The sequence below is a fragment of the Sceloporus occidentalis genome, unplaced genomic scaffold (genome assembly GCF_023333645.1).
Source record: "Sceloporus occidentalis isolate IW3139 unplaced genomic scaffold, rSceOcc1.0.p SCAF_6, whole genome shotgun sequence".
In the NCBI taxonomy this organism is placed as follows: Eukaryota; Metazoa; Chordata; class Lepidosauria; order Squamata; family Phrynosomatidae; genus Sceloporus; species Sceloporus occidentalis.
In genome coordinates this window covers 119,935,188-119,996,135 of record NW_028316986.1, presented here as the reverse complement: position 1 = coordinate 119,996,135, position 60,948 = coordinate 119,935,188, and the positions used below count along the sequence as shown (strand labels likewise).

The following is a 60,948-nucleotide window of genomic DNA, read 5'->3' as shown; positions in this document are numbered from 1 at the left end:
CAGTAATTATTCTGCAATACAATACTAAAATTCCATCTTGCTCTTATTATACATGTATAATATTCACTATACACACCTGTTCCAATAACATCATTCACATTAGATATTTGTGTAAGACTGACACCCAACATGACCAACCCAACCATGCCCCATAACTTTCACTATCTAACAATAAATTTTCATTTCATTTACAGATCCAATTTGAACATGTTCAGTTATTAGCATTATCTTATAAAAGATCAATATTTCACAACACAAATTTCCACATGCATTTTACTTAGGTTTTACTTTATACTGCTAAAAAACTGCACCAATGTCAGAACAGTGCAAATAATGTTTAATTGTAAAAGTCATAATGGCTTGAATTCATAATTATTTAAGAACACTGTCAAGATTCTGGTATTTATTACTCACCATTGCTCATAAACTATATAGATTACTCCCAGTAAATTTTGACATGCATCCTCACACCCCACCTACTTTTCATGGCTGAAGTTGATGTATCTTTTACCTCAATTCCAGCTTGTACAGTATGTTATCAGATTTTTTATTTTGCACTGCATCAACATCAACTGAATACAGTTCTGAATAAAAGTCTGATCTATTATTTTCTCTTCTTCCTCAGGCCAAAATTAGTGATGCTTGTAAACCTACAAGTTTATTTTTCCAGCAATAGGAGAGATTTGGAAGATATAAGTCAAAAAGCTTTTCCTTCTTCCTCGGCCTCCATTAGTTATCAGGTCAAATTTGGCATGAACACCTTGACAGTGTTCTTCATAAGACTATGACAGTAAAGATGCCAGTTGGCACAACAGCCTTATTGAAGGGAGCATTTAAACCTCCCTGGTACTGGGTCTGCCAGCACCAAGGATTACAATGAAATCAAAGTAGTATTTAAGGCTACATTTAGAAAACCTACGTTCCATAAGCCTCATCCTATCAAGTTTAAGATTTCAGAAGCTGAATGCGACACTCATGTTTCTTATTCAAATATGGAAAGAAGAACTTTACCATGGGCAGTATATGAAACTGTGGCAACAGGCATCTCATTAAGCAGTAATATTTTAACCATCCCGCCACTTAGTTTCTCTTTTAACTAGCAAGGCACATTTACATATTCCCATGAATACTTGACAAATTTTAAATTACACTTTATGTCCCAGCTATCCCAGTAATTGACATACAATATACTAAAATGGTTTATTAGGATAACAAAAATTCAATTAATGTGAGAGACAGACTACTGGAAACCACTATTCTAAAAAAATGTAAATACAAGTAAACAAACTGAAATGTGTGCGCACAAGTTTTTAAACCAGAAGATTCTGCACTAACACACATTTATATTAATGACACATAAAAAAAATAAAAACTTTATTACAAAAATAAGTTACACTTGCCTCCAGCTTACAGTATAAAACAATTTTATTTGCAGGAATGCAAAATGATTGTTTGCAATGAGCATTTAACATATGACATCTATTTTTTTGTTAATTTTTTTTCATTTACTGGGGAACTGGTGTGTATAAAACCTTAATTCGGTGTTTCAGATCTTACTGTGGTGCCTACCTACGGGTATGTAACAACTGCAGTATCCCTTTGGGGAAGGGCATAAGGGAAGCTCTTTCTGCCAAGTCTATATTAAACCATAGTTTTTTTATCTTATCTATGCATATCTGGACTTGGCAAACTTTTTGGAAGGGTCATTCAATAGAGGATGCTTCACCACTTAACACTCACTGTCATCAAGGTGCTTCAGAAAATTAAAACATAGCACAAATGATTGTATTCTACTCTACAGGTTATCATGATCTGCATAAAGAGAAAATGGAAAGCTGATCTGTTTGTTTTTACAGCAATCAGCGGTAAGAAATGCACTAATGAGAAAACATACCTTTACCTAAAAAGCTAAACTACAGCCATATACTATTTTCTATGATTTATGAAAAACTTCAAAATATCCAAATGTCAGGCTTCACTGTACAGTTGTCAGTTTTAGTCTGACCTTTTATAAAGGGACACTGCAGTATTTAGTACAAGTTGCTGATGCACTTTTTTTGAACATTTGATGTCTTACAAAAAGTAACATCTTGCTAAACTATTATACATCCAAATAACTACAATATCTGAAGAAGCAAGGCTGCTTTTTCAGCCACAAAATACGACAAAAACAAGGCCTGTTATGATGGACAAGAGGGACTCTTTTACAAAGCCTCTGAAATTAAAGGCAACTAAGAATGTTACATTTGGTATATATTTTGCCCTCCTGTCATAATTAAACAAGCCTTGATTTTATCTACAAAGATTTTCTATGTACAGTACAGATAGGGTATAGTTCAATCCTCTGCTACTGAGGTAGTTAACCAACCCTTTAAAAAAGGTTCTGAAAAGAACCACTATCTGGAATGCCTGACTAACCAGCTCTGATGATTACACCTGAAACTGCTGTATCTGAACACATTTCAAAGTGATTACTATATATAGACAACCATGATTAACCTTCATGAGCAGAAATAAAAGTTTAGGATACCAAGGATGGTATTCACCTAATATAACTGCAATAAAATTTTCAGAGCAGTAAGAGAATACCACTTTTGGAATCCATTTTAAAAACTCCAGGGAAAAGTCTACTTTAAGTAGATGTTTCTTTTCTTTCTTTCTTTTTATAGTACAGAACATTTAAGAGGCCATGCTAGAGATAATTTTGTTGAACACATTGGGAAAAATATTAACTTTAGATTTATAATTTGCACTGCAGAGAAAACTTAATAGAAATTCATATCAAAGTCCAAGTGTCCCATATTTGATTCCATGATCTTCGCATGAAGTATCTTCTACAAAATAGTTTGCTCCTATGCAGTCGAGATACTTAAGGTTGCTTGATTTCCTTACCATTACTCCACTGCAAGCTTCTGGTGTAATCCCACTTAGCAAGTCAGTCTTCATTGTAACAGGTCAGGACCGGCCTCGACCCCTTTTCCCTGCTAGCCAGGTAACAAAAGGAATCAGTTAGAGAAATCAACTCAGAAAAAAATATGAACAAAATAATTTGTAATAAATTAAGCCAAGAAAATTTTATCATATGATTTCCATTTATTTTATATCCCCCTCCCCAGCTTTTTGGGCTTATTATTTTGTTAACTGATTTTATTTACAAATTCAACCATCTTTCATGGTTTGCACAATAAGTTCACTATCTTTGCATAATTTTCAGCAAGGTTAAGAATTAGCATAAGAACACTGAAAATTCTATAATGAATTCTGTAATTCCCACCATATTCTTATGATTAATTTAGTTATCTGATCACATGCATTCCTTATTGCTATACGGTGCATGCTCTAATTTGGGGGGGGGGGTGAACTGAAAATTAAATTTAAAAAGTCTAGGCAACCATTCAAGAGAATTCTCAAGGTGAGGCTTAAGACCACATATCAACTAAATTCTTTCAAAGCTTTAAAGACCATACATCCTCTTTAATTCAACTTTCAAAAATAACCAATACATACATGCACACAACTACTTGAAAGTTCAAACAAATACCATTTAAAGAGGATGCAACAAGCAAGACATTTTTCATCTTCTAACATGCATGCTCTCTGAAATTCTGCCTAATTCATAATCTACATACTACACTTAAGTGAAAACTAGTATCTTTTACTACTACTATTACTACTACTACTACAGCAGTTTTTATTTCAGAATTTATTTGAATGTTAGTGATTCAATTTTGCTTTTGAAATATCATCTAAGAAATGAATTGGAAGAACCTATGACAGTTCTTCTTTTGAATCTAAATACTTACCAACTTAACTTACTACAGGAACTTTATCATTTGATAGAAACATGTCATTTCCAAAAATATCACTTTTATACCAGCAGCAAAGTATTGCGATAAATCAGCATTGCATATTGTGCCAAACATATTCCATACACAATTACAAGGCACAGAAACCTTTAATTTGCCTTGTCATGCTACATGAAATTTGAACCAAATTTGCCATAAAATTTGCCAAAAACGAACTGTAAACACAGTTTTAGAATGTGTACATTTAGGTGTGAGTTTTTATTGAAATAACAACAGCATAAAGATACAGGTAGCCAAAATGAACTGAAAAAGTCAAATTAGTTCAAAATTCTAAATTAGAAAGCAATTGTGTAAATTTACTTTTTTCCTAGCAATTTAAGTTGGTAACATACAAATACTCTGATACAAGGTATTTGAAGAGACACTTAAGTTTTATCAGCTATCTTTTTCAAAAACATCAAGACTAAATACTACTGAAACATCACATACACTACAGCCAAATAGACTTGAGCCAAGTTTTCCCAAGCAGTAATGCAAACTAATGTCTATGAATGCCTTCATTGAAAAAAATAAAAATAAAATGAAAATAAAATCAGTTCGCCAGAAGCAGTTAGAAGTGTGGTTTTGTTCACATCCAAGCGGATTGTTAAAATATATACATAAAGGGAATCTTGCCAGATGTCACAAATTAGAGCGGCAACCGTTCAGATTAAGGGCCAGTTTCTGATCAACCTATTAGTCTCTAAATTTACAGAAGCCCTATTTGTTCTACTTCCACTGCTGCCCAAAAGAATCCTGATAAAACTCCTGGTTTTCAGATTTGTAACCATAGTTACCAGAATGATCACCACCTTGGAGCGGTTGCTGAGCAATGGGTTGGGAGCCCCAGTTCTGATTATTGGTCTGGCGCCGCTTGGAATCTGGCTGGTTGTACCCATCAGCTTTGCGCTTTCCTCCTACATTTCCACCGCGGCCACCCCTTGCACCACGTACCCCGCGGCCTCTTTGTTGCTGGGCACCTCCTCGCGCACCACGAACACCTCTTGCTGATCCAGGACCACCTCTTTGTGCATAACCGGCTCTGCCACGGGGAGGAGCAGCCCCGCGACCTCTGGAAAGAGCAGCACCCCTTGCTCCTCTACCACCCCTTCCTCTAGCTCCAACTTGAAAATCTTCATAACCATAGTAAGGATCTTCATATCCCCCACGATAGTTATGGTAGTCATAGCCATAGTAATAGTAATCATCTTCATATCCATAGTAGTCAGGAGGATATCCATAGCCTCCTCGGCCTCCTCGGCCTCGACCTCTTGTTGGTGGGGGCATATGAGGAGGGCCATAGTAGTAATAGTCATCATACCTGTTAAAAAATTAAGCGTGATGTTTAATCCTATGTCAAATGATACTTTCAATAGATTTATACCATCAAAATTAATTCAGAGGTTAAAGTAAAATTTCCCTAAAATTAAAATCCCATTTTCTGTAGTACTGTTGCACTACTGTACTTCAAGACATGCAGTGCATAAGCTAGTAGACTTTATTGAGAGCCATACATTTCTTTAACACAGAGGGTCTTAACCTTTGGTCCTCCAGCTGTTTTGGACTTCAGCACCCAGAAGCCTTTGCTAGCATGACCAATGATGAAGGAACCTGGGAGATAAAGTCACAAACATCTGGAGAACCAAAATTTGAGAACCACTGTTTTAACGCCTATATGAAATATAAAATAATCAGGCAACACTTGATACAGCCAGCCTCTGCTAGGAGGAGTGTATTATAGACAGTCTGCCCCACCACTGTCATTGCTCATGTAGCAAAGTCATCAGGGAAAATGTCAAAATGCCTGTGTCACAATCTTTGTGAATGCAGTTTGACCCTATAGTATTCTAGGCTACTTAAGATGGCTTGCTTCAACAAGTTATCAGTTAACCATAATTTGTTCTTTGTTTGGATATCAGGGAAGCTACAGTTATGGTGAAATTCGGAAGAAAAATTAAAAGTGGGTAGAAATGTCTTCACTATAGGAAATGACAGTACATGAGTATAAGGTTCACTGCAGCTAATTTTTTTAACACTAAACTATGGAATAGCATTACATTCAAATGAAGCCATAGATTAATATAAACATTATGGTGTAAAATTAAGTTTGAACTGAATTGTACAGCAAATTTTAAAACTGTGATTAAAAGTAGTACTCTGCAGCCTTCACAAAAAACACAAATTATACATATTTTATCCATTTTCAACAAACTGCAATTTCTGATATTTGTCAAAAACCAGTATATTTACTAAGAAAATCTACATTTCTTGAGGAAATACATACTAAAATAGGGAATTTTATGTAACAATATATCCACTTTACAAAAGCATCTATTTATGCCGCTTAAAATTTCCTCAAATACATTATAGTGAAGACTCTGAAACTATCAATGAAGATCTATCTACTGTCCTATAACCCTCTAAATATTATGGGAAAGGGGGATTTAGAAATTGATACATTCAGAGATTAAATTATTTGTATTATCATTCAAACTGGTTTTTAACAGTGAGAAAATAACGGATAGTGCAATGAAGGGTTAATGACTGATTACTTAAAAGAAACCTTCCACAACCAGGGGCCCACTAGAGCTAGAGCAAAGCAAGAGTCCAAGAGGACCTGAATCTAGTCAAAGCTTGCACGAATCACAATTAAGTAGCTGTGTAATCAAATTTAATCTGTTGCTCTATGTGCAACTAGCATAAAGAAAGCAAAGCAGGCATAATTATTATGGTGTCCTAATTTCAGAAATCACAACCTATTGCTGCATTCAGAACCTCAGGAAACAGAAAAAAACACTAGGAAAAACTAGGGGCTGAAATATATGCATTTATGCAGGATACCCCTTTCCCCAGGCTTGTTAGGTTCTCTCACTCTCAGACTTCAGGATAATTATGAATACAGTCTTTAGGCTTACAGTGGAAGCCTGCACACTTCGTTATAGTTTTAGTAACTATAGCATTTTTTCCCCAGAAATACAAATATAGAAATAAAACAACTGAGATGACACTCAGAAAGAAGTCATATTTTAAGCAGCTGTGGATTTTTTTAGGCCATTAGAAAACTTCCCTTCTCCAGCCTCTGCAGGATGGAGACTGAATATGACAGGGAACAACCTCAAATGCACCAAGGAGACTCAACTCTATGGCATGCTTCTCCCCTCACACTTTACATATTTACCACAGTAACAATATCAAAAGGTTGAAGGTACATATTTTAGGCTTAATTACTATGCTTGTATATTAGGAACTAAAATTTCCCATTATCCGGAAAATGTTTTAAAATTATCAGCTGTATACTGCTATGGTTTTGGCAAATTAGAGAGACATCCATGGTATTTTTCACCTGCTCTTCTAATTACCCTGGACAAAAAGCAGGACTTGCTTGATCGCTTCCAGGGATGTATTACTAAACTAACACAAATACCAGGTTAAGCAAGAAATGGACCTACTAACCACCAGCACATGTCATTCACGTAACACAGTAATTCTCTTTTAAAAATAGACCAAATGCATAGGCAGCACTTTTATTTTTGGGAAAGGATCTATCATAAGAGAAGTGGATACCTTGAGCATTAACTATCATAGAAACATGTTGTTTGGCACAAAATGCACATTTTATTTATTGGAATTGTTACAATGTTATATAATACTTTAAAATTGGGTGGAATTAATATTTTAAATCCAGAATATGAAATAGGAATGTCTGTGTCAAACTCATTCCACCAACACTTACATTTGATTTTTAGCAGCTTGCCTCTGCGCTTTCCTTTCTTTCCTTTTTTGATCTGGTGGCTTTGCAAAAACAATTTCAATATTTTCACCTTCTAAATCTTTGCCATTCATGCCTTCCATTGCCTGTGGAGAAAAATTTGAAATATAAAATGAATTCTTAAAAGGGTTTTGATATGCTAAGAACACAGCCTATCCAGATATTTCCTATTACTGGGAGAGGAGGATTCTGAACTATTTTGCTATCTCCTTTCCTCACTATAAACTCTTGATTAGTCATTGTATAGGGGACTGTATGCTTGGGTCAAAAGACTCATTTTGCATCTAGCCCCAAACTGGGATTGCCCAATCCAGACATCAATCTGGCAGTCCAAGACCGATCCCAGCCCAAAGGACCCTTAGTGTGGGGCTAAAAGACCAGCTATTTGCCAGTGTCTTGAAATCTCCATGGTGACAGCTGGCACACTGCACAGCCCTGTGTGCCCTTATCTGCCGCCATCGTCATGGCCTTTGACATTGAATGGGGCTGCCTGACCACGTAGGTGAAGCCAGGTGCTCTCTTTCCAACCTTATGGGCTGCAACAGGGAGTCTTCAGAGAAGGCACAATAGCAGCAACAAGTACAGGCTTGCCACACCTGCCCATGGACTGACCCGAGTTCAAAGCAGGGGCAGGAAACCTGGCTTGGCCCATGCTATCCTGCTTGTCTGCTCAGGCCCTAGTTTTTCAAAATGTTATCTGCAACCAGGAATCCAAATCACAAACAGAGCTTTAAGCAAGAAAGCAAATATTTTTGTACATAGAATGAAATAAGTAAAACTTAATTTTCATTATAACTACGTCTCAACAATTTCAGTAGATCTATTTTAATTATTACCAATTGTGTATCCAACATATTATATTTAACAAGAATGCTGCACAGAAGTACAAGACAAAGCCTTGTAATATAAATAAATTAAAAATTAATGGCAAAATACTGCCTAATTTCATAACCTAGAGCAGTAATTCTCAACTTTTGGTCCTCCAGATGATTTGGACTTCAGTTCCCATAATTCATGACTGTTGGCCAAGTTGGCTGGGGCTCCTAAGAGCAAAAATCCAAAACAATGGTTGGGAACCACTGAGCGAGAATCTACTATTTTCTGCTAAAAGTGTATTTTCAGCTTTTAAATAAAGTTCAAGAGCACCTCACAGATAACAGAGCAGAACCCAATACTTGTTAAAATATATATAAGATAAAACTGTTAAAAATTAGATATTTTAGCTAAGATCATGAAAGGCTTTTAAAGAATTTGATCATTCATCAGTAACTTTATTGTCATTCAAAACCTACCTTTACAGCACCATCACGTTCATCAAAATGAATAAAAGCATAATCTTTCAACTTCTTCACTCTTTCCAGTTTTCCAAACTGACTAAAAGCCTTTTCTAGTATTTCTTCTGTGACTGAATTTGCAAGGTTCCGCACAAATAACACTTTCACCTAAAACAAAGTATCACTTTGATTTAGAATAAAATTTATGTTGTTTTTCATAATAATGTACTTACCAAGAATTGATCACAATATCACAACAACATCTATCACAATAACTTCTAAATTTAGCTTCAAGCAATCTCTTAAAATCTGAAATCCCAGTTAAAGATTTCAGATGACAGTTTCTATTGAAATTGGCTGGCTTTGTGCTTGGGAGTTACATCTTTGTAAATGGGCTTATATATGCACAAAATTGAACTGAGTAGCTTTGCAGTATCTACATTGACCTAAGGCTGTTGCGATGTTACAACATACAGACATGTGTTGAACAATGGTGAAATGATGTGCTATGGCTTGATACCCAATGATGTTCATAAGGACGCTCCCCAGTGTGCATCTGATTACTAACTAGGAAATGCTAGAGCACAACAGCAGTGACTCATATTCATTGGAGCGCTCTTGCCAATGACAATGTGAAGTACACCACTGCATTTCTACAATGCAGTTACTGATATGTAAAATTACAAAATGTAGACTATGTTGTAGGATCCATTTGTTTATTGTTTCAGAATGTTCGAACTATAGATACACAAACTCTTCTGGATTCCTCTGCTCATTTCAAAAATCACTTTCTTTCTAGAAAGTACTATGCTTATTCTTGTGGTGCTGTTTATATCTTTAACATTTGTAGTTTTGATATGAAGTCTGCTGCCACAGAGCAAATATCTTTTCCACCTGGAAGAATGTATCACATGCACTGCTGGAAGTGGAGCCTCACACCAACAATTCTTAATAGACAGGAACTGTAGGAGTTAAGACTTGAAAGCATCACCTACTAACAGAGATATTATGAGTGTCCTAAAATTAAATGCCAAGAAAGATTCTCATTGACAGAAAGGCTCAAAATCATGAAATTCTGAATATTCATTAACTATGTCTAACAAACCTTGCAAGACCAGCCTGATGAATGCAGACCAAACAGGCACAAGACAAATATCAGCTTGTCTTATTAATTAAGCTAAGGCCTCAAACAGATGGGTGAAAAGAAATGGTGTCATGCCACTTTGGGGACAAGGCATTTAGATGAAGCAAACCCTCAAAAGCGCCCGGAAACTGCGTCATGGTCACATTAACAGGAGGAAACGCCAGACTGAAAAGAGGAAATAAACCGCTCTAGACGGGAAAGTGCACAACTTCGGCCCTGCATATAAATGCCCAGAGATCAGACTGGTTGTAAAGGAGCGCTCTATCCTAACTCTAACATGGCATATAAAGGCACCAGTACAGGTGCGCATTTAAAAAGAACAGAGCCAGCGGTCAGAAAGACAATGCAAAAAAGGGCAAGTGTGACACCTCCAGTGGCTATAGGTACAACATACAGTCAGAACGGGGCATGGAGTAAAGGGTCATGTAGGGAGGGGCATGATTGTGCATTGCCAGTGTTTTACTGGACACAACTCTGCTCCGATGCCCTGTCCCAGTGAAGGGTCGCAGGTGCGACTGTGCACAAAGGGAGTGGCCATCCAGTGGGATGACATCTAGGCAGTAAGCAGTTGCCAGCGGTATGTTTCTGCAACAGTATGAATGAGTGGGGGGAATAAAAAAAAAATACCCAGCAGCACCAGTGTCATGTAGTTGTGGCATCCACATGCGGGCTGCCTTGGGAGCAGGTGGTGCGGTCAGCAGTCTTGGCCTTCTCTCAGAGGAAGCAGTTTCGGGCTGCTCTTTCCTGCCTGTCTGCTTGACTTCTAGATAGGATAATTATTCCCAATTCATAATCGATTAAAATGTGTATTACAAGCAGAGAAAATCAATTTTCAGTCCTATTATTTGTAAATTTTGTTGGCTTTATTAGTTGTAACTTGAATTTAGATTTCTGTTCCACCATAGAGAGGATGAAGGAAGGGGGCAACTTTGCCAATTTCCTCTACCCCCCTAATTCCCTGTACACCCTCAGAAAATCTGCCCTAGGTGATTGGAGAACCCTCAGGAACAATGTGGAATAAAATGCTGATGGCTGCAAAAGGATGTATTAGACGAAGTATTGCCTTCCCCTTCACTAAAATGCCTCCAATGAATCAAAGCCTTTAGTTGCCAAAAATCTGAGCCAAACCCTACATATGAATATGCTTCATCACCTCTACATAATTAGGTTAAAGAGCTGAGCAAACTACTGCAAAAATTATTGCTGTGAACATTGAACACGACTTTCAAATTATAGCAAGAGCATGTATTTTAAAAGGTAATTCCATCTAAAACACTTGATGTATGTTGTACTGTGTCTTACAAAACAAACTGACTTTGCCTTTCACCTTGTTGGCATCTGAGGTAACTTTGAAAGCTAGCAGACATACCAGCAAATTCAAGGGGGCTGGGGGCGAGGATTGGATTTTTGTAAAAAAAAAAAAAAAACACTATTTGATACACGTATATATAATCTTTTACCTTTGCCATGACCTCAGGATCTGGATCTTCTATAGGATCAGCCCATTCAACTGTAACAACATTACCCCAGACCTTCACTTTTCCACTCATTAACCTACGCCTGGCTTGTGCTGCTGTTTTGTGATCTTCATATTCAAGGAAACAAAAGCCTCTGTTCTTTTTTTTGTCATCAGGTTGGTGATACAGTATTACATCTGTGAGGCCCTCTGAAATTGAAGCCAGTTGGATAAGTTTAATTAACCTATCAGATATACCAATAATAATCTTTAGTAAAATTAACTAAGCTTTAATGAGACTTCATACACTCCCAATCTAAGATATTTTCTAAGACTGGAAAGCAATCCCTAATTGCAAAGAAAAAAGCTACAGCTCATGTGCACAGTGCATGGGGCCAGATACATGACCAGTCAAGCATTTCAGTCAGTTGATTCATTTACAGTATTTCTATAATATACTGTCCTAAACTAATATAGCAATGAAGACAGGTTCTAACAATGTGACTGAATGTTTATGAATATTCTAATTAATGACCATGATTTAGCAAAACAGCAGAATGTCCCCTTCTATGGAAATATGGTCCCTCACTCTTACAGAAAAACAAGACAAATAATGAAGTAAAGCTAGCAAGCCCACTCAATGATACTCCAGCATGGTAAACGGAGGCAACAGCACTAAGTATCAATTCAGTTCTTTTATCCTACAAAATATTCCTTAGGATCTCAGTTTACAAAATCATCATCATTCAACATCAGCCGAAAGATGGTGAAAAAATTCATCACTGATCACTTGAACAAGAATGATTTCCTTTTTTAAATTCACAAACACAAGATACCTAGTAGCTTACCTGTTACTTTGCTAAACTCGTCAACTATCTGTTCCTTGGTTTTACTCTTAGGAATAGAGCCAACAAAGAGCCTATTATTGGCAACAGAGATACATACACCAATGTGTTTTCCAGAACGAATTTCATGATTGTTATACTAGGAAAAAAAAGTTAATACAAGGACAGGTTATCACAAATTGTTTATCCTTTAACCCATTATTTCACTTACTAAGTTTAAGATTTTTGATTCACTGAGAAATATCAATGCATGTTATGTTTGTTCATATGGGGAGGTGCCAGAGTGCTTCCCTCATATTATGTAGTTTAGCTCACTAAATACATTTGGAAGTTTTAACTGCAAGCATTATTTTCTATAGTGCAGTTATTCTCCCCACATGCCAATGTGGTCTCAACTACTATGGCCACAATACAGATGACCATTGCTTATATGGTCTAGAGTTTAAAACAAACTGAACATATCAAGAATATTGAAAAAATGTAAACTATTTTATCATTTAAGAAACTGTAGTCCACAAAAACTGTTTGTTTCTGAAGTGCCGCAAGAAATGTTTTTTACGTGACAGACTAAAATACTTATCTTCTTCTATGTTCTTTTTTTTAATCAAATACAATTTGGACAGAGAAAAAGATTAACAGTTTTATTTTTACTCTATTAATATTAAGCAGATAACACCTCTATTTGCTTCAACATACAACTAACTATATGCATTTGGGTTTTATTTTGTTTTTATTAGTTCTCTGTAAGAGTGCTTTTATTGATAGTGTTTTTAGAACTTTGAGATATTTTGGTCAAAGACCGTAAATCAGGGGTCGGCAAGCTCCGGCCCGCGGGCCGGATGCGGCCCGCGGAGGCCTGGCGGCCAGCCCCTGCCTCCCGTTGCTGCTGCTGCCGCTGCCGCCGCAGCCGCCCATCGCGGCGTTTCGCCGCTCTGGGCGCCGCCATTTTGGGCGGCAAAATGGCGGTGAGGTCGCGCAAGACTTCGCGGCCATTTTAGCTGAAAAAATGGCGGCGCCCAGAGCGGCCTCTGGGGCTATGGGCGCCGCCATTTTGGGTGGCAAAATGGCAGCGAAATCTCGTGCGACCTTGGGGGAGGTCGCGCGAGACTTCGCCGCCATTTTGCCGCCCAAAATGGCGGCGCCCAGAGCGGCGAAAAGCCGTGATGGGCAGCCGCGGCGGCAGCGGTGGGCCTTTGAGAGGCCCGCTACCGTCCCTGGGGCCCTCCAGGAGGGCTCCGAGGGCGGCAGGGGGCCTCTGGGGGGCCCGCTGCCGTCCCTGGGGCCCTCCAGGAGGGCTCCGAGGGCGGCAGGGGGCCTCTGGGGGGCCCTTTGCCATTCCTGGGGCCCTCCAGGAGGGCTCCGAGGGCGGCAGGGGGCCTGCTGCCGTCCCTGGGGCCCTCCAGGAGGGCTCCGAGGGCGGCAGGGGGCCTCTGGGGGGCCCGCTGCCGTCCCTGGGGCCCTCCAGGAGGGCTCCGAGGGACGGCACGGGGCCTCTGGGAGGCCCGGTGCTGTCGCTGGGGCCCTCCAGGGGGCCCTCCAGCGCTGGTGGCCCCCACCAGCTTTTTTGCCGGTCTCTGACGGGGCCTGGGGCCCTGTCAGGGGCCAGCAAAGGTGGGGAGGCCTGGCCCCCGGAGGGTGGAAGCTCCGCCCCCGGTACGCAGCCCCGCCCCAGAGGGTGGAAGCTCCACCCCCCGCGCGTGGCCCCGCCCCGGAGGGTTGAAGCTCCACCCCCGGCTTCGGCCCCCCCAGTCGCCTGAGGGACACCAACCCGGCCCCCGGCTCAAAAAGGTTGCCTACCCCTGTTGTAAATAAACATACATACATACAACTAGCTTCAGTCTCTACAGTACCCATCTTACACACATCTTACACACTAAGCAAAAACGCCACACATTCCTCGTGAGAGAATTTCAACAGATTCTTGAAAGTATAATACATTTGTTTGCAGTACATAACTGATAATAGCTTATAACTGGAATGGGCAGGAGGCAGATTAATATCTATTGGTAGATCTCAAAATGTTTTGCGAAACACTGGCAAAGATTTCTGACTCCCAATCTTTAATTGTAGTAGCAATAAAATTAATGTTCTCCGCTGACCTAAATTATATTGCTGAAATTAAGTAAGCAAGAGATGGATTTGTGCATGCATTTTATTCAGGTAATCAAAACAAGTTTGTGGGCTCAGAATTATTTCATTTTGCACTTGACTCTTGTATGTCTTGCATTTGGCTCTGGTTAGTGGACTTTGCAGTTATTGTAAAAAACACACACACATAGCAGAAATCAGTCCACCTTGATTTATAAGAAGTGATGAACCGCTGTGACTGTTCTAACGTAGCAATGCAGAGAATCAAGTGAATGTTCCTAGAACCAATTCAGGGACCAACTTTTCATACTGGGACCAAAACATAACAAAGTGCTTGTGAATAATTCTACAGGCTGCTCTGAAAGCAAACAGCAAACTAAGCTCATGGAACAGGGGAAAAAACAGCAGCAAAACTGCTTTACCCTTCCTCCTACTTTTCAGGAAGCAAGATGATATTTAGCTATAAAAGCCGAAACAGCAGTTTGAACTACAGCAGTATTCCCTTCCATATAGATCATAGTGTAGTACATCACAAAGTAGATTTCTTTAAAAATCAATTTAACAGATGGACTCCCTTTGTGGGAAGAAAGATACTGTATATACTCATATAAGTCTAGAAATTTTTGTCAAGTAATTGATTGCAAAAAACTGAGTCACCTTATCCATGGGTCAATGTAAGTACTGTACTTTAACTCATACATATGAGTGTGTGTATGTAAGTTAAAGTACAGTACTTATACTGACCCATGAAGATAGATTAATAGATAGAAACCATCCTCTAGTGAAAGGCAAGAGTATAATCGACTTACCCGTGGATCATATCAAAATCCATAAATTTGGCCCCAAAACCTCGCTTCAACTTATACATGAGATCGGCTTATAGTTGAGTATATACAGTGAACTATTAACTGCCTTATACAATGTGTATTTTTAAAAGCCAAGAGCTGAACCTAGACTTAATTATACTCAGTCTTTGGCCATATTTATTTTAAGCAAAATTGGGTCAATGGGGCTAGTTTTAAGATAAAATTATGTCATTTTGTTCTTTACTAATTTTGTGTCATATATTTTGATTAATACAGAATTCTGAACTTCACACTGAATGTTTATTAATCATGATATTAAAACACTTGGCCTAAAAACCAATATAAGTGCATTACATCCCATCTTGGAAATAGCCACTAGCTTGTCCAGCTACAATAACAATCTGCTCTAAGCAAGCAGGCAAGACAAATTTTTATAAAATACTGATAAGTGCATCTGTTCCTCTTCAGAACATACACTACCACTCACTTTTTTAAAAGCCTAGAGAGATGATTATAGAAAGGCTAGTAAGAGCTTGTGGGCAAATAACTTATTAGTTTATTTACAACTTTGGTATACAAATGAATTAAACTAATTGTATATCATCTATAAATTTAATTATAGTAATGAACTATAGGCCCGGTACATAACACCAATAAGGGGCGTACCAGGGCCGATATTAGAGTTAGGGACCGTGCAGCAACTGCATGGTCCCTAACCCTAGTATGTACGGATGGCATAACAATGGCGGTGCCCTGTGTACACGGGCGCCACCATTGTTATGTAAGCACCAAGTGGCATCCACACATTGCCATGCAGCGCTTACGTAACGAGTGTCCCAATGGCACACTTGTTACACCGCCTCTGCGGCTTTAAAAGAACCAGCTTTTCTTGGGTTCTTTTTCCTCCGCAGGGAAGCCGCAGTTTGGCAGCTGCGGCCTCTTTCTGGAGGAAAAACAGGTGCCGGCAGGCCACCGTTTTTTGGCGGTCTGTACTGCGCCATAGTTACCTGAACTATAGTCACTTTAACTATAAAAGAAACCAAAGATGGGAGAGGTAAACAAGCCACCCCAACGTGTGCAGGCCAGCACAACATGACAGGGCTTTGGAATCATCCACTGCTTCACTAAGAATTACTTTATAAAATGTCAAGGAAGAAGCCCCCACAAATAGGATTATTCAGATTTGACACAATTCATTAAAACAGCACCTTAATAATTCCATCAATTGCCAGCAGTAACATCACAAAATTCAATGTTCACTCAAATTGGAGTAGGAAACACATGGCCTTCCAGATGTTGTTGCAGCACAACTCCCATTAGACAGTGAAAGCATGCGAGTTGATCTCCAACTATATCCTGAGGGCCGCATATCCACTACATGTAACATTATGTATGTTTCTATAATTACTATAGCAATGTAGATGTTTATCACACTATACTCTTAAAGAATTCTGCCTGAGAATTCTATATACCCCTCCTTAAAACTGCCAATCCCACAATGCAACAGGAGGCAGCTAGAGGAGTCAAACTGGAATAGTAGCACTTTAAGAGTATAGTGTGATAAACATTGTAGATTTGCAGTACAAAAGCAGAAATTGTAATATGTTAAGACTAAGCAAGAACAAAACAAGTTAGAACCTGCTACCCATCATTCTCTTTCCTGCTGGAAAATTGATGGTCTGTGATTATTGTGCTAACTTCCTCTCAGCATAATTAGTCAATATGTATGACTTAGTACATTAGTATTTTCCCCTTTTTACCTCACAATTCCTCTTAGGAAATGAGTACCATACAACAGTTTTGAGGTGACATATGTAAGACTGCACTCTAAGTCAACTGAATGAAAGGACTTAATAAGTATTTGCTTCTTCGGTGTGATTCCTGGTTGTTCACAAATCACAGTAAAGCAGAATATTCTAGTCTTTTTGTGACAACTCTTGACACGTTAATAAAGCAAACACAATTATTTAAAAATCACAAATAGAGATGCTCTGCAGCTTGTTTAGCTACTTCTACTGGACAGGAGAAGCTAAATGGGGACAAATCAGCATTGTGCACCAACATGCTGGTTTGGTCATACGAAACCAGAATTCTCAGCAATTCTGGTTTACCAGGACAAGTATACTTGTCCGTTTGCTTTGGAATACTGTTCCAAAGAGAAGGCTGAAAAGCTGCATATAGTCATCAAGTGAAATAAGGGATAATATGACTCTTAAGATTTAATGTGCCCTTGCAGTAGGAGCGTACAAGTTCTCAAAATCACTATATCTACACAAATCAAATCTACACATTAATACATAAGCTGATGAGGACATTTCTCAGTGACTGTGAGGTAAGAGCAGCTGCTTGTGATGGTGCCAGAAGAACACAATGAAGACAAACTTACCAATTTAACAGCTTCCTGAGCAGCCTCTTTGTTGCAGAAGGTGACAAAAGCATATCCTCTGTTTAGGCCTGTCAGTGGGTCCATCATTAAACGCAGGTCCCAAATGGGCCCAGCTTTCTCAAATAATGGAACAAGCTCATCCTCAAATAAATCCCTTGGAATCTTACCCACAAATATCTGTAATAAAAATATTTCTTTTTAACATATCACTCCTAGGGAAGCATGCAAATACAATGCTGACCATCCCAAAATACTGTTTTGTTTACCTCAGTGCCAACAGAAGGCTGTTGTCCTGAATAGACACACTCAGGGGGAGGACCGCCATACTTCCTTTGTCCAGTCGTTACATCAAGCGTGTATCCCGTTCTCTCCAAAAGTGCCTTCAAATGTAAAATTTTCAATTAATATAACTATCTACAATTTATCCAACACTAATTACACCACCCAAAATGAAAAAGGAAATACATGATTGCAAAGATACTACTTTTGTAGTCTCCTGTATTTTATAAAAGCTTGTATTTATTCATGTTTTGACTATACCTTCCCAACTACTGTATATACTCATGTATAAGCCTAGAAATTTTAGTCAAAAAATTGACTCAAAAACCTGGATCAATTTATCCACGGATCAATGTAAATCCTCTACTTTAACGCTTATAAAAAAGGGAACAATCCCCTGATGAAAAGCAAGAGCATAATCTGTCCTGGAAACACTGATTCCCTTCTATTCTGTCATCCATCCAACTTTTAGTGTGAGCACAAACAATTACGTCTGCTGGAATTTTGTAAGTTCTTTGGCATTGGTTTCCTTTGTTTCATCCTTTAGATCTTTTGTTACATGCCTCTAGGTTTTACCCTCGACTGACCCATGGGTCATATCAAAATATGTCATTTTGGCCCCAAAATCTGCCCTCGACTTATACATGAGCTCGACTTATAGTCAAGTATATACAATACATTGCTTTCTAGTGAGTGTGCTTTTTTCCACTAAGCCAATATTTTGTGCACAACTATTCCAATAGAAACATTTTACACTTCAATCCTGAACACTGAATGAAAGCCGCAGAACCCTGTTTTTCTTTTTTCTGACATTGTGCTTCTGTTGGTTATGTAGCTGCCAGTTCAGTGTGCTATACTTTGGTAGATCTAACCCCTCCTAAGATATCCATCCATGTAACATTCAATAATCCCAGCTTGTCCCTATGCATCTTAGATCCCATTTATATTTGGAATACTCTTGCCCCTAAAATGGGGGAGGGGCAGTCTATGGGTGGAGGGACCAATTTAGAGAAGTGATAAGAAGGTAGACTAGAAAGAGACCAATCACCAAGTATGTCCGAGTCTCAATGGTTTAACAACAGTAAGAACAGCCTTTCTAAATTAAGTTAGAGGATTTTGTGTCACTGCACCTTAATTCTGAAACATCCCTAGGCTAAGCATTTGATGCAAGACAAACCTGTTCCTTAATTCTAAGAATATGGGCAAGATCCCAAAATCTTGCAAGATCCCAAAATCCCAACAGACCTCTACTGTTAGGATTAGCAGGATGTAACAGTAAATGAGCAGGTGACCTTGCCCTCTCATGCAGCCTTTAGACAACCCAACATCAACTCTGTAGGACTAGAAAAGCCCTCCAGATGTGTAGAGGGCTGCCAAAGGAAGGGAAGAATATGACTTTCTGGAAGTTCTATAAACTCTTGCAGAGGTACGTATATTTCTCATTCTGGAGTAACTATTTTGCATATGGCTCAAGGTAAGCCAACTGTCTACCAATCCTTCCCTATAGAGCCTGCATTTGTACCAATCTCAATCTGAATAAACAGATTTCAGTATGGTACAGTGGGCCCTTGGTATACACGGGGGATCCGTTCCGGACCCCCCCCTCGCGGATACCAAAATCTGCATATGCTCAAGTCCCATTTGTCCTAATGGCAGCGTGCATGCACGCGCGCTGCCATTGGGACAAATGTTTCTGCCCCCCGCCTCCCCTCCCTCACTTCCCTCCTCCCTTTCCTTCCCCTTACTTACCTTTAAAGTCTTGGCACAGCTGCTTGGCCTCCGCCACCGCTGCTGCGGGGCAAGCCAGGTGGCAGCAGCGGCGGCGGTGGAGGCCCAAGTCTTGGCTTCCTCGCCGCTGCCGTGAAAGGGCGCAATGGCGGTGCTGGAGGCCTCTTGGCCCCCAACAGCACCACCACCAGGCCTTTCCCGCAGCAGTGGTGAGGAGGCAGAGCTACTGTGGCGGAGGCCTTCAAGGCCTCCAGCGACTGCATCCGGCCTTCTCCATGTCTCTGCTGCCGCGGAAGGGCCGGATACCAGTGTTGGAGGCCAAGAGGGCCCCAGCACCGACACCCGCCCCTTCCACGGCGGCGAGGAGGCCAGGTGACGGTGCCGGAGGCCTTGAAGGCCTCTGGCGCTGCTGAATTCCGCATCTCCTCTTGGCCGCCTCCGTGCCTTTTTTTGAAGAGGAGGCACGGAGGGCAGCAGCACCAGAGGCCTTCAAGGCCTCCGGCACCATCACCCAGCCTCCTCACCGCCGCGGAAGGGGCGGGTGTCGGTGCTGGGGCCCTCTTGGCCTCCAACACCGGTATCCAGCCCGCCCGCAGCGGTGGAGGCATGGAGAAGGCTGGATGCCGGCGCTGGAGGCCTTGAAGGCCTCCAGCGCAGTAGCTCTGCCTCCTTACCACCGCCGCGGGAAAGGCCTGGTGGCGGTGCTGTTGGGGGCCAAGAGGCTTCCAGCACCGCCATCGCGCCCTTTCACAGCAGCGGCGAGGAAGCCAAGACTTGGCCTCCGCTGCCACCTGGCTTGCCCCGCAGCGGCGGAGGCCAAGCAGCCACGACGAGACTTTAAAGGTAAGTAAGGGGAAGGAAAGGGAGGGAGGCAGGGAGGGAAGGGAGGAGGGAAGTGAGAGAGGGGAGGGAGGAGAAGGAAGTTGTCCCCAATGGCGGCGCACGTGCACTGCCATTGGAGACAATTTCCCAATTTGCCATCTGCAGATGCTCAAATCCGCAGATGGCAAATCCGCATATAAGAAGGGCCAACTGTACATTATTTCATTGGTTGGTTAGTGAATTTTTTTTTATTTTAAAAAATGTTATTTCAGAAGGTGTGGGATATATGCATACAAATTTGCCTGTGTTTTAAGAAACTTGTAGTGGACCCTTCTATCTGCGGAGGCTCCATACCAGACACACACACACCGTGGATGAAAAAAACAGCAAGACTTCAAGTCCCAGTTTTCAATGGCAGCGCAACCATTAGCAGCAATGGGACATGCCATGTGCGGATGCTTAAATCCGCAGATGGTAAGCCTGCAGTTGGGGAGGGCGGGCTGTATTTATTTAGAGCTATTATTACCTTTCTATTCTCTCTGAACATATTTTAAGTCTTTTCACTCTAAAACATTACCCTCAAAGCTTGTCATTTTTCCTGTCAGAACAAACTCAAATATTTGTGATTTCTGTCTTGCATACAGATCACAAATGTGGATACACAGCTGCTCTAACTGATTAATCACAACTAAGCACTGAAGACCTTACAGTATCAGACCATGCTGCACCCGAATTATTTACAACTACTGGCTTACACAATCAAACATCAGGTTACAGTGCTGTTGGAATGATAATAAGAGTTCATGAGTCATTTGTGTCTGAACCAATATCAAACAACATCCATGAGAAGAGGAAAAAACGAACTTTTCAAAACATGGTGTTAGCACTAAGTGTTTAGAGTGAGTGCCACGACTACTATGCCATCAAAATGTGTGGTATAACGCCAGGATCATCAACTAATTTAGGTTTCAGAAGCACAATGGAAGTGGCACTCTGCTTAACATATTGCTCTATCATATGCACACAGGACTCATTTCCGAAAGAAGTACTATGCAGTGAAGTGTGACACATACTTAAATAGGAAAAAAAGGAACTTATATCATAGACCTTCAGCATGCCATGACTGAACTGATATGTGCCTAAAAGGCTGTTAGATACCTCAGCACTAACTACTCTTGCATACACAGTGCAACCACAGAACTGAAGTGCACAAATAGTAAGAAATATTTAGAGTAGAGTCCCTATTTAAAAACATACCTTGATTTTCGCCTCATCTGGTCCTTTGCTGGAGTCTGCCACTTTGGTCCCTTGTTTTTCTCGCTGCCTATATGTCTTCATGACACCACATAAAAAGGCACTTTTGTTCTAAAACGATATGGGTAGATTTAATCATGGCTGAATTGTATATTAGATCATTCTAAATAGAGTCACTTGTACACATGTACTATCACAAACTTTTGCACTAACAATGAATAAGAAAATATTAATGTAGTACATTACCTGAACATGAGAGAGATCACTGTCTTTAAATTGCTGAAGTACTGCCAATGCACCTTCTTCATTAAATTCCTTTAAAGCTTCAATAGCTCTTTCATCTAAATCACTGTGAGCAACTAGCCCTAGAAAAAGAAATATTAAAGAGTCTAGCAATTTTGAATCAACAATTTTACTGAATTTTCGAAGTAGATACATTGGTTAATGTATCAATTAAGCTAAGACCATTAATCTTTAAAAATATATAATTACATCACCCAGCAAAGTACCTTAATGTTCAAGTACACTATATTTACACATAATCATACTGCATTTTACCAAATTCTTTGCAAAAGTCAAGGTGTCCATAGATAGTTGAATTGAACTGTGTCTTTGATGAAATGTTTTAAATAGGCAGAAGCACTCAACAATTCTACTGCTCTCCAAAACACCTCTCCAGAACCTGACTGAATACTCCATAGCCTTTGCACCCACTGGACCAACCATTAAACTCAGAGAAGCACCAATTACGGTTTCACTTGCTGGCTACACACTGCTCCAAGTATGCGCACAACTATAGTCCACTTACAACTATTAATAAACTACCAAAGTTCACCGCCACCCCTTCGCTCAGTATCAGAGGCTGCTCTCAACTAATGTAATTAACGTTACGTGTTAACTGTTGGTCATCCAAAAGCTAAGGAAACTGCAGTCCCCATACTTTTTTTTGGAAACCACAAAAAGTTGCTATTTTAGCCCAAAGCAAGGAAAAGTCCAATAGAAAATAGTGACTTTGCAAGTTTTACTTCTTACCTGCAACGTAAATTTCATCTAGTTTTTCAGCAACTTTCTGTGGTAAACCAGCATCAAGCAATGTCTGGAAATGCTCAGAATGGGTAACTGCAGCAGAGGTATCCATGGGCTCTTCAGTACCATTCCCATTAACATGTTCAGAAGCCATGTTTCCAGATATCTGTTCAAACGCAATAGGCATAATTAAGCTACAAACCTTAAAGCCACACGATTCGGGGAGTTGTGGATACATGCAGCCTCCTACTAAGCGGGGATTGCAGAGTTTTAACTGGCTTTTCCCTATGGCTCTTTGACACCAGAAGGCTTAGGAGGGGCCTTTTTCTTTCTGCAAGCAGAAGAACCGACCAGCCAAAGGCATGCCATAGACCAAGATCTTAGCAGGGGCAGTTAGGAGGCCTACACTTGCGCGTGGCGTCCCAGCCAAGCCTCTCTGACTCACCTCCCTACCGTCCTGACACGCCCTGAATAAAAGCAGCCCTGGAAAAGTTAAGAAGGAGCGGAGGGAAAGGCGGGAGGGGAGAAGAGAAAAGACCATGCAGCCACAACCGGAGCCACAGCCATCTTGCCATCCAATGCTGCCTTGGCCTGCAGGCCACACTGGAGAAATAACCACCCGCTTTGGCACCGCTTTAAATGTGTCTCGGCTCAAGGCTATGGGATTCTGGGAGCTCCACAGCAAACTCCAACTCCCAGGATGCCATAGGAAAGAGCCAGGCCGGGTTTATTTCTGCAGTGTGGAGCCAGGCCTGGAGAACAAGCAAACCAAGCCGAAGGAACAAAGCGCTTCCCAGTCCGCACCGCCGCCTCCGCCATCAAAGCCCGACGAAAAACACGTGCTCGGCGCCTCCAGATGCCTTACAACTTCCTCCAGCGACAGACAGACCTCCCTCCCTCCCTGATCCCTCCCTCCCGCCCTCCCTGCCGGAAAAGCGGCCTCGGCCTCTCTCCCCGCCTAACCCTCCCTTCCTCTCTCCCTCCCTCCGCCCTCGCCTTGGCTCTTTTTTCTCCGGGAGAAGCATTGCAACACCCCGGGCCCTCTTTCGCCACGCGGGGAAAGGCGGCGGCAGCAGCAGAAGGAGAGGAGGAATACAGGGACCAATGAATATCCATCCATAGAGAAGGCTAAAATGAGCGCCAGGCACCGCTCTCTCTCGCTCTCCTCGGCCTCCCCGCCGGCAAGAGAGCGAGGCTGGCACGGACCCGCTTCCCAAAGACTGGCCTAGCAGCACCGGCAGCAGCAGCAGCAGCAGCACACGCCCGCCATGCCCCCTCCTCCTCTCCTTCCAAAGTGGACCCTTACCAGACTCGGAAGCATGCGGCGCCCCAAAGACCCCTTTCCCTTTCTTCCCTTTCCTTCCTTCCTCCCTCCCTCTCCCTCCTCCCTGCTTCCCTTCCCCTCCCTCCCCCCCTCCCTCCCCGGAGGCGCCTCGTGGCCAATGAATGGCGCTGCCGTTTGGACAATGAGGCAGCTGGAGGAGCCCCTTCGCCGCCGCCGCCAGAGGAGGAAGGAGGGAGGGAGGGAGGGAGGCGCAGAGGAGGGTCTCCTCGCTCCCCTCCGCCCCCGCCTGCCTTCCCTCCTTGGCCGTGCGTGTCATGCCTCTGGCGGGGCCTGGCGCGTGTGGGGCAGGAAGGGGCCGAGCCCGCCGTCCCCCGCAAGGCGAGGCCCTTTCAAGAGGGTGGCCACGATCATGACTGTCATCCTCTTTTGTTTACCCACGCTCCATTTTGTTTTAATTCCATGGATGCCACTCACTGCTCTGCTCCCCCCCTTCCCTCCTCCTCCTCCTCCTCCCTTAAAGCAGCTCTTCTTCTGCCGGGACCGCTCTCCTCAAGAGGCCGCTTTGTGATACATTTCTGAAGGGAACGAAGAAAATGGGCTCTCTCTCCAACCGACACTCCCTCCCCCTCCCTCCTTCCCCCGGCCCCACTGACCTGTGCGGGGCGAGTGGCTGATGCGAGAGGGGCTCCGGCGAGAGAGAGGGCGGCGGGCGCGGCTGAGGAGCTGCCCCCTGTTCCTCGCTCCCTCAGCGTGTGTCCCGAGAATGTGGAGGAGCCTGCGTAAAATGGCGGCCGCTCGAGCGCTCACGCCGCTCCTCTTGTGGCACCCACCAACCCCCAGCTCGCGGGCGCGCACGCACGGCACGCACGGACGCTCACGCACGGGGGCGCGCTCCCTCTTCGCCTCAGGAAGGGAGGGGCGGAGAGGAATTGGACAAGGCGCCGCGGTATGCGCATGCTCGCCAGGCGGTGTGGGTCTCCAGAGCCGATTCGCAGGGGTTACGCGGTCACGCCCCGCTGGTTGGAGGGTGAGCTTGGTTCTAGGAGGGAGGAGGAGGGAGATGGGGGTCCGCGCATGCGCGCGCGACTCCGAACGTAGACATTCCAAGTCCAAAGGAGGGGGAGATGGGAGTCCGCGCATGCGCACGCGACTCGGAACGTAGACATTCCAAGTACAAAGTAGAATGGGGAGGATGTGATAGGAGCCAGCGCATGCGCACACGAGTCCGAAAGTAGACGTTCCTTCTCCACGCTGGACCTGAAGAAGGATTCCACGTTGGAAGAGGCCAAAAGGGCCCCTCTGGAGGGGGGCCGATAAGGATCCTTTTTTTCTTCTTCTCCCCCCTTTCTCAGCTTTATTGGAGCACTCCGTCCTGCTAGAACTCTGACTCTGAGGAGGAGGAATAACCCAAGGGCTGCGGTGGCTCTTGAGGCGGCTTCTGTATTTAATGCCCTGTTAGTATATTAAAATGTGAATCCTCAAACAGGTCTTCAGTGTCTATGAGAATCCAAAGGCCCAGCCGCGCCCTCCAGGCCCTGCTTTTCCAGGACGCCTCCTCCATTCCAAGCCTATTTTCCGGGGGAATTCCCACACACCTCCATTTTGAGCATGAAGAAAAAGCATTGATATCTATATTAGTGTTTTTTGCATTTAGTCCTCCATTTTGAGTAGGACTAAAAATCATACATTTATATTTCTGTCAGGGTTTTTAGCCTTTATTTTCTATCCAGGAGGAATCCCAAAAGTGTCCTCCATTTTGAGCATAGCTAAAAAGCATGAATCTATATTTCTCAGGTTGTTTTAGCTTTTATTTGGCCATGTCCCTCATTTTTTCCTGACTGCCCTACCTTTTGGGCTGGAAAACCAGTAAGCAAAGGGATCTTGCCGCACCTTTGAGACTAAGGCTGCATCCGTACTGCAGAAATAATCCAGGTCTCACACCACTTTAACTGTCGTGGAATCCTGAGAGTTGTAGTTTTTTGTGGCGATGTGTCTGACAAAGAAGGCTAAAATGTCTCACAAAACTACAAATCCCAGAATTCCCCAGCATTGAGCCCGGGCAGTTAAAGTGGTTTCAAACTGGGTTACTTCAGCAATGCAGATGCAGATGAAATTGTGAAGATACATTGATGAGAAAACCACTACCAACTTGAGTTAATTGAAGGAAAGACAGGATACAAAATAAGATTAAACCAAACATACTGATTAACAGCGAATTCAAACAAAAATCTTTACCTTTATTGGCCGGCTGAAATGCAGAGTACACTTGTTGGGAAGATGTTTGTCCTCTTGGCTGTCCATGGTACTCTCAGCCCTCTTCTCCAGCCCCACATCTCAAATGAGTTGATTTTCTTCTGCTTATCTGCCTTCTTCACTGTTCAGCTCTCACATCCATACATGTTAAGAAGGAATACAATGGCTTGCATTATTATTTTAGTGTTCAGAATTATATCTTTGCTCCTTATGATCTTGCCCAGTTTCTTCATAGCTGCCCCTCCCATTCCCAGTCTTCTGATTTCCTGACTGCAGTCTCCATTCTGATCAATTCAAAGATATAGCTGTGTTGGTCTGTAGAGAGGTCTTCTAGCAGCTTTGAGACTAACTGAAAGAAAGAAGTTGGCAGCATGAGCTTGCGTAGACTTCAGTCTACTTCCTCAGATGCAAATACATCTGAAGTAGACTGAAGTCTATGAAAATACAAAAGCATCTGAGGAAGTAGACTGAAGTCTACGAAAATACAAATGCATCTGAGGAAGTAGACTGAAGTCTACGAAAGCTCATGCTGCCAACTTCTTTCTTTCACTTAGTCTCAGAGGTGCTACAAAATCTCTCTACGTAGTCATTCTGATTAATGTTTGAGTCAAAGTAGGGGAACTCTTAAACTATTTCAGTGTCGCGGCAAAGAGACACAGAGACAGGAATGGGGGTGCACAAGCTTCTTCCCAGCCATGTCTTGGCTGGGCCTTTTATTGTCATCTTGCTTACTTCCGTCCATTGTTTTCCTTACAATCATTGATAATAGCCTTGCTCCTAGGTCATCTGACTGGCATGACAGGTGCGTGATCAGTGCATGCTTGGTGCGTGCTCTTGAGGCAAGGAAGCAGGATATGGAGACCAGCTAAGCCAGCCGAATCAACATGGGCTTATCTATCTAATTATGGATAAAGCATTGTTATCTTGAGAGAGGGTCACAGTTCTATGGTTTGCCAGCAGAACTGCCACATCTCAATCTTGATGAGCATTGCTATCCTGAGAGAGGGTCACGACCCCGTGGTTTTGCCAGTGGGGTTGCCACATTTCAGTTTCATCGTTTAGCCTGAATTTGTGTAGTTCCTCCATGGATGGTCATCATTTTTGATTTCTTTATATTCAGCATTAAGCTTACCTTTGCACTTTCTTCTTTGACCTTCCTTATAATTGCTCCATTATATTTTCCGCTAGTATTTAATTTATTTTATTTCATTTCTGTGCCCCCTTTCTCCCAAGAAGGGACCCAAGTCGACTTACAAGATAGTAATATGGTTGATATTTCTTCCTCCTATCTTTACTCTTACTTTTTCTGAGTCTAGGTGTGTTCTTCATAGAATGTTTTCTGGTACAGGTTGAACAGGTAGGATGTTAGGATGCAGCTTTGCTTGACCACAACTGGGAACCATTCTGTTTCTCCATATTCTGTTCTGACAGTACCTTCTTATCCTAAGCACTGATTGCTTATCAGGACTACCAGATCTACCTTTAAGAGCCATCCATAGCTTTCGTGGTCTATAGGCTATAAAGCACATGGTAATTTTCTTTCTGGAATTCCTTGGTGCACTCCATTAACCAACATATGTCTGTAGTATGGTCCCTAATGCTTCTTCCTTTTCTGAACCTCACTTACACCTGTGGGATTTCTCTCTCCATGTCTGGTGTCTATTTGGAGGATTTTGAGCCTGTGTAGGTGGTTAATGCTGTGGAACTATAGTTGCTGCAATATTTTGTGTCTCATTTTTTGTGTCTGGGGATATATATTGATCGCTTCGTCTTTTCCAGGTTCTCCACAATATGCATTGATTGTTCTGTCTTTTGGCCACCATTTTGTTTTCTATATTTGTTGGCATATTTTAGCACTAATGTTGATTCTGTGTGATTTGTAGCAATTCAGTTGGAATATCATATGTTGATCATCTGTCCCTGGTGATGTATTCTTCGCAGTATCTTTTATTGTAGCTTCTACCTCACTTTCTAAAATTTGGGGTCCCTCTTCATAATCTAAATTGGAGATAACTAAGCATGAAGCATGATGTCACATCCTCCAAGGGAGCAGTTAGTATCACAGATCAAGTTAGTAAGACACTAGTCTTTGGCATCTAGGTGGGGCAATAGATCCAAAATACAAACCCACACCTTAAGGATATATCATCATCCAATTGCTTGTATACTTCCCGCATCTCCATATTACCTTAGGTAACTTTAATTTGTTCACCCAGTTCTAGTCAAAACAGCCCCTAAGCACTGGTTTGGAGGTTGTGCTCAATGAGAACCAAAGTAGTGTTTCTTCTGTATGTTGAAGGCCCCCAAGGAAGAAACTCTGGGTGACATCATCCAGCATGTTTTCTTCATATAGATCAAGAATGAGGCATATGTCTCAGGCAATCAGCTTTCTTCCTTAGATTCCTCATGATGAATCTGCAACTACAGAAACAAAAGGCCTGGAGGCAGGCACATATGCTCAGATGCAACCTAAGAGGATGTCTACCTGACCAGCATAGCTTGCTTGCTTATTTTTTTTATTTGAAGGATGTTCTGACACAGCAACCTATTGTCAGGCCTCCAAATTCATACATGCACCTGCCTTACTCCTTGTTTGTTTCCTTCTTCCCACTATTATCTAACCACTGCCTGAAGAATAATACATGGGGAAAAGCTGAATTCATCAGATTAAATGTAAGCCATATTAAGGAGCATGAAACTCTGCAAAAACCTGTAGATCAAAAGAACAAAGGAGTGCATTACCACCTACTCACTTCACACCACTTCTGGGGGCCTGGCATTTAAAAGAATCAAAATTACTGCAAAGCAGTGCCTCCCAGCTAGGTGGTCCAGCAAGAGCCTGTTACTGAATATTCTGAAAATCCTACTTGAAAGTAATATTATGAATAATGCGGCAAATGTGCCATTTCTAGACAGTTCTGAACCATCTTATGATTCTGCTGCAAGAAAAAGAAGATGCTACAGTTGGCTTTCTCCCAAACTGTTAAAACATTAGAAGGGTGGGGTTTCAAAAATGATCTAACACCAAGCTTGCCAAAACATTCATTCTCTAATTCTGGAACATAAGAAAAGCCTTGGTGGATCAGACTAAAAGCCCATCTAATCCAGCATTCTGCTCACACCATGGCAGCCATCATGAGTGCAACGGCATCTTCCCAGGACCTGATGTACAAGCTGCCTACAGCAGAAGACTAAGTATCTACCATGACTACTACTCAGTCAGTTGCAGAGAACCTGCATGGTGTAGCGGTTTGAGTATTGGTCTAGGACTCTTGAGTGACCAGGGTTTGGATCCCCGTTCAGCCATGGAAACCCACCTTGGGCAAGTCATACTCTTTCAGACTCAGAGGATGACGAAGGGAAACTTTCCTTGAGCAAATCTTGCCAAGAAAACCCCATGATAGGGTTGCCATAAGTTGGAAACAACTTGAAGTTGTGTGGTAAAAAATCTTCATACTCCATCAGATTGCCTGGTTTCTTTTTAAAGCCATCTGAACTGACAGTCACTACTGAATGCTGTGGTTGGGAATGCCAGTACAATCTCTTTTTAGCTAGGCTGGATTTCTCATCATTCAGTTTTGGTAGATGAATCGGGGTTCTAATTTTAGGAGATGATGAAAAGCTTCGGCCTGCTCATTTCTCCACAATATGCCTACGATAATTCCGTACAAGTGTCATATTGTTTCCTGACTTCCTTTGAACTAAATAGTCAACATTTTGTCCAAATTTTGATCACTTTAGTTGCATTTTTTGCATCTTGTCTAGTTTGTGCAGTGACAAGAACGATGTACAGTACGTACTTCTAAAATTAATTTCAATCATTTCCTTGTAAAAACAAAACCTATCTGTTTATTTCCTTAATTAAGGCAAACTCTTGTTGCTTTTACACATATCTGCAACACATTGTATTAAGAGTTGCACTGAAGTGTCCACCATAACAAGATCACACAACTCACCAGCTCAGAACCCATCAGCACATAGATGATGCCACTTTATCGAATCTCATTTGCCATTTTAGTCATCATTCCCTCAGTTTGGAGAGGGGTTTCTGGTATTCTTGATAATTGCTTTTTGTTTAAACCAGTCTGTGCAGTGGTGAGAAAAAGTTTGGGAACTCTTTTGGATTGCATCAGAATCCCCAACTAAAATGTTATAATTCAAAAAAAGAGATCATTTGAATAAACACAGAAACATGATGCACTTTCAACATTTATTCACATGTGATTCAACAGTGAATAGCTATGTAATACTTCTGAAAGTATGTGTACTGCTAGATTCAGTACCTTGTGATATTATTCAAGCAATGACTTGTGTTTTCTGTAATTTGCTCAACCTGACAGCCCCATACAGACAGGCCAAAATAAAGCTGCTTCGGGTCACTTTGGAGGTATGCTGTTTAAATGAGTCTGAAAGCTGCACAAAAGCCACGATCTAGTCCTAAGGACAGGAGCACACTTTGGCACAGCTTCTGGGCTCTTAAGATGCGTGTGTCATTTAAACAGCATACCTCCAAAGTGGCCCAAAGCAGCTTTATTTTGGCAGTCTGTATGGGGCCATTAGTTTCAAGGTTTATGGCCCATTCCTTCTACTTTGGCTCAGTGGTATTTGATAGCCAGTATGACATAGTGGCTTGAGTGTTGGACTACAACTCTGGAGACCAGCAGGATTCAAATTCCCACTCAGGTATGGAAATTTACCAGGTGACCTTGGGCAAGGCACACTTTCTCAGCTTCAAAGGAAAGCAAAAGCAAACTCTTTCCGAACAAAACTCACCAAGAAATTATCTATGGGAGGCCAGCAGGGATTGGGGTTTTTTTTTAAAGCCAGTGTTGTAGTTTGGGCATTTGACTACAAATCTGGAGATCACATTTCAAATCCCTCACTCAGCCATGGAAACCATGGATGACATTGTGCAAAGACTCAGCATCCAAAGGTAAAGGCTGCCCCCCCAAACAAATTTTACCCCCCAAAAAATCAAGATAGGGTCACCATAAGTCAAAAAGGAAGTCCTCACCCCTCAAATATGCCAGGTACCATTAACGTAACATTTGTGCAGCTCCATACACCTGTTTCTTTCAAAGCATGCTCTGAACCAGCAGCCAATGTTCTGCAGACCACATTCGAGTAACAGTTGTGGATTCTTTTAATAACCATGAATTCTGCAGTGTAAATGACTGCAAATTGCTGAGCTCCTGAGCCACTAAAGTAGGCCCTAGTCATGACATTCCCAGTACCATGCTTGATGGTTGGAATAAGGTTCTTCTATTTGAACTCAGTATTTTCATCCAACTATTTTTATTGGGGCCAGAATTGCTGAGGATCTTCATGATCTTTACCAACTTCAGATAAACACCAATGTGCTTTTCCTCCAGCTACATTCTTCCCTCCCTCCGTGCAAACATATGGCATGCCCCTGCGAGCGGGATGCACCCCCATGAGGATGGAGGTTGCTCCTCCAGGAATAATCAAGAATGCAGATCTCAAGTCTGCAAGAAAGGAGGGGCAGCTGTAATTCAATGATGGACAAGTTTGTTCTTGCAGCCATTTTGGCAGGACAACTGCCAGGGTCTTACGCTACAACTGGAGATCATTCTAAGTCCACAGCTGAAAACTGAGTGGACAGGACCTACCCCAATTATTTTTGAAATTGCAATCCTTTCTAAACCCTTGGTTTTTTGGTAGTTGCTTCAAGGTCATCAGAGATGTTTTGCTTATGGCATTTCCACATAATGAACTTTGCAATTCTTACACAAGGCAAGGCTTTCCAAGCCCATCCTTTCATATCCACCTAAATTATAGGCCAGGGAGATAGCTACAAGTGTTCAAATATATCCCATTTCCCAACTGAAGATGCCAGGTGAAACCTGGGACCTTTTGAATGCAAAGCATGTATCTACTGTACTACTCTTCAACTTACCAAGTAAACCACACATAAGATCAGGTGGCATGGCTCCATTCCTGTAATATGCAACTGTGCTCTGTCAGGCATTTATAGGAATGCCACCTTGTTTACCCTGACATCAAGCTGTTAAGACTCAACCCATATAGTAATTTGGCACCATAATGTTGTAACTAACTAGCAGTTATATGCAACTGTTTCCAGGAGCCTTCTATTAAAAATTCAGGATCTTTCCCAAAGTCATTATGAGCAACTTCTCACACTGCCTCTCCCCCCTCCCTGATTGTTAATGTTAACTACTATTCTTCCCCTTTTCAGAACCCACCTACTCCATTTGACAGTTATCAATATACCCCTGCTAGGTGAATACAGACAGCAATCAGTATTTCTGAAAAACTTCACTTTATTGGTGTTGCTCAAAGAGCACAAGTTCTCCAACTATAAGGAAGTTTCAGTATTATTTATTAAAACTTGATTCTAGATGCAACACTGAAGATAAGAACCAGCCATTGCACATACACTCAATGAAGTTTAAACAATATGTGCAGTGCCAGTTCCCAAACTAGTCTGCTCAAATACTTGAGGCTGTTTGGAACACTCAAGATGTGATTTCCTCAGGGTAACTTCAGATCATGCTCCCATTTGGCTTCTTATCACTAAAAAAGAAAAAGATATTACAATTGGGTGAGTGCAGATTAATGTATTCTGTTAAATTATGACTGTATACTATGTAATCTTACTTATAAATTCAAATAAGCTTAGATTTCTAGTAGCAGAAATGCACCTTTGTCTTTTCCACTACTAGAGATCAGGGCAGTTCAGTAGCATATACTGGAGGGTAACTCCCCATCCCTAAAAAATCTACCACAGGCCACCATCCCTACCAAAACTGATAATTGTATCATTGTACTTCATTTAGTATTTTCATTAAAATAAATGCTTGGTGTGGTGAGTGTGTATTTCTTTTAATTAATTGTACACCTCAGAGTACAATTTCCTGTTTTGGGAAACCATTAATTTGGCAACCAGGGAGAGCATACCACCTGCACACTAACTGCTTCTGTACTAGACATTCCAGTTTCACTCACTTCAGATTCTTATGAATCTCCTTACATACTTGAAGGCCTTCAATTACTTTTAATTTAATAATGACATATTCATGCACTGGATGTCACCACAGACCTGTTATCTCAGTCCTATTGATCATTAGTTTTATTTTGCATTTTCCAATTTGAATGACTTACCTACTTTCCTTTGCCCATAAGCATCATGAAAGTGACTCAGATTTCAGCCTCAGGACTCCCTCATGTCACTGTTCAAACAACAATGCAACATTTTATTAGCTTTATATTATGTTGAGCTGATATCTGCACATATACACTTTTTCCCATTTTACAGATCCTGGACACCAATACAGCTGAGGTAACCAGTAATTACTGAAATGTATGCTTATTCAAATATACCAGTGTATTTAATGCATACTCCTTTCCTATAAGCACAGTGAAGACAGCAACCTTAATTATCATAAAACTAGCAGTCCTTCGCCTAAACCAGGTTTCGCAGGAAATATGGACACACTTAATAATCCAAGGTATTATACTTACTTGCTGTAGTCTCTAATCAAAATTGGAAGCCTTGAACTGTATCACCCAGTTGCTTCCTGGATTCCAGCTGCAAACCTAGACGTTAAAAAGTACACAGAAAACAGCATACATATAAATAGAAGCTACTAGGAATGTTTTCTGCAAACCAAATAGCAAATTTATTAACTACTAGTGTAACCTCAGAAGCCGGATCCATAATGGCAGTTTTTCATCAAAGAAATCAGGTTCGGGATAGGCTCATCAATGGTTAGATCAATGCTAACTACTTACTGAATACAAGTTTTTAACACACTTACCTTTATCCTTATACATCTTTTCTCAGGTCTGAAAAGACAAAATATAAGGTTTGTAAAGTATTTATTCCTTCTTTTTATTTCTCCTAATTATGTCAGCAGGAAATCAATGGTATAGCCCTATGTGGCAGTTTTTTCCAAATGTGCATGCCCAACAGAACAGATACTACAAGCAAATATCCCATCCCATTCTCCTGCATATTCTGAAAAAATTTAAAATTCCTCCCCACAGATCAATGGGTACAAAAAGTGATCATTTGAGCTCAAAGCAATTCTGAATTTATTGAATGTAATCCTAATATGCTGAAGACACACTAGGAGCTAAGAAAACTTGCCAAGTCTTAAAAAACTTATGGACACTTGTTCAGGGCTAAATATATTAACTACTGCATGCAAAATGAAGTCAATAGAGCTATGCATTCTCATAGTGGTCATAAAATCCACTTTGTATAGAGCTAGTCATGAAGGTTAGATAACTGCTTTAGGACTGGTATTTAAGCCAGTCAATTCACACTGCAGCACCTTCAGGCAGAGCATTCTGTGGGTTCCCCTGTATCCATGGTACTTAATAGTTTGTATTTTCATTTAAAGTTTTTTTTACATACTCAGGATTAGTCGCTCTTATCCATCAAATACTCTTCTAGGTATGCAGATGTTTCCATAATCTGAAAATAAATTGCAGAAGTTCAGAAGTAGAAAAGTACCCAAACTAAGTCAAAGGAAGCGGTTTCTGTGATCCAGAATAAGAAAAACTAGATTTTTCATGTAAGTATCAAGCTAAGGCTGATACCACTGCCAGAATTCTGTATACTCAATTATCTGGCTGCTTTTTGTACCTGCGAAGCCACTGCCAGGCTGCTTGATCACACCCCTTTGGTGCAGCGCCAAAGCGATGTCATCATGGTGCGCGCCGTCTGAACAGGTGCACACCATGGCGCCCGGCAGCCCTCACCCCGCCTGCGGGAAGTTTCTTTTTTGCCCATCTGTACCTAAGTTTCACTGTCTTGACAAAATGTCCACTAGTCTGCACCACAAATAATAAGGGATAACAATCCTACAAACCATGGCTACAATTCCATGTAAAAACTTCTGCAAGTATACAGTCATGAGATGCTGTTCAAACACTTACTTTCCATGAAATTGTCTAGAATTTGATTTCCAAAATAGTTTTAAATGTGTAAATATGAAATATTTTCAAGTTAGGCACTTGAGACTTACCACAGATCATTTTGTACTGTAGCAATACTAATCTAGCTTTTAATCTCATAGTTCCTGGAATAAAAATGAAATCAGAGAATTAAAAATCAAATAGAACACTACAAGTTACCTCATTTCATATGTAAATATTCAAATAAAACTCTGGGGTACATTTTAACCATATTGAAACATTCTTTTAAAATCTTTACTTATGGCATTTACTTTCAAGTAATTGCATTTTACAATTCTTTACAACCAAAGCTGCATAATTGTACAAAGCCACAAACGATAGAAACAGGAAAGTTAAGTTATATACATTTAGTAATTAACTATGTAAACTGCTCTGAACAAATTGGCCCACTACAGTGAACTCTTAACAGCTCAGAATCTGAAGAAAAATCATTTCCCATCATGCTATACTCGTTAAATCAATAAAACAACAATACCAACACACATATTTTAGGCATTTTGGTTGGCCCGATAAAGGCATCACTGTTTTTTGGATTGCTATCACACTTTGCAGTATGGCCACCACTACTACCCTGGATGTTTCCTGTATTACTTGAGGCATTCCTATTACTGAGTTTCTTACAACTGAAGTTAAGACAGAATAATGTTAAAACACAGAGATATGGAACAGTACGCATGTGCCTTCTGACTTGTTGCAACCCCATGAATTTAGACCAGTGGCTCCCAAACGATGGCCCTCCAGAATTTCTGTTGGCCAAGGTGGCTAAGGCTTCTGGGAGATGAAGTCCGGACCAAAGTGTGGGAACCACCGTTTTAGATAATCTTCAGAGGCAGTTTTGCCAACTCCTCCCTTTACTATGAATACCCTAAACCAGTGCCCTAACTGTGCACTTTAAGGGATTTTGGACTTTGGCTCCCAGAATCCCAGACTCCTGGCCAACGTGGCTGTGGCTTCTGGGAGCTGAAGTCCAAAATCTCTTAAAGGGTACAGTTTGGGGACCACTGCTCTAAATAAATAATAGAGGAGCATTTCCTTCAGCTGCTATTAGACTCTTAATCGTCAAATATACACATATTTCTTCATAACCAAGAAAAGGGCCCTTTAACTCAATCCAGGGCGACCAGGCATCCTCCTTTTCCCAGACCTCTCCAATATTTCCCAGTCCAGAAGGAATTCCAAAATGCCTTCCATTTTGGGCATGGCTAGGAGGCATGGATTTATCTGAGTCCTTTTAGGTTTTGAGCATGCTCTCCATTATTTTTTTCCCTTGAAGGTCCTCCATTTTGCAGTGCCTTGTCCTCCTCAGCAGTGAAGACCATCTGGTCACCTGTATGTAGGGCAATACCACCACCCCCCCAAATGTGTCCCTTTAAGAGATTTTGGACTTAAACTCCCAGAAGCCTTAGCCATATTGGCCAATAGTCTGGGATTCTGGGAGCTGAAGTCCAAAGTCCCTTAACGAGCACAGTTTGGGGACACTGCTGTAGAAGATGGGCATTAAATTTTCGGCCAATGCAAAGGTGTGGTTGGGCCAAATCCCTAACACTCAGGTGCAATCCACACTGCAAAAATAACTCAGTTTGAGACCGCTTTAACTGCCCTGGCTCAGTGCTAGGGAATCCTGGGAACTGTAGTTTGTTGTGGCACCAGAGCTTTCTACAAACACTACGCTTCCCAGGATTCCCTAGCACTGAGCCAGGGCAGTTAAAGCGGTGTCAAACTGGGTTGTTTCTGCAGTGTGTTCTGGACCTCTGTCTCCGCTGCTTTTGCTACCCTTCCCAAGACAGCTAAAAGAGAAAAGGCATTAATGCTGATTAAGCGTGTCTGGAAATAAAAAACAAAAGGATATGAGTAGTAAAAAAAAACCACCGACAAAGAATGCCTCTAAAGCCTAGGGGAGGGAGGGCGGGAAGAGAAAAAGAGCAACAGGCACACAAAATGGCGGCAGCGTTGATCCGAAACCCACCTCTCTAGCTAAAAACCAACCTCCTCCTCCCGCGCGGCGATCCGAAAGAAAGAACGGGGCCCTGCAGGAGCCTTATATAGGCACCGCAGAACGAAAACGAGGCTGGCTCCGCCCACACAGCTCTCATTGGCTACTGAGAAAGGGGTGTGGCATGGAGAGGGGAGGAGGCTTGGAGGGAGATGTTTATGAAGGCATTGTTTTAAAAAACGGAATCATAGAGCTAGGAATCCGTTTTAAGGCGGGCTCCGCTGGTGACTTCTTTCCTCCTCTCTATGGTTTTGACCGCTCTCTGTCCGCCATCTTCTCTCCCGAAGCTGCCCGTGCCAAGGCTGGACAAAGAGACCCGGAAGCGAGGTGGCCGCCTGCCACTCTACCCTTTGCAGCTGGGAGGGAGTGGTTCTCCTTGAATACAGTTTATTGTCCCTCAATCACTTCAGTCCAGATAGAAGAACGCGCTGCAGGAATCATTCAGTTTGAGAGTGCTTTGTTGGATTATTTCTGCAGTGTGCATCCGCACTGAAGGAATAATCCTGTCTGAGACTGGTTTAACTGCCCTGGTTCAAGAACTCTGGGAATTGCAGTTTTGTGAGACATTTCGGGCCACTGCAGAAATAACCCAGTTTGAGGCCGTTTTAACTGTCCTGGCTCAGTGCTAGGGAACCCTGGGAATTGCAGTTTATTGCGGCACCAGAACTGACAGAGAAGGCTAAATGTCTCACAAAACGACAGTTCTCAGGATTCCCCAGCATTCTTCCTCATAGGGGTCTGGTGCCACAGTAAACTTCAATTCCCAGAATTCCCTAGCATGAGGGGAGAAACGGCGCCAAGGAATGACCCACCCAATCTCCTTAAAAGTAAACAAATTACCCTTACCACCACCCCCCCCACATACATATATATACACTTGTCCCTCCATATTCGCTAGGGTTAGGGGCACAAGACCCCCGTGAATATGGAAAAACTGCAAATAACCAAAACACCACGTTTTTACCTGAGAGGACACCTCTCTAGGAATCCCTAGGTCCTCCAGGGCAACTCTGTGGCCAACGTCCGACAGAGACTGACCATAGGACTGCCCTGGAGGAGCTACAGACGCCTAGCAGAGTATTCTCTCTAGCAGTGTTGCCAACAAGCCTCAAAGATAATTCCCCAAAACCCGCTGAATCCCCCCAGATCACACGGAATATTCAGTCACAATTCCCGGAAAATTCCCATAATGTTAAAATGGCGGATGTTTTGCAAATAAACGTAAACATAATTGAATAAAAATAATTGTAACTTATTTCAACCCTCAAAATCACCATTGAACCAAACAAAGAATCTTTCAGTCCTTTTAAGATATTTATTTTGACATGAAGGGGGTTCAGGAAGCTTTGTGCCAAATAGAAATGTGTTCGGCTGCAACCGCACTGCAGAAATAAATCCAGTTTGACACCCTTTTAATTGCCATGGCTCAGTGCTAGGGAATCCTGGGAATTCTAGTTTTCGGAGACATATAACCTTCTCTCTCAGCAAACTCTGGTGTGACAACAAACTACAATTCCCATGATTTCATAGCACTGGGCCATGGCAGTAAAAACGGTATGAAACTGGATTGTCTCTGTAGTGAAGATGCAGCCTGAGTTAGGTCCAAGACACACTGCAGAAATAATCCAGTTCAAGACCACTTTAGGTGCCCTGGCTCAGTGCTATGGAATCCTGGGAATTGTCTCTGGAGTCTGGAGTGAAGATGCAGCCTGAGTTGGGTCCAAGACACACTGCAGAAATAATCCAGTTTGAGACCACTTTAACTGCCCTGGCTCAGTGCTAGGGAACCCTGGGAATTGTAGTTTTGTGAGAAAGAGCTCTGGTGCCACAATGAACTACAGTTCCCATGCATCTGAGGAAATATGCTTAAGTCTAGGAAAGCTCATGCTGCCAACTTTTTTTTCAGTAAGACTCAAAGGTGCTACAAGATCTCTCTATCATCATCACCATTATTATTATTATTATTATTATTATTATTATTATTATCATTATTAAATCCAAATGCAGCTGAAGAAGTGGACTTAAACTGGCAACACTGATATCCTGTAGACTCATTCTCTGGGGCTGTGATCTGGAAGCGTGGAGGCAATTCCCTTGAAAAACCAGGGAATCCTGGGAATTGTAGTTTGTTGTGACATGTTGAGACTCTGCTTTTACCAGCAGCCAGGGCTCCATGAATGAAATTCTGGGCTTGGTGGTTTGTTGTGCCCAGAATCCCATCATCGCAGGGAGCCTTGCAGTTAGAAGCAGTGCCAAACTGGATTATTTCTGCAGTATGGATGGCAATGGAAAAGAGAACGAAAAAGAGAGCCACAAAACAAAATTCTTGGAAGACAGGGCAGCAGGGGTGCCAACCGACCAGGTGCTCTGCCCATGCTCAGAGGCATATTTAATCACTAACACACACACACACACACACACTCTCAGGGACATCACATTCACATGATCACACAGCAGCCACTTTGCTTTCCCCTGGAGCCTGAGAATGCCTGAGGGGGGGCAATCACTGTCCTCTCTCTGATTGGCTGAAAACTGTTAGTGTGATTCCTCCAAACGGTTGGTTGGTTTGCTCTTGCTCCGTCCTCGCTGTCAGAGGGAGTCATTGAGAGAGAGAGAGAGAGAGAGAGATTTTTCTCCAGCCCTCTCTCTGATTGGCTGAAAACTGTTACACTCCAGAGGGTTGGTTGCTCTGCAGCCGTCTGGAGCTGAAATGGGCCAAAGTCACGGAAAAGGCACTGAAATAAAGCCAGGCGCGAAAATCACACGAAAAGCTCTGAAAAGTCCCCATTTTCGCGTGAAAGTCGCGAAATTCGCAACACTGCTCTCTAGGGATCTCTGGGTCTTTCAGTGCAACTTTTAGTTAAAGTGGACCGTAGAGTTGCACTGAAGGACCTAGGTATTCCTAGAGAGAACATATTAAATCCATGAATAAAGCCACAAATATGGAGAGATGAGTGCCTATATATATATATATAGATAGATAGATAGATTTTCTGTCCTTCTCTACCAGTGAATATAACAGTCAAAATTTGGGCTTTGGGTTGTATTTCTATACAGCCTCTGAGAGTTACTTATGTCTTATGTTGTCATTTGTTGTAGTTATATGCCATATTTACTCTTCATTGCCTTCATAATGGGGAGCTGGCATGGCGTAGTGGTTTGAGGGTCAGACTATGATTCTGGCGAGCAGGATTCGAATCTGGTCTTGGCCATGGAAACTGACAGGGAAATCTTGGGCAAGTAACACTCTCTCAGCCTCACGGGAAGGCAGTGGCAAACCTCCTCTGAACAAATCTTACTAAGGAAACCCCATGATAGGTTCACCTTAGGGTTGCCATAAGTAAAAAAAATGACTTGAAGGTACACAACAACACAATATTAAGCCTTCATGATAAAGGGGTGAGGAAGTCCAAGAGTATGTGAAGGAAATAATGGAGCTGGAGATGAACCTAGGACCTTTTCAGACTAGACAGTATAAATGAACACAAGGACTCAGGGAGACCAGGGTCCAATCAGTCATGGAAACCTACTGGGAGGCTTTGGGAGAGTCACACTCTCCCAGCTTAACAGGAAGGTAATGGCAAGCATCCTCTGAAGAAATCTTGCCCAGTAAACCTTAGTGTAATAGTGTGCCTTCAAGACATGCAACCACAGTTTGATCATCTCAGCTTCCAGGAAGATTTCTCGCTTAGGATCCATTTGTTTGTCTTTTTGGCCATCCATGATATTCTCAGCACTCTCTTCCAGCACCAAATGAATTGATTTCTTTCTTATTCACTTTCTTCACTGTCCAGCTCTCACATCCACTCATGGTGATGAGGAATACAATGATTTGGACTATTCTAACTTTAGTGCTCGATTGGTATATCTTTACTGTTCAGGATCTTGTCTAGTTCTTTCATAGCTTCCTTTCCCATTTCTAGTCATCATAATCATGCTCAAAATTCTGTAGCATAGACTCCAATCATACATGAAGAGAGAAATCCCAGAGGTGCAAGTGGGATTCGGGAAAGAAAGAGGCATTACGGACCAAGTTACAAACATAAGATGGTTAATGGCGTACACCAAGGAATTCCAAAAGAAAACCAGCATGTGTTTTATAGCAAGGTTTTTGACTGCTTTGATCAAGAAAAGGTATGTAACACTTCTAAAGCCATGGGAGTGCCAGAACATTTGACAGTCGTGATTAGAAATCTGTACTCAGGACAAGAAGCAACGGTTAGAACAGAATATGGAGGAACAGAATGGTTTCCTATTGGCAAAGGGGTCAGGCAAAGCTGCACTTTATCATCCTACTTGTTCAACTTGTACACAAAAAATCTGAAGAGCAGGTTTAGATTCAGAAGGAGGAGGAGTGGAGACAGGAGGGGTGTCAACCGTCTTAGATATGTGGATGACACCATACTACAAGCGGAAAACATCATGGACTTGGAACAATTACTAAAGAAAGTCGAAGAAGAAAGTGCAAAGGCAGGCTTAATGCTAAACATAAAGAAACAAAAAATAATGACCATAGTGGATCTACATAAATTCAACCTAGACAATGAGAAAATAGAAATAGTTTAAGATTCCCCCCACCTTGGATCAAACATTGATCTCTGCTATACTACTGACAAAAAGCTTGATGTACAAATGCTTGCAGTTACCTCAGGGTGGAGCTGTTGTAGTCTGTCTTGCTATGACTACAACTTGCACTTGTGAATGGATGACAAACAGGCTACCCCACACAGTCATACAGCAAAGAAATCCTAATCTGAAGAGAGTGGGCTGTCTGTTGTCATATATAGGGACTTGATACACAAGAAAAAAATAAAGTAACCTTGATTGGGTTCATTGATGCCTGCCTGTCACACCAACTCAATATTTCTCCAGACCTAACAGCATGAGATCTTCCTGAAAGGATCATTGAACTTTGCCAGCATAGCAGCTTTTGGCTTCATATGAATCTCAGTAACAACCCAATTCAAAGAGCGCTATTAGAAACATGGAAAATGATCAAAATAAAGTTCTATTACAAAATACCAGGTTGGGTATCAACCCAAGAAGCCTTTGCTAATAGATGGGATTCAAAAAAATACTGATTAAGATATAGTGATATTGTAAAAATAAATGAAAAACAAGAAATATATATGAAATCTAGAGAGGAACTAATTAAAGAAAAGAAGGAAATAAATTGGTACAGCTATTATGAATGAAATATAGATTTAAAGAAGATGTAAAGACAGTGGGAATTGAGATACAATCATCAGAAATTGATGAGCTAATAATGAAAGATGAAGAGAAGAAAATAGCGAAATACTATAAACTATTTAGAGACAGGGAGTTAGAAAAGGAACCAATAAAACAGTACATGATAGACTCGGCAAAAGATCTAGGGCACGAGATCCCATTAGAAGCCTGGGAGAAATCTTGGGAAAAGACTAATTCATTTACAAATTGTCAGGACCTAAAAGAAAATTTTCTTAAAATCAGTAACAGATGGTATTATACACCTGCCAGGATGAAAAAGATGTTCAGATCAGAAACTGATGTATGTTGGAATTGCCAAAAAGAAAAAGGAACGATGGTCCACATGTGGTGGAAATGTGAAAGAGTTCTGGGACGAGATACATAAAATAATACAGCAAATATTTGGTATACAATATAAGAAAAAAAATGGAACTGTACTTATTAAATATGACACACTTTTTGAAGGTAGAGGATGAGAAAAAACTGTGGAAAATCTTATACATAATAACACTTGCTAGGATGGTTATAGAAAAACATTGGAAGTAGAAGAAAAAATTACAAATAGATGAGTGGTTAATAAAGCTTAATGAGATTAGACAATTAGATATATTATCATGTACTTTAGAGGATAAAAAGAAAGATAAGATGGAAAAGGAATGGACACAAATAGTGACATACTGGGAGAAAAGATGGGGTCTGGATAAAAGCCTGGTCTAATATTGTGTATATTGTATGTGTATATAAAAGAGATTGTTCGACCAGGAAAAGAAATATTTTCAGGGAAGTCGAAGTTATATGATATAAAAGATAGAATTTGGAGAATACGTATGGTTGTACAACCCTCTGTAGGAAAAGAATTGTTATTGCAGGATTGGGTTTGTATATCTTTTATTTGCAAGAAACAAAAAAGAAGAGTGGATGGCAACACAAATAAGTTTTGATACGACAGGAAGTGAAGACAAAGAAGAACAATTGTCTTATATATATATATATATTATGAAATTTTGTATTGATGTACTGACAAAGTAACCTTTTCCTTTTTAAAAAAGAAACTTAATAAAGATTATTTGCAAACATCGAATCTCATCTCAGAGGAAGAGACTTTATGGCAAGCTTCTGGCTAAATAAAGGAATAATAATGCATGAAATATACAGTTCACCATAGGGAAGTGGTTGATAAACATGATGAAAACAGCTCTGTGCCATTACTAGCCCTGTAGTATATAGGGTATATGTCCAAAACAAACTGCAGAAATAATCCAGTTTGTGACTGTTTTAACAGCCCTGACTCAACACTACAGAATTCTGGGAACTGTAGCTTTCTGAAACATTTAGTGTTCTCTGTCAGAGGACTCTGGTGCCACAATAAACTACAATTCCCAGGATTCCCAAGCACTGAGCCAGGGCAGTTAAAGCAGTCTCACACTGGATTATTTCTACAGTGTGTTTTGGATCATAGTTTCAAACAATAGGAACACTTGTCTGTATAAATATACTTTTTATTGTTTCATTTGGAAAAAAGGGTAGTTAGAAAAGCAGGATTTTAAATGAGTCAAAAGCTGGTAAGGCAGTCTTTAAGCAGGCATAATACAAAAGGCAAAGTCTTAAACAGACATCTTGGTGTAAGTTGTGTACAAAGTCACTCAGTAAGTAAAGAAGTGGCAGATTAGCCATTGTTATTGCTGTGTGTCTTCAAGTCATTTCCGACTTACGGCAACTCTCAGGTAAACTTATCATAGGGTTTTCTTGGCAAGATTTGTTCAGAGAAGTTTGAGAGAATGTGATTTGTCCATGGTCACCCAATGGGTTCCACAACTGAACTGGGAATCAAACCCTGGTCTCCAGAGCCATAGTCCAACACACAAACCATTATGCCACACTGGCTCTCATAGATTAGCCAGTGTAAGAACAGTAAGATGTGTGTTAGGAGATATTGATTGAAGGTTGATAAAGTTTGGTCTCTTAGGCTGCTGCCATACTGCATAACGGATGCAGTTTGATACTGCTTTGACTATTGAGGCTCTGTTATGCTATGGAATCCTGGAATCAAACAACAAATCCCAGGATTCCATAGCACTGAGCTATGGCAGTTAAAGTGTCAAACTGCATTAATTCTGCAATGTAGATGCAGCCTTTGACTTCTTTCCAGTAGCATTTTCAAATACCAGGACCTTCCCTGAAGTCTCAGGATCTGGAAGCCCCCCCCTCCCCCATATCCAGGTGAGAGAATGAAGTTCTGGGTGACAGTACTGCTGGTAAAATAATGCTTTTAAAATGGTGCTTGTTTCAGTTGCTGTAGACCACCCCCAAATCTTGGTATTTGAGACCAGCTGTTTACTCTCTGGAGGATCCGCCACTCCTTTCAAACTTCCAAAGCCACCACCTCCAGCATCAGAATTTTAACAGGAAGGAACAATCAGCATGGGGAAAATAGAGCTTGGCAAAAGAAAGGAGAGAGCAGCGAGGGGACACATGTGAGAGTAGGGTTGCAATAATTCTCTACCACAAAACCAGGAAAAATGTAGGACAAAACGTAAGGCATTCAAGAAAAATGGAGGACCTAAAAACATTAATAAATTAAAAAAAAACACATTAGCATAAATTCATGCTGTTCCTCACTTCCAGCCCCAGGGAGGCCTTGCAGCACCACCTGTGCCTCACACCCAGAAAGGCCTCCCTGGCCTTGCTGCACCATTGGATCAGGATCAGGGAGGCAGCAGTGGTGTCTGAGAAGTCCCCAACACCCCACTCAGTGCCAAGTGAGGCCTGGCAGCCTTCCAAGGCCTAGGACTTGCTGTTTCCCAACAGCACGGAAGAGAGGCGGTGGTGGCTGAGGAGGCCCTAACACCCCCCACCCAGCCCCAAATGAAGCCTGGTGACCTTACCAGGTCTCGCATGCTGCCACTGCCGTGCCAAAGCAGCAACAGGACATCCTTCTAAAACCGGACTGGGATATTTCCAAAGGCTGAAAAATCAAGAATATCCTGGCCAAAACCAGGATATGGCAACCCTCTGTGAGAGGCATATGTGTTAAATCAAGTAATAACAGCCAAGACTGTGTGAACAGCAGCACAAGCCCTGTTGCCACTGCCCAAAGCAATACTAGCTGCCTGGCTACCACCCTTTCTGACGTGAGATAAGGAGGAACAAAAATCAGCAGCTACAAGTGGGCAAGCACATAACAGAGAGCATGAGAATGGGCTGAAAGGGCTTTTTTATGTGAATAGGGGCAGTTGGACACAAGGCAGCTGCACATGAGAACTTAACCTAGGGCTCATGTTACATACCCTCCACATGTTGAAGGGGCATTTGTTGGGGACAGTCCTGATTAATACTCAGTTGCTTTAAAAGTTTCCCTGTTTCTCTTCTTCCTCCCGCTTTCCCCCTTTTGTTCTTGAATTACTACAAACTGAATTCAAAGTACAAAAGCAGTTCTCATTCAATTAACTCAGCAGTGGGGGGAGCATTGGATGGGGCAGGATCTTGTCTTTCTCAGTTGTTGTTATTGATGTTGTTGAATGCCTTCAAGTCATTTCTGATTTACGGCAACCTAAGGCAACCCTATTTTTATGGGGTTTTCTTGGCAAGTTTCTTCAGAGGGAGTTTGCCATTGCCATATTCTAAGGCTGAGAGTATGTGACTTGACCAAGGTCATCCAATGGGTTTCCTTGACTGAGCCAGGATTTGAACCCTGGTCTCCATGGGTCCTAGTCCAGCACTCAACCCATTACACCACACTACCTCCTATCCTTCCCAGTAGTATCAGCAAACTGCTGCAGACTCTCCTGGCTTCTCTGTTATGATCAGAACTAGACCAAGGTTTGGGAGGGGGGGGGGTTCTTTTGTTTGTGTTTGGAAGTAGAGCTTGGAAAAGTTTTATTGCTGGACTACAACTCCCCTGTGTCAAAAGCAGGTCTGGAGGTGGGGGGAGATCTTGTATTATAAGCAGATTTTTAAAAGGTTTGCCAAATCTCTCACCAAGGCAAGGTTTAAAGAGAACTTAAACTCTTCTTTCCACTGGTTCCATGCCTGGGCAAGAGTAACTAGGCCTGTCTCCATGACACAAAAGCCCTTGCAGTTTGTTTCCTCTTTCTCTGCAACATTGCTTCAGTCGGGGTCTAATTTAAACAGCTGCCACCATGTTTCGTGTAGCTCCAGTTATAAGACTCAAACAGGAGTTATATAATAAAAATCAAGGAACTTCATTTTAAAAATGTCTGCAGTCAACTCCTAACATTTTCTTTCCCTCCAAGTCTCTCTAGTGGTGTGTGTTCAGGGTGACCAGATGTAGGACATGTCCTGGGAAAGGAAGATGTCTGGCCACCGCTTGTGATCTAAGTCACTTCCTTCCTGGTAGCTGTTCCCTTACCCTGTAGCTGCATCTACACTGCGTAATTAATGCAGTTTGACACCGCTTTAATTGCCATGGTTCAATGCTATGCACGTCTGTGAATTGTAGTATTGGTCTGGTACATACCGGCCCTTTGTGACATCACGTGCTAGAATTGCCTGGGGGCAGAGCACCCACATGCCTCGCAACCCTAGCACGTGATGAGGGCGTAACAATGGCGGTGCCTTATATACATGGGTGCCGACATTGTTACGTAAGCGCCGCATGACATCCGCATGGCGCTGCGTGGCACTTACGTAACCAGCGCACCAGTGGCACACTTGTTATGCCACTGCCGTGGCTTGAAAAGAACCCGCTTTTTGCGGGTTCTTTTTCCACCTGTGGGAAGCCACGCGGTTTGGCGGCTGCAGCTTCCCTCTGGTGGAAAAACAAGCGCTGAGAGGCCACCTTTTTTGGGTGGTCTGTACCACGCCATTGTGAGCTATTTAGCCTTATTTGTCAGAGAGCTCCGGTGCTACAACAAATCTAGTCCGTAAACCATTTGCCACTGGAGTACCTCTTCTCTTTGACAAACAAAACCTGTCACTGCCCCCCAATCACTATTTTCATTATTGAGAGAGTGTGATAAGTTCCTTCTGATGAAGTTCTAATATGCAGGCTGTCAGATGGTGCAAGTGAGTGTGATTTGCTCTCTTCCCCTCTTTCTCCTCTCCCTTGCTATTTCCAAGCAGGCTATTTTTTTTTGTTTTTCTATTTCTTTTATATATTATATTATATTATATTATATTATATTATATTATATTCACACAGAGAGACACAGAGACACACATTGCAATAGAGTGCCATGATTATGCAATTTGTGCTAAAAAGAAATAAAAATAAAAATAAATACAGAGCGAAAGACATGCTGGGAAGGAAGGAAGGAAGAGGAAAAAAGCAGCACTGTCACACTTTTGAAGAGGTTCAATAATGATTGCATCCAACCCAATATGTTTGCATTTCCTAGACCAATGGGACAGTGGTGACCTATGAGCCAGATGTGACATTAAAGTCCACTCAATGTTGAGACCACTACATCACACTGGCTCTAAGATATGCAGTGCTTTACTATAGTATATTCCATTTATGAACAATAGGGGGCAATCAAACACAAGATATTTAATTAATTTCTCTCACATACGCACTTCCTCTAAATTGGTGGAATTAATTCTTCCTATTGGTATTTACAAAATGGGTTTTAAATTAATACAAATGAATCTGCTGCTCCTGGTCTATTGCCAAACAGTTTTGGAACACAGTAACTAAGTTTACCATGCATGTTGGACTACTATAGGTTTGCTACGCTCACTAGCACTGGTGCCTTTTGAAGCTGACAGTTTCTCTCTATAATTGTCCTCCCTGATAGTTTAACTGATTTTCAAAAATTTAATATTGTAATTAATGCATAGGTGTTTCTTTTTTAAAAATAAAATAAAATGAATTCTACTGTATTTGCTGTTTTTAAAAACAAAGTCAAGTAGCATAGAAATATTCTGAAACAAACTTATATTTTTCTTCCCTTCCATTGGAATATGCATTTAATTAATTAATTAATTAATTAATCGTGTTGGCTGCAATGCTATATTGCGATCTAGACTGTATCAGTTTACACAACCTTAGCTATGTAGCAAAGGCATTGTGGAACCCTCCTAATTAATTGCAAAAACGCATATCAAGGCAATGGCAAGAGTATCCTGATGTGCATCAGGCTCTACCTGGTAGTCCCCAGCCATTGCCTGGATGGGCTTCAGGAGCACCCAATGCCTATGACATCCATTCCATGATAATTCTGATGAGCAACAATCATTTTCCTGGCTACCTTGTGTAGTAACATCATAGCAGCCCTTTGTTGAATACCACTGATGTGAAACTCCTATTTCTTGCAGGTGCAAGCCCCATACTGAATTCCAGCCATTTACATTTTGCCTTTCCCCTAATATGAGACCCAAGGCGGTTACCACATACCACAAACATGCATTCCTGCAGACACTACTCTGGAACATTATGAGGAATGGGCACCTCTAATCCCTGTCCACTCCAAACCTTCAGTCTGTGAAAACTCAGTGGAAAGCGGAAGGGGATGGAGATATGGAGGTGCCTGCTGGACTCTTGTTCCCTGTAATGGCTTGAAAGTGCCTTTAGTGCCTGTATGCACAAACCAAGGGAGAAAGAGAAAGAGGGAAAGCATGTGGTGTTACACCACATTCTGTTATGAGATATTGCTTCACATACTGGCACTGCATTTGCTCACTTCCACTGACTCCATCCATCTCTGTTTATGAGATGAATGATAAAGACTTTTAAATGAGAGATATAAATGCATTGATGCATTCAAACAAACATTAAATAATTTACTTAAATACAGTTTACCTTCAGGAAGAAAGCAATGAAGCACAACCTTTTTGCTCTCCATTGCACTTCTCACTGAGTACTGTGATGAGAAATAATCAGTGCTAAGTCTTTTCCCATTTGCTATAGCTGGGCCACTGCTTCTGACTTAAAACTTGTCTTAAAAGCAGCCACCATAAACAGTGATATAAAACACTATTTCTACTCATTACTTGATGAATGGATGTGTGACCAAGATTAATTAATTTTGTAGCTCCATTCATTTTTTTTATAAAAGTAAGCCAAAATAAAATTATAATTAAGGACACCATCCAGCTAAATTTCCATTGCTTGTACTTAGTTAAGGATGAGTACTAAGTGTTTTTGTCAAAGATTTCAAGAAAAAGATGTAATTTGAAGAAACAAAGAGGAGGAATATAAAGTAGGCCAGGGACATGCAAATTGCTACCCTCCAGATATTTTGGACCCTCAGCCCCCTACCAAGGAGGATGCCAACTTGGCTTCCTGTGAAGTAGGTCTTCTGGGAAGCAGCTCCAGTTGATCAGGATATTGTTATGCACACAACCTCTGAACAACTTTCTCCCCATCTGTGAGACCTACAGTTGTACTGAACTACATTATTCTCAGCCAGCATGGTCATGCATGTTACACAGGGGCAGATACCTATCCTATTTCACCAAAAGAAGGTAACCACATTGATTGCTGAATCTTATGCTGGGAATGGGATAGCATCACTCAGAACCTTTGAGACCAGGAGGATAGGCGGTACATAGCAAGCTGAGGGGCATGTGCAGCTCTGTCCTCTAATGGAGAAAGAGTGAAGAAGTAAGAGGAAGACTGGGGGAGGCAGGTCCAGAGAGAGGCCTATCATAACTGCCCCACATCATCTGCTGCCCAAGACAGCCACACCATTGTTTAATTGTAGCACTAATGGTAATTCAGCACATCTGGAGGTAGTCAGGTTGGGAATGACTGCCTTTAAGTAAATCACAACTAGGGTTGCCAGAATGAAAGCTTGAGACAATTCCTCTATCTTTAATGGTTGTGTAAAAGAGGGGATTTCCAGGTAAATCGCCCAGACCAGATGGTTACCTCACTGAATTCTATAAAACATTTGCGCAACAATTACTGATTCCACTACATAAAGTAATGAATGGAATTCTAGATGGCAATATCCCACCAACATGGACACTCTCAAGTATAACTGTGATATCCAAAGATGATAAAGATCCTACGGACCCGGCTAATTATAGGCCGATATCTTTACTTAATACGGACTACAAATTATTTGTTGCAATACAAGCCGAAAGATTGAAAGAAATTCTCAGTGAATATATTAAAGAAGACCAGAATGGATTTTTACCAAAAAAGACTAATAAAAACAAATATAAGAAATATCTTGAACCTGATTGAGTACCATCAGAAAAATATAGACCAACAGTTACTTCTAATTTCTTTGGATCCTGAGAAGGCTTTTGACAAAATTAATTGGAATTTCATGAAAGAAGTTTTGAAAAGATTAGATACTGGTACCAACTTCCTAACTTGGTTAAACAAAACCTAAACTGTACAAGAAGCTAGTATTATAGTTAATGGTTTGAAATCAGATACTTTCAGGATACAATCGGGAGTACGACAAGGATGTCCTCTTTCCTCTTTGCTTTTCTTAATAACATTCGAAATACTGCTATCTCAGATTAGAGAAGAAAAGGAAATTGAAGGAGTTAAGATAAAAGGCTGGGAATATAAAATTAACGCATTTGCAGACGATTTGGTGATCTCATTGAGAAACCCAGTGAAGGATATTGACACACACTATTGAATAAATTGGAACAATATGGTAAAGTCTCAGGATTTAAAGTGAATAAACAAAAGACTCAAATGTTAACCATGAATATTCCAGAAGAGGCCCAACAAGAGATCAAATTGAAGACAGGATTTCAAATAAAGAAGAAAATTAAATACTTAGGAATTGATATATCAATGGGAAATGTTGACTTATTTACAAATAATTATGAAAAAGTCTGGAAAGAGGTGAAAAGAGAAATGAATAGATGGAATAATCTAAAGATTTCCTGGATGGGTAAAATTCCAGTAATTAAGATGTCCATACTCCCGAAGATTATGTATTTATTCCAAAACTTACCAGTCATTACAAATGAAATCCCCTTTAAAAAATGGAATAAGGACCTATCAGATTTTATCTGGTATGGCAAAAAAAAAAAAAAAAAAAAAGGATTAAGATGAAATTATTACACAATGTGGTGGAAAGAGGAGGCATGACCTTGCCAAACCTAAAACTCTATTATCAACCTCGGTACTAAGCTGGGTCCTAGATTGGATAAGACTGAAAAAGCTAAAGGTTCTGAATATAGAGTTCGCTGGTACGATATATGGATATTTACTATATGAGAAAACTAAAGTTAATCAAGAAGTCAACAATCATTTCATTAGGAAGTCATAGGGAGACATTGAAACGGTAGTACATGCTCTGGTAACCTCTCAATTGGATTTCTGCAACGCGCTCTACATGGGGCAACCCTTGTACCATACCCGGAAGCTACAGATGGTACAGAACATGGCAGTCAGTCTGGTCACTGGCACTTCCAGGGCCAGTCATATTACACCTGTACTTAAAGATCTACATTGGCTGCCTATTCGCTTCCGGGCGCAATACAAGGTGTTGGTTATAACCTATAAAGCCCTACATGGCTTGGGCCCAGGATACCTTGAGGACCGCCTCTCCCCATACATTCCGCCCCGCACCCTCAGAACATCTGGGCAGCAACTACTGAGGGTCCCAAGGGCTAGATTAGCCTCCACAACAAGGAGGTCATACTCCATCATCGCCCCGACCCTCTGGAATACGCTGCCCATAGAGCTCCGCTCGGCCACCTCCCTGGCCCAGTTCAGGAAGGAGTTGAAAACCTTCCTGTTTTGATCAGCATTCCCCGATATAAGTTCCAGCTAGTTCCCCCCCCCCCCCCCTGACAGCAGGGGTAGCTGGCTGGTGGGGGTTTTTAATATTGGTTTTAACAGTTGTATTGTATTTGTATTGTTGTCTATGTTAATTTTTGTTTTAATTTGTTGTTGATACGCTGTATTGTTTTGATTGTTGTTCACCGCCCTGATCATAGGAAGGGCGGTATACAAATAAAATATTTATTTATTTATTTATTTATTTATTTATAGGTATGGAAGAAAGTAAAATTAAATTGGGTCCCTAAAATACCGCTCTGGGCCTCTATCAATGAGGCGTTGTTAAAAATGGAAAAAAAAATGTCCTGCATAAAGTGGCCAACTTATGAAGACATTACGGTGTTGGAAGGAGGACAAAGACGATTGAAAACAGAAGTAGAACTTTTCAATGATATAATTGCAATTGGTTTTTGTAGAGAAAAGTTTATGACAGATCAAAAAATAATAGGGATAGGGAAAGGAGATTTGGAATTTGAAAAAATAATTAAAGAAGAGGGCAAACATGAGATTTCCTGCTTATACAAATTGTTACTAGAAGAAAAGAATGAAATACACACCGAACTTGGGTCTGAAAGAGAATCTAATAAAAATGCAATATAGATGGCATCTGACCCTGCATATTTTAGCTAAAATTAACAAGAGTTGTAATAATAAGTGTTGGAAATGTGAAAAGGAAGATGGCATGTGCTACCACTGTTGGTGGCTTTGTGAAAAGGCTCGTAAATTCTGGTTAGACATACACACCACAATGGCAGAAATATTAAAGATAAATCTTAACAAAGATCCCAAACTATATTTGTTAACCATGACTGAACAAACTGAAGTAGAAAGGAAATATTGAAAACTCATTTTTTATATGTTTTCAGCAGCCAGAACTCTTTATGTGGGGGATTTGAAAAATATGGCGACACTATCCAAAGAGCAATGGTTGGCCAAATTATATGACTATATGGAAATGGACTGTTTAACCCTATTATTAAAAAAGAAATCGCAGAATGAACTTTTGATAACATGGAAACCTTTTATAGATTATATGAGGGCTAAGAAGGGGAAATACTCAACTATTTTATTTGATGAGTAATGGATCATATGACTGTTCAACTATAAAATAGAGGCAAGTACTAATAAATGCCATCACAATGGTATAACAAGTGCGCTAACAAATTAAGGAGGTCTATTAGACATTTCATTTCTGGTATATCACTGAGAGAAGACAAGTAAGATTTGGATGGTAGTAGAAAATATTAGTAGAATATAGAAGTTAGTGGGAAATGTTAAGGAAGTAATCAGTACTAAGGTGGCTACTATAGACTTTCATATGAATAGTGGAAATATGAAAAGAAGGCTTTTTTCCTTTGTTAAAATAGGCAATATGTAAGAAATGCTATAATATGTTTTATTTTATGACTGGAAAAAAAATAAAGGACATATTTATAAAAGAGGGGATTTCAGCAGGTGTTGCTTGTTACCTGCTTGTGTGACAAGAAACACCTGCTGAAATCCCCTCTTCTATATAACTATTGAAGGCACAGGAACTGTCTCCAGTTTTCACTCTGGCAACCCTAAGGCCAATGGGCACACTACACAATTATAAAGTGCTATGCTCATACTTCAAATGCCATGTCAACATCCTGAATCCTGGGATTTGAAATTGAGGGTGTAGTGTTTAGAATCCTCAACCAGTGAGCTCCCCTAGTACCTCTGTTGTTGTTGTGTGCCTTCAAGTCATTTCCGACTAGTGGCAACCCTGACAAGGGTTTTATGGGTCTGAGAGTGTGTGACTTGCCCAAGGATGCCCAGTGAGTTTCCATGGCAGAGTGGGGAATCGAACCCTGGTCTCTAGAATCATAGTCCAACACAACACTCAAACCACTACACCACGCTGGCTTCTGACCAAACTGCAAATCCCATGATTCAATAGGTTGCAGGCATAGTTGTGAGAGGAATCAGAGTGCTATATTATGCAGTATGAAAGGGTCCTTACTAAGGTTTGCTTTATTCAACTGAGAGATAGGAAGTAAAACAGTACAGTAGGGCAGTGTTACTCAACAAACAACAAACAACATACCGCTTGATAATTACCAAACAGTGTGATTTACAACTGTAAGCCAAGAGTAGGTAGTTCATACCCTGGTGCTAGTCTGTGAGTCATCAGTTGTCAGTCTGCAGTGTGCATCCAGCAAAGAGAGAATCATCTAGTAATATTACAGCACTGGCTCCTAACACATAAGAATAAATTATTGCTGGTCATCCATATCAGATAGCTTGTGAAACACAGTAGGGGGATAAGAAAGCAAGTACATTACAGAAAACCTTTGGATAACTGTATTTCAAGCAAGTGTGGCTTTAATAATTAATTTAGCAGCTCTTTGCTTTTCTGCAGTGAAGTTCATCTTCCAGTTGGAGACATCTGGTTCTATTTCATGCTGGATATAAAAATATTACAATGATTCTGTAAGGCACCAGCAAGATCAACCCAGAGGGTTCAGTGACGTGATACTCTTTCACACTACTTGGTTTTAGCACTTTGATTCCACTTTAATCACCATGGCTGCATCCTATGGAATCCTGGGACATGTGTGTTGCAGGCACTAAAGCTCTTTGGCTGAGAACTATATATACCCTTCCATAAATGTCAAATCCAGGGCTCTAGAGGATGGAGCCATGACTGTCAAAGTGCAAAGTGCCACACCTACTGTGAAAGGACCTTGGTTGTTCTTATTTCTGCACATCTAGTAGAAACCATAGGTTGGGGAAAGCTTAGGAAGTGGATGCATGAGAATGTATTGTGCATAAAAAAACCCAGTTGGGCTTCTTCTGCAGCATGATGGTTGAAATAGCAGTGGAGGTGTTGGATGGACATTTTCTCAGCCCCAAATATTCTTTGTGGGTACATAGTAGGTACACATAGTGAGTGAACTAGTGTGGTGTAGTGGTTTGAGCACTGGATTATGACTCTGGAGAAGGGCTCAAATCCCCACTCAGCCATGGAAACTCACTGGCCTTGATCAAGTCACACAGTCTCAGCCTCAGAGGACTGCAAAGGCAAACCCCTTCTGAACAAATCTTGTCAAGAAAATTCTTTGATAGGTTTGCCTTAGGGTTGTCATAAATCAGAAATGACTTGAAGGCACACAACAACAACAACAACAACAACAACCAAATATTGAAAAACAGTGGTGGCTTTCATGCAAGAGGGGTGATGGGTTTTAGTATGAGTTTTAGTCTCAGTTAAAGGAGCAAGTCAAAATCCTGAAACCAACCCTCTACAATAGGTTTAGAACTTGGCATAGCTCGTTTAAAGTTAAAACTACAACTCTAAGCAGATTCCTTACCTCCCTGATCTAGGAACCACCAGCTACAGTTGTTAAAGACAATATACTTAATTACATAATTTTCATTTAAAAGATGGTGGTAGTGGGATGAAGCTCAGTGGGAGGAGAGGTCCCAGCATTTTTCAAAATTCAAATTTCAATATATATATATATATATATATATATATATATATATATATATTCTGCTTTGGTCAGATCTCACCTGGAATATTGAGTCTAGTTCTGGGTACCACAGTTCAAGAAGGATGTTGAAAAGCTGGAGCATATCCAGAGGAGGGCAACCAAAATGTGCGTGAAAGGTCTGGAAACTATGCCTTATAAGGAGAGCTGGTTAAGTTTATCCTGGAGAAGATAAGATTAAAATGTGACATGATAGCCATGTTTAAATATTTGAAAGTTTGTCATATTGAAGAAGGAGAAAATTTGTTTTCTGCTGCTCCAGGGACTAGGACACAAAAGAACAGACTCAAGCTACAGGAAAGGAGATGTCTAAACATTAGGAAGAATTTCCCGAAGGCAAGCGCTGTTTATCAGTGGAACACACTCCCTCAAAGAGTTGTGGAGTCTCCTTCTTTGGAGGTTTTTAAACAGTGCCCGGATGCCCATCTGTTGGGAGTGCTTTGACTGTGTATTCCTGCATGACAGAGGATTGGACTTGATGGCCCTTCTGGTCTCTTCCAACTCTATGATACTATGATTCTGAGATTCTATGAGTTTATGACTTTTGACATTGGATTTATGTGTGTACATGGTGCTCTACATCACACATACAAAATCATACAAAAAAGTGATTTGCAGAAGTTAACTAAAATATTATGAATCACTGTAGGGGACATAACAGCAGTCTTCTGGCACGGTGCTAAAACATATCTTTCAAAACTCACATTGTAGTTAGTTCTGTAACACTGGCCATGCCAACTGGGGCTTCTGAGAGGTTTAGTCTTAAACATCAAGAGGGCTAACCTTGTTCTACACTTTTTTGGGGAAGGTATGAAAACCAGGGAGGAAAACTTTGTCAAAGTCTTCAAACTGGGATTTCAACTCATATAGAATTGCTGGAAATATTCCAAGACTCTTTAGCTTAAATAGACTGTCATGAAAATTCAGGTTACAGTAAACTATTCCAACTGAATAGAAAGGTAAGCATTTCTGGCAAAATTGTTTAGTCAGCAGTAAGTACAAGCGGCTTTTAACTGTCCCTTTATATGGGTCTGAAAGTGAGTGGATGGCTTCCTGTATTCAATATATCTTCAATTTTAGTGAACTTTTCTGTGAAAGTCTCTTTATCTTGAGATAGATGTCAGTGGTGCTTCACATTTCCCTTGCCCATAGTAAGCATCTTGCTTCAGAAAGTCGAATTCATTAAGTCAGAAGGTGGCTGAAATTGGAAAGCAATTTGATGGACGGGAATTGTATGATGGAGCATTCTGTCTGCTGTGTGCCTGCCACCCACAATGGCAGTAAAATGTAATTCACTTAAAGATGTGGAAGACCGCCAGTTGCAATATAATGCTCTTCCTTATAACTAATCATCCCAGAAGCCCAATAGACTGAAACTTCAGGACAATCCTTCACTTTTGTGGATGTGAAGGGGATGCTCATCCCCTTGACCTCTTAGTTAGACCATGGTCAAGGGTATGGGACCACCCTACCTGACTCTGTGGAGGCAAAGCTGAGGAAGGCACTATTACACTTCTCCCCCTTATTCCACCGCTTTCCCCATCAGATGTAAGGTCCTGCCTCAATATCCACTGCCACTGTATATGTAGACATCCACAATTCTCACTGGTGTCACAAAAGTGACATTTTTCCTTTATCTCCACCTCTGTCACTAATGTACTGACCTCTTTCTGTCCCACTGCTGTAGCTACCAATTGTAGGCACCTATTAGATGCCCTCAAGGTTCCTGTGCAGGATATTATACAACTTCTATCCCTACTGGATACCAACTCTGTCTCGTCTTTGCTGCCACTAACACACCATGTCTGAACCCAATATGTATATATCTAGTGTATCCAGAAGCCAAAAGCATCTGATTTAAAACACACACACAATAGTTTATTAGCAGAGGTTTTATATAACTTTTCATGTAAAGAGATCAATAACATAATACATTTAAAACAAGTACCTTACTCTCACTCACACTCTTTTCCTAGCTAATTCAGACCACTGCCACACTGCAAAATGAATGCAGTTTCATACTGCTTAACTATCATGGCTCCGTCTTGTGGAATCCTGGGATTTGTAGGTTGTTGTGACACTAGAGTGCACAGAGAGAGAAATCGAAATATCTCACAAAGCTACAAATCCTAGAATTCCAGAGCATTGAGCCATGGTTTTTGAATACTGTGTATTCAGCTATGGCAGTTAAAGCAGTGCCAAAATGTATTAATTCTGCAGTGTGCTTTTGTTGACTTCAAATCAGCATTTGACCTCATCCCAAGAAACAAGCTATGGGAAAAGCTAGAAGCTACCAATATAGATAGATGCCTGTTAACCTTGATTTGAAAACTGCACGAAGATTCCCGTCTAGTAGTAAGATGCAATAGTCATGGAAATACAAGATCCATCCCTACTTTTAATGGTGTAAGGCAAGGATGTGTATTAGCACCAACTCTCTTTAATTTTTATATAAATTCTGTGATTACGAGTACATCAGCTATACCATCGCATCACCCAACTCTGTCAAACAGACCCATATCTATTCTTGTTTACGCTGATGATGCTGTGCTTATGTCACTCACTAGAATAGGACTAAATAGACTTCTGAGAGTCCTTGCAAACCATCGTAAGAAAGATTCTTTAAAAATTAACTATTGCAAAACTAAAATAATGGTTTTCTCAAAAAGGCGATTACATTACAAATGGTCAATAGACAACAATAATATTGAACAAGTGTCATCCTATAAATATCTAGGCATAGTTTTCCATGAAAGGGGTTCTGCTAATCTCCATCAAAAGAATGCAATAACAAATGTCCAAGGAAGCATCAGGGTTCTTTGCTCCTTTTTTTATAATAAGGGTGGCCAATATATACCTGCAGCCCTTCAAGTTTTTGTTATTAAGATCCTAGCGCAACTCTTGTATGGTTCAGAGATCTGTCCTAATAATACTGCTTCCTTTGAAGTTGTTCAAACCAAATTTTTAAGAATGATTTTCGGAGTTCCAAACTGTGCCAAATGTTATTCTTCGTTTAGAAGCTGGCCTGTTATCAATTGAGGCACGCATCTGGATTCGCAGATTTAACCTTTGGCTAAAAATGCTATTTGTACCAGTTGGTTTGGCTCCATTAACGTTAACAGACTCTTTTACTTCAGCTTGGAAGAAATCTTTATTTACAAAACTTTCTTATATTAGGTTGTCCTTGCCATATGTACTCTCGCTGGGTTATAACAAGGCAAAAATTGCCATTATCCAGCGAATTAAGGATATTGATTTACAACATCATAAAAGTCAATTGGTTTTATATCCCATTTTCAGGGAAACTGGAACAACTTACAAGCATGCTAGATACCTTGATTACTTGAACACTCCCAAGTTAAGAAGGGTCTTTATGCTTGCAAGATTAAATGACCTTCCGTCTACCGTACTGGAAGGCAGATTTAAAAAGATACCATACCAATGCTGGCTCTGCCCTTGTGGCTCTGAAGAAATTGAATCTTTTGGTCATATTCTCCTCTGTTGCTCCCTTTATTCTGAACAGCGTGCCCTGTTTATAACCCCGTTTATTCAACAGTTTCCTGGCAGGCAGGAGAAATTTTATGTGGACTATCTTCTTGCAGACAGCAGTGAATATGTAACTACCAGAGTTACTAAATTCCTTGCAGCTGCTATTATTCATTGTAAAAACATTTTAAAACAGATGTAGTAAATTACTATATAACTTTTTCTGCAGATACATTGATTGTAGATAGTCAATTATCTTTGTTATACCCATATATTTACTATACTGTTAAGTCCATTTAGATGCATGTCTCTGGATTTTACCCCTGACATTTATATTTATATATGTATTCATATGATGCTAGAATACGATGTTTTCAATGGATGCAATACAATGTATTGTATTGCATCCATTGAAAACATCGTATTCTAGCATCGTATGAATTTTATTATTATGTGCTGATCATGTGCCGTAATAAATTATTATTAATTCTGCAGTGTAGATGCAGCCTAAGGACTTTTTCATACAGGCAAAAGAGACAGGAGCATAGTGGGATGCTCCCATCAGTGTTGTGTGATCTGGTGAAGATTTTCAGATGACATCGCATGACATCTCAATAATCCCGCCCTTATCCCATGAACAAAGAGGAGTTTTCCAGCTGCTTTTCATTCATGGGAAAGTCCCATGAATGAAAAACAGCTGGAAAACTCCTCTTTGTTCACAGGATAATGGTGGAATTATTGTGACATTGTTTGAAAATCTTCACCAAATCACACAACACTAATGGGAGCGTCGTGCTATGCTCCTGTCTTTATTGCCCGTATGATAAATTCCTAAGTCACAGCAGCTATAGCAATGGTAAGGTCTGGGCATCCTTGGAGTGTGAAAAGCACAAGACCTTTGCTCAGCCCATGAAGCACATGTCTATTTTGTTGACCATTTACCTGTAGAAATATTTAGCAATATTTCTCAGAAGATATTTGTGAAAAGACCAGGACCACATACTATCTCAAAAGCTAAAGTGTCTAACCACAGATGAGCAGAATTAGAGTGATTTAATAGATGTGTGTTGCTAAGGAAACTGTAGCACCTGTTTTTCATCTTCTCTCTTGAATGGATAGACATTTTTGAAAGTGCAGTGAAATCAAAGGAAATATCCCAAAAGTTATCAGAGGAAAATCTCTCTATGGGCATAAGTGTGTAAAATGCCTCCAGCCCCATAAGACAAACTATTGACAATGAGTGAACAGCTAATTTGGACATTGGCTGCTTAAGCAGCTATAGACAGAATGAATTGGATCAATATGTATATGGCCTTCCAATGTTAATTTTTCCACAATTAAGTCACAAACAGTAGATATCTACCAGAAATATATATGATGTAGCACAGGCTTTTAAAATTTCATAGTGCTGTATTCTTCTTACCCATCCTGCTGTATGCCCACTATGAACTGTACAACCTAGGCATGGTCTGCAATTCCTAAAGTTTGGCATGTGAATAGATGGTTGGTTGGTTAGCAGTTTGAGTGTTGGACTATCACTCTGGAGCACAGTGTTTGAATCCCTGCTTGGCCATGGAAACCTACTGGGTGACCTTAGGCAAGTCAAATTCTGCCACCTTCAGATAGAAGCAATGGCAAACCCAGATTGAACAAAACTTGCCAAAAAAACCCCCTGTGACCTTAAGGTCACCATAAATCGGAAACAACTTGGAGGCACACAAAAATAAATTTCTCCTTAGGCCACACTATTTGGCCACGCAGCTGTCCAGCACTTGCTCAATCT

General features: G+C 41.1%; 1 protein-coding gene, 1 long non-coding RNA gene and 1 other non-coding gene across 13 annotated transcripts; all 3 read right to left on the bottom strand.

Moving 5' to 3' along the window:
- Positions 1–259: 259 nt before the first annotated feature.
- On the bottom strand, positions 260–24,864 carry LOC149311328 (heterogeneous nuclear ribonucleoprotein Q). 10 transcript variants are annotated; one of them, XM_089530807.1, is made up of 12 exons: positions 23,168–23,220; positions 22,729–22,888; positions 21,943–22,061; positions 21,700–21,807; positions 17,880–17,993; positions 17,614–17,790; positions 12,337–12,472; positions 11,493–11,698; positions 8,907–9,056; positions 7,579–7,700; positions 4,643–5,166; positions 260–2,981 (listed from the first exon to the last, which is right to left on the bottom strand). In XM_089530807.1, the coding sequence occupies exons 2-12, from the start codon at positions 22,874–22,876 to the stop codon at positions 2,956–2,958; spliced, it is 1,830 nt and encodes a 609-aa protein (XP_089386933.1). In that variant the 5' UTR covers positions 22,877–22,888; positions 23,168–23,220; the 3' UTR covers positions 260–2,955. The 10 variants fall into 10 exon arrangements, with proteins under 10 accessions (XP_089386933.1, XP_089386935.1, XP_089386932.1 ...); XM_089530809.1 differs by having other exon boundaries at positions 4,658–5,166; XM_089530806.1 differs by having other exon boundaries at positions 260–2,984; positions 23,168–23,219.
- Positions 24,865–32,542: 7,678 nt separating this feature from the next.
- LOC149311326 (uncharacterized) lies at positions 32,543–37,243 on the bottom strand. Of its 2 annotated transcripts, none has more exons than XR_016281774.1 (7): positions 37,191–37,243; positions 35,275–35,328; positions 34,662–34,721; positions 34,060–34,087; positions 33,764–33,838; positions 33,404–33,471; positions 32,543–32,815 (listed from the first exon to the last, which is right to left on the bottom strand). It is a non-coding gene; the product is annotated as an uncharacterized LOC149311326 (long non-coding RNA). The 2 variants fall into 2 exon arrangements; XR_016281775.1 differs by having other exon boundaries at positions 37,211–37,231.
- Positions 33,940–34,012, bottom strand: LOC149311327 (small nucleolar RNA SNORD50). Its single transcript, XR_016281817.1, has one exon. It is a non-coding gene; the product is annotated as a small nucleolar RNA SNORD50 (small nucleolar RNA).
- Positions 37,244–60,948: the final 23,705 nt, after the last annotated feature.

Coding starts and splice junctions, on each gene's coding strand:
- LOC149311328 (XM_089530810.1), bottom strand. Junction 17,791..17,879: donor AGCCTTCTGTTGGCACTGAG/GTAAACAAAACA, acceptor TTTTTATTACAG/ATATTTGTGGGTAAGATTCC. Junction 12,473..17,613: donor CTCAGGAAGCTGTTAAATTG/GTAAGTTTGTCT, acceptor TTTTTTTCCTAG/TATAACAATCATGAAATTCG.